Source organism: Schistocerca americana, chromosome 1, assembly GCF_021461395.2.
Source record: "Schistocerca americana isolate TAMUIC-IGC-003095 chromosome 1, iqSchAmer2.1, whole genome shotgun sequence".
Classification (NCBI taxonomy): domain Eukaryota; kingdom Metazoa; phylum Arthropoda; class Insecta; order Orthoptera; family Acrididae; genus Schistocerca; species Schistocerca americana.
Window position 1 is genome coordinate 791718929 of NC_060119.1, and position 72089 is coordinate 791791017.

The following is a 72089-nucleotide window of genomic DNA, read 5'->3' on the forward strand; positions in this document are numbered from 1 at the left end:
AACATCGAGACACCGCTGCTATTCCTGATACGGTTCTGAGCGGTAACTGTTGACCAACAGCAGGGTATTTTGTACGGAAATGACAAATATGGAATTGCTGAGCGGAAGAAAAACAGGACGTTAGGCGTAAAGCAGGTTCATTGAGGGTAAGGATACAGTAATCTGAGAAAATCCTTTTTTCGTGACACACGAAAACTGCTAAGTTACAAATTGTTACATGAAAAAGACCAGACAATCCCAATCCCTAACTTGAGGAAAATATAATATGCCTATTGAGATAAAAATACGGGGTAACTTCTCGTCTGTAAAATGGTAGGTGTTGCTTCCGACTTACAAATTGCCAGTAATAACCATTTTTCCATATATGATTGATGGCAAACATCTTTCCTTTCCTTTTTTTGACGCTACATTCTATTATATGCTCTTGACGATAAAAAATCTCTTCTTCTGCAACAGACATATCGTCTTTGTGAATTTAAAAATTTGTGACGTAACACATATCACGGAAAGACCTAAAAATAAAAAATATGTATTATCTAAATAAAAATGGCGTCAAGAAGTTTTGAAGAAGTGTCTGGTTGCTTATTAGTGGACTTCAAGGGAATAGATGCTAATTCATTATAATTTTCGTCTCGTCTGCAATTTATGTTTTGTCGCAGTTGGTAGTGTTCGTAGTTAATGTAGAATTCAGTACTGGCAAATACTTCGAAACTCTGTATCTTGGTGAATACCACAATTACAACACAAAATACATGTTAGATCTGAAGTCGCCGTTAGTCTTATATTCAGTTCCTTACCCTGGAATTTTTAACAGTGTTTGTGCTAAGAGTCGCTGTTTGCTAATTCGTTTATTCGCGCAGAAATACATGTTATTTGTTTAATATTGTTGTGCCGCGGAGTGTTTGACACTAATCAAAATTATACGTGATAATAGGACTGATTGTGAAGTTGATATCGAAAACCCGTCAGAAGTCGATATCGACAGATATGATGCAATATTTTGTATGTTTACTGAGCATCACACTAACACACGCAACTATCGACACCCAAACAATGAAATGTTGGTGGATCGAGTTTGTGCGTAGAATTATTGTTGTCGACTGTCCCTTGAGAGGCGGGACGTGTGGTGTCTGCATTCTGTTTTGAGCTGCTACCGCTTCCTAGCGACGAATGATGTAAATGCGAAGCACTGCCGACTTTGGTGGCATCTAGCGGCAGGCCGTGAAGGAAAGCTTGTCCTGCGTCGCCCAACTTGTGGACGGTGCTACCATCTGCCGGCAGTTCTCTCTGCAGGTATTCGGCTGGTGGTGTCGGCGCGGGACCGTACTGGTAACGCGCCGCCGGTGAGGACGCTGACGTCGACGGCGGCCTGTAAACGAATTTACAGTACACATCACAGAATGGACGCAAAACTTGAATTGAAAACAACAAATCATGAACTTTTACGATATTTTTCCGGTTAATAGATTGTCAGAAGATCACAGTACGCATCGATACACAACACACATACGATCATATTATACGTCCACAAAATCTAAATTTTTGTCTTGTATAATGGACAAGATCGACCTAGAAATAAAAGTTAATGGCTCCAGTTGCCTGGTTCTGACCTTATGTTTTCAACTGTGATTGCCTCATTGTCTAGTAACCGTTGTTTGACATTTTTCGGCATTTATTTTAAACAGACGTAGATATACAGGGTGAGTCACGAGGTTTTCCCTCGGTTTCTGGAGGGAATTCCTTAGGTTATTTGGAACAAAAAATGTAAATAAAGTAATGGGATCAGATCCACAATTAAGGTGCTACAATAATTGAGAAATTTAGGAAAATGGTAGAAAAAAGCTTTTATTGTAGGATTTCACTATCAAAAATGCACGGAATAATTAATTTGAACAATTTTGTAGCAGTCTCTTGCATTCAGAGTGGATTTAAATCAAGTGTTCAAAATTTCCTCCCTGCATTTGAAGGCAAAGATTCGCACGGGAGTGAACCGCGCGAGTAGCATTTTGTAATTTCGCATCCTCGTTCCTATATGCTCGAAAATGCGATGTATCAATTCTTCACGTGTTTCCACCTTAACTTCGTATACGATGTCTTTCATCCACCCCCAGATGCACTAATCTAGGGGTGTTAAATCTGGGGACCTGGCAGGCCAGTTGATAGGGCCCCCGCGACCTGTCCATCGATGTGGGAATTGCTGATTAAGATAAGTTGTTGTCACATGGTGGAAGTGTGCAGGTGCCCCGTCATGTTGGACGTACATGTGGCGTCTTGTTTCCAGAGGCACATCTGCAAGAAGCTCCAGTAAGTCTTCTCGTAACAAGTTACCGTATATCTGACCATTTAAATTTCCCGGGAGAATAAACGGCCCCAGTAACTGGTCGCACACAACACCAAATCAGACATTGTCACTGTATCTGTGTTGATTTTCGTCTGCCCAGACATGTATGTTATGCATACTGTTGATGCCATCTCTTATTAAGGTTGCCTCATCACTGAACATTATGAAGCGATAGAGGTGCCGATTTCCCTTTAACCAGTTACAAAAGTGCAAACGGTTGGCACATTCATGTGACTGTTATGGTGAACGTTCTGCACATGAAAAGGATATAGTCCAGTCTCATGGAGAATCCTACATACCTTAGATTGTGAAACGTTCAATCGGGTAGCTAGGCGTCTTGTACTTGATCGAGGACTGCGCTCTACTGAATTCAGCATGTTTCCCTCTTCTTGAACGTCACGATGTCTTTCGTAGTGAACACCAATACTGGGAAGGATACCAGTTTCTAGCAATGTTCGATATGTTCCACTGAATGTTTTGGCACTCGGAATCCTACGATTAAGGTACCGACGGTAATATTCGGCAACAGCAGCTTTCGCATTACCATCCAAGAAGCCCAAATGTACACCATATCTCCATACTGTTCAAATGTTCAAATGTGTATGAATTCCCCTAAGGGACCAAACTGCAGAGATTGTCAGTCCCTAGACTTACAGACAACTTAAACTAACCTATGCTAAGAGCAACACACGCACCCATGCCCGAGGGAGGACTCGAACCTCCGGCGGGAGGGCCGCGTAGTTCGTGACATAACGCCTCAAACCGCTCGGCCACTCCGCGCGGCTCTCTCCATACTCCTGCGATGAAAACCTGTACGGTGTCGCAAAGTGTATCGTAAACAGGAGACAATAATAGTAAACAGTGACTGCAGTATCAACAACGTGGTTATTACACAAACATACCAATCGCTGCACTTGTCTACCTAAGACTGATCGTGGGTCCTGTGCACACAAGTGTAGCGCTCCATACACCGTCGTATGTTTCAGAACTCTGTTGTAGCTCCTTAATTATGGATCTAATTACATTACTGTATTTACATTTTTTGTTCCAAATAACGTAAGGAATAACCTCCAGCAACCGAGGGAAAACCTCCTGACTCACCCTGTAGGTATACGCAAGAGTACAGTAGTCATTCAGCTTGCCGGCCGGGGTGGCCGAGCGGTTCTAGGCGCTACAGTCTGGAACCGCGCGACGGCTACGGCCGCAGGTTCGAATCCTGCCTCGGGCATGGATGTGTGTGAAGTCCTTAGGTTAGTTAGGTTTAAGTAGTTCTAAGTTCTGGGGGACTGATGACCTCTGCAGTTAAGTCCCATAGTGCTCAGAACCATTTGAATCATTCAGCTTACACACTACTTAATCTAAATTATCCTAAGGACAAACACACACACACCCATGCCCGAGGGAGGACTCGAACCTCCGCCGGGACCAGCCGCACAGTCCAAGACTGCAGCGCCCTAGACCGCTCGGCTAATCCCGTGCGGCCTCTGTCTCTCAACATCTTGCTATCCAGTTGAAGTTGCTGCAGTTCAGTTCGTAATACAGATGTTTTCGGCCTACCTCTAGATTTCCTTCCTTCTGAGATGTTTATTATGAAACTGTTATGTCGAACACGGTGTCCATTTAATTTAGTTCTGTATGATGTTAATGAACGTCATTTTCTCTTTAATTCCTTATAGTATTGGTTCATTGGAGTATGTTTCAGTCTAGCACATTTTTATTACTCGTCTCCATATCAAAATCTGTATTGCTTCTAATTTTTTCTTTCCTGTTTTCCCAGAGTCCACCCGTGATAACCATAGATTAAAATGTTACAAATAAATGTCTTGGTGAACTTCTTTCTTGATTTTGGGTTAAGGTGCATGTTTGATAATAAACTACTCATATTTCTGAAGATTTATTTGGTCATTGCAGTTCCGCTGTTAATATCCATTTTACTTCTGTTGCCATCTGTTATTGCGCTTCTCGAGTAAGATATTTCATTTTCTTGAATTACAAGTGTATTTTTATCTTAATGTTTACTGTTAGTTATCTGCTCAATTTATGTATCACCATTATTTTAGTCCTGTTTGCGTTTATTTTCAGATTGTGTTTGTCTAAGACATCACAATGGGCAGCGAGATTGGACCGAAAGAGCACTGGTTTTCTGCAAGAAATTCATTCAGCCACGTCATAATATCCCGGATTATTTCAATAAGAGAACTAAGATTGGCTAGCGAATATCCCCTACCACTTAATTTGCCGACACGTCTATCACTAGGGATGTGAAAAAAACCACAAAATTTTATACCTTATGAGTTCCGTATTGAAGAGAAATAAACCCGTTAAAGAGCATTCGTTACTCGTTACTTTCGTTACTGAACGTCATTAGTGGTGTAGCTATTACAGATACATAATTTATTGAAAATGTATCACGTGGTGGGTATAACCGTGTTCGTGAATGCACGATTTAGTATGATCTCTTTCCCCAACAGATTATTCTCTTCTACACACTGACGAACAGTTAGCATGATTGTACTGGCTTTAACGGTAGCAGCTGTCAGCTGAACGCGTTGTTGCATCAAATGATTCCAAACTGAATCTGGACCTAGTCTCGAGCAGGGCGTTAAGGGCAGACGTGGCGGTTCTGCTGTGCGGCGCACGGCCTAAACTGTGACAAGGCACGTCGACGTACGCCTGCAGCCGTGTTCCGGCCAGCTAACATAGCTTGGGAAATGTCCCATTTAATATTGTGGGCTATCGAAAAGCAGGCGATTTGCCGTACGGCGGAAACCGTAGCGTCTGGAATGAAGCAACTGGAGGATTACGCATACCTCCTACTCCGGACCAGTCGGTCGCGAATCACATACTAAGAAAGAAAATACGGCGGGTGATAAAGTATTTTCGATGCTCTGTATCACTAATGACTTTCTCTGCTGAAAATAAAAGATTTGAGGAATACGAAAACTACAGAATCGACACGAACTTACGGGAAAGTAGACAGGCGAGTAATGAAATAGTTTTGTTACTCAGGTTCCGCTGAGAGTAACGAACTGGGGAATTACAAGCACAACCGATTTGTTCCGAGTCAGATACGAGTTCCGTACGGGGTAGAAAAAATGCGAATAACGAAACGTTGCAGGCAGTTTGAGTGTAGTGGAATACTCGTTACTCACAAGGGAAACTCTCCATCGCAACCCCCATCAGATTTGGTGCTAAGATAGCCCAGTGGATATCCCGTCAAAAACTGAACATCAAAAACTGAACACAGGTCAAGCATGAAAACAGGAAGAAGCTGTACTGAACTGTGAAAAAAAAAAGCAAAATAGAAACAGTGAACAGTCCAAGCTCAAGATGTGCAATACTGAGCGATCTGGAAAAACGGTGGCGTTGTAGTTGTGTGTTCAAGATGTTTCTCTCGGGGTGTTGTGCTGTGTTTGTGTTGTCATCATAATCACGCAAGTCGCCCACTGTGGCCTCAGCTGAAAAGACTTGCAACTCGGCAGCCGAACTTCCCCAGGTGGGGGACAACTTGCCATCAAACGTCATGCCAAATGCCGGCACGGTAGCTCAGCGTGTTCGCTCAGATAGTTAGCTGCTCTCTGTAATAAAAAAACTGACTGAAAGGGTCAACAATGAACTTGAACGAATCCAACAAACAATAACGAACAAAATGAGATTTTAAAAAAAGGTTGGGCTACAAAGCGGGGAATCTGTGTTCAAATCTCCCTCGTTTCCGATTTTTTTTTCCACAAAATTATGAACCGTCCCTTCTGCATTGACGTATCTGTTCACTGTACTCAAATGTGTGTCAATGTCGTTGTCTAACGCCCGTTTGCAACAGTGATGTGTAAGGAAGGAACCTATAACGAAAGTTGATTCCGCACGACTACTCTGCCAGCAGCTGAAAGGAAGTGACTCTCGAATGGGATGTGCAAACGTTTGATGACAAGGCGACAGATCAACCGAATCGTCCGTTGGTAAACGCGTCTGATGTGTTATACACGACATTGGTGACAGTATGTGTGCCATAAGATAGGGCTCCCTTATCGACGCAACCAACTTGCACGCCTGGTGAGTGAGTCAGATATGACCCCTTGCTCCATTTACGTGCTCGTATGAATGTGAATATGATCACTTCCAAAGAAATGATGGAAACATAATAGTTTGCCACATAAGCCACAACAAATTAACTCAACGGTTTCAGAAGCACATAGTTTTCCCTGTGTTCTATCAAAACGTATGTTTTTAGCGTTTTTGAAGTTTTCCACATGTGCGCCATCACACCCTGCGTAAGTCCAAGCAAATCTGAACATATCGTGGAATTTCGGACAGCTTGGACTCTGATAATAGACACACGATCACATAATCAATATTGTTCTTTGTATCTGTGCAGGTTTGCGTCTTTTCACAAAGTATTTCACTTCTTTGAAGCCAAACACACCTAACGGTCGCACAAGAGGTGTACAGCCTGGAGGAATGGTGACTACGTCTACTCCCACATCAAAATTGTACAATACCTGATCCTTCTGACCAATATAACTGTCAAGAGGTATAGCAAAATCTTTGTTCGCGCAAGGAGAAAACAGACACGTCAATGACTGGACAGACAGTTCATAATTTTGTAAAAAAATCGTGCACGAGGGAGATCTGAACATACGCTGAAGAGCCAAAGAAACTGGTACACCTGCCCAATATCGTGTAGCGCCCCCGCAGGCACGCAGAAGTGCTGGAACACGACGTGGCATGGACTTGACTAATGTCTGAAGTAGTGCTGGAGGGAAATGACACCATGAATCTTGCAGGGCTATCCATAATCCGTAAGAGTACGAGGGGATGGAAATCTCTTCTGAACAGCACGTCGCAAGACATCCCTGATATGCTCGATAATGCTCATATCTGGGGATTCTGGTGCCCAGCGGAAGTGTTTAAACTCAGAAGAGTGTTCCTGGAGCCACTCTCTAGCAATTCTTGACGTGTGCGGTGTCGCATTGTCCTGATGGAATTGCCCAAGTACGTCGGAATGCACAATGGACATGAATGGATGCAGATGATCAGACAGGATGCTTACGTACGTGTCACCTGTCAGAATCGGATCTAGACGTACTAGGGGTCCCATATCACTCCAACTATACACGCCTCACACCATTACAGAGCCTCCACCAGCTGGAACAGCCCCCTGCTGACATGCACGATCCATGGATTCATGAAGTTATCTCCGTACCCATACACGTCCATCCGCTCGATACAATTTGAAACGAGACTCGTCCGACCCTGCAGCGTGATTCCAGACATCAACAGTCCACTGTCGGTATTGTCGGGCCCTACGAGGCGTAAAGCTTTGTGACGTGCAGTCATGAAGGGTATACAAGTGGGCCTTCAGCGCCGAAAGCCCATATCGATGATGTTTCGTTGAATGGTTCACACATTGACACTTGTTGATGGTCTAGCATTGAAATCTGCAGCAATTTGCGGAAGAGTTGCACTTCTGTTTCGTTGAACGATTCTCTCCAGTCGTCCTTGGTCCGGTTCTTGCAGGATCTTTTTCCGGACGCAGCGACGTCGGAGATTTGATGTTTTACCGAATTCCTGATATTCACGGTACACTCGTGAAATGGTCTTAAGGCAAAATCCCCACTTCGTCGCTACCTCGGAGATGCTATGTCACTGGCCGTTGTGGACGAGCGGTTCTTGGCGCTTCAGTCTGGAACCGCGCGACCGCTACGATGGCAGGTTCGAATCCTGCCTCGGGCATGGATGTGTGTGATGTCCTTAGGTTTAAGTAGTTCTAAGTTATAGGGGACTGATGACCTCAGTTGTTGAGTCCCATAGTGCTCAGAGCCATTTGATGCTATGTCCCATCGCTCGAGCGCCGACTATAACACCACGTTCAAACTCACTTAAATCTTGGTAACCTACCATTGTAGGGGCAGTAACCGATCTAACAACTGCGCACTATTCTGCCCGTGTATATATCTCTGTATTTGAATACGCATATCTGTACCAATTTCTTTGGCGCTTCAGTGTAGATCCTTCCCCCCCCCCCCCCCCCCCCCCCTCCCCTTTTCCCTGATCACACAACCACGACGCCGTGACTCTTCCAACTCGCTCGATGTTGCAGATCTTGTGCTTGGACCTTTCACTGTTCCTATTTTATTTCTTTCTTTTACAGTTCAGTACATCGACTTCCTGCTTTCATGCTCGATGTGTGTTCAATTTGTGAGTGTCTATCCACTGGGCCATCTTACCACTAAATCTGAAGGAGCTGCGATGAGGAATTTGCTTATCAATAACGAATACATACGACATCTAATCGTCTTATTGATCACAAAGTTTTTAGCGTATAGCGTGTGTTGTTATTATCTGTGAATAGAGCAGCGCAACGTTGCTCGTGGCGCGAACCTGAAGGCGGCTGGGTGCTGCGCGGCGGACGGCGGCTCCAGGAACTGCGCCGGGAAGTGGTGGTGATGGTGGTGGTGGTGGTGGCCGTAGGCGGCGGCGGCGGCCAGCATGTCTCCGTAGCTGCCGCCCGCGGCCGCCATGTTGTGGTGCAGCGCCGCGGCCGCCATGTTGTGGTGGTGCGCCCCGGGTCGGGCAGGCCCCCGCCCCCGCTGCTGCCGCCCCCCGCCGCCTCCAGCGACGCTGCCTCCGGAGGACGCGACGCCGGCACTGCCTCCGACGACGATGCCGCTGGCAGCGCTGCCGTACGCCATGTTGAACAGCGCCTCCGGGTCGCACACGAACTTGTAGACGTACCTCTCACCTGCAACATGCACGCTCAACAGAACCAGCGCATTTCACAGTGTCGAAACTCATAACCCAATCGCATTCACTCTCGATTTGGGAATTGCCGGCTCGAATCCTGGCGGCAGCAGCATTTGTTGTCAACAGTATTCAGTAGGGAAGTATGTGGTAGTAAAACAGTGTTTCGTGACCATTTCCAAGCCAATGTTCTCGGGTAATTCCGTCATGTCTCTGGAATGCCTCGAAAAAAAAAAAAAATCCTCCATCAACCTACAGTTTCGGCCTTGATAAGATTTCAAAGTAATACACAGATTGGAACTCAACAAACGTACAGTGCGGCATTGATAAGATTTCAGAGTAATACAGAGATAGGAAATTCTACATAAAATGCCCATAAATGGAAAATACTGCACTTCACATAAACCAAAAAACCTCGAATCCCATCACATAATGAAGACTTTCACGACTACATGTCACAGCTGCTGATGAATCTCCCAAGCTGTATGGTCGTGGTCCATCAAACATTTCGTGCCTGTGTTTCGTCCAGAGCTGCACTGGACGTGTTCAGAGGTGCCCCTGGTTCCGCTCAGTCTTGCCAACTGTCGGCAAAAGTCGATCACGACCGTACATCCTGGGAGATTCACCAGCGACTAGTATCCTGCTTCTACAATATAGTTGGCTAATTGTCCCTGTACTCGGATCTGCCAAATGTGAATCAGGATGCTGGCTCATTCGGAAACAGTCATTCCAACCAAATAATTGCGGTACATGTAAACTGCACTGGAATCAACGTAACTGGACGACACTTATTGTATCATGATCACTCACTCAGTGCGTGGTCGATCACATGGAACGATTGAGAAATAGGTTTTTTTCGTCTCCCATTTGCTGTTCAGAGTTGTTATAAATAAGTACTCGCCTTCTCAGGTCCCCGACTGGCTAGCATTCGAGAAGATAGACTCCAGAAAGGCCTGAAATGGAAGAGTGGCTTCAGTCTGAGGGTGAACATCCACGGAGAAAGGCGTATATAGTGTGAAAGCGGGTTGAAAATAGTAGAGATTTTATTCTATTTTGGTTGCTTGTGATTCAAAGTGATTGTGATTACAAGTCGTACACATTCCACAAGGATAATCCTAGTCACAAACAAAAAGTGCCTTGGCAGTCCTAAAAATATGAAATACTCGTTGGCAATACGTAAACAGCCTATTAAACATCTGTAACGATCCACTCTGTAATCGAAATGAGCGCTATTAACAGATCCACGGCCGTGTGCCATCTTTTACGCAAGAGACAGAACTACAGGAGATGCAGTGTAGTTTGGTGCATTCTTTACAATTATAATAATTTTTTACAGCTGATTTGAGACCAATTCCATCCATTCTTCTTTCCAGAAGATGTATTTGAGATACTGCTTATGTCATATTTTCTGAAAACATTGCAAAATCGTCTTCAAAAGCCAGGTAGTTTACCGTGACTGCATTTGATGTTCTTCCAGGAATTTTTAGTTCAGCTTTGTAATTTTTAGCTCCAAATTGCAGATCCTTACAATACATTGTAAATCACATTTAAACTATAAAGGTGATAAGCTGCCCCATTTTTACTTATTTTTTATTTTTCGTCATAGCCACTTTATAAACTGATAACTTTCCAAGTTTTTAATACTCCCAGTAAAATAATATTTGTCGAGTGGTGTAAAATAAGCGCCTGTCCAACATAATTCCTTTCTTCAGATATGGAAACAAACAGTAAACTGTCGAAGCAAAACCTTGCTTGCACGGAAAATGTCGAAGCGCTTAGAAGAGGTCACACAGTTCGGCAACAACGATTCGAAACTTCTGTGATGGTAAGACTATCCTGATGGGAGGGGAGCTTTAATCTATGCAGAAGTGGAAGTTTGCTGTGAAAGGCGTCCAGCGGTAGAGCGTAACTCTCGTCACTGGTGGCTCTCGATCTGCTCCTGTGGAGTTACTGTGTGAGCGCACACTGTGAAGGTCCTATAGGCCTAACATTTGAATTTACAATGATAGTACTATATTATTGGTCTATCGGTAACTATGCATACTCTGCCTAAACGATAGTCTGTCTAAACGATTCAGCAGAATCTGAACAGCCGTCGCAGGTTGTTTGCAGGTGACGCTGTCGTTCATTGACTAGTAAAGTCAACAGAAGATCAAAAAAAATTGCAAATTGATTTAGAAAAGATATCTGCAGGTTGCGAAAGTTGGCAATTGACCATAAATCACGAGAAATGTGGGATCATCCACATGAGTGCTGAAAGTAATCCGTTAAACTTCGGATAAACGATAAGTCAGTCACATCTGACTGCCGTAAATTCAACTAAATACCTAGGAATTACAATTACGAACAACTTAAATTGGAAGGAACACATAGAAATTGTTGTGGGAGGACTAAACAAAGACAGCGTTTTATTGGCAGGACACTTAGAAAATGTAACATATCTACTAAAGAGACGGCCCACATTACGCTTTTCCGTCCTCTTTTGGAATACTGCTGCGCTGTGTGGGATCATTACCGTATAGGATTGACGGAGTGCATCGAAAAAGTTCATACACTCCTGGAAATTGAAATAAGAACACCGTGAATTCATTGTCCCAGGAAGGGGAAACTTTATTGACACATTCCTGGGGTCAGATACATCACATGATCACACTGACAGAACCACAGGCACATAGACACAGGCAACAGAGCATGCACAATGTCGGCACTAGTACAGTGCATATCCACCTTTTGCAGCAATGCAGGCTGCTATTCTCCCATGGAGACGATCGTAGAGATGCTGGATGTAGTCCTGTGGAACGGCTTGCCAAGCCATTTCCACCTGGCGCCTCAGTTGGACCAGCGTTCGTGCTGGACGTGCAGACCGCGTGAGACGACGCTTCATCCAGTCCCAAACATGCTCAATGGGGGACAGATCCGGAGATCTTGCTGGCCAGGGTAGTTGACTTACACCTTCTAGAGCACGTTGGGTGGCACGGGATACATGCGGACGTGCATTGTCCTGTTGGAACAGCAAGTTCCCTTGCCGGTCTAGGAATGGTAGAACGATGGGTTCGATGACGGTTTGGATGTACCGTGCGCTATTCAGTGTCCCCTCGACGATCACCAGTGGTGTACAGCCAGTGTAGGAGATCGCTCCCCACACCATGATGCCGGGTGTTGGCCCTGTGTGCCTCGGTCGTATGCAGTCCTGATTGTGGCGCTCACCTGCACGGCGCCAAACACGCATACGACCATCATTGGCACCAAGGCAGAAGCGACTCTCATCGCTGAAGACGACACGTCTCCATTCGTCCCTCCATTCACGCCTGTCGCGGCACCACTGGAGGCGGGCTGCACGATGTTGGGGCGTGAGCGGAAGACGGCCTAACGGTGTGCGGGACCGTAGCCCAGCTTCATGGAGACGGTTGCGAATGGTCCTCGCCGATACCCCAGGAGCAACAGTGTCCCTAATTTGCTGGGAAGTGGTGGTGCGGTCCCCTACGGCACTGCGTAGGATCCTACGGTCTTGGCGTGCATCCGTGCGTCGCTGCGGTCCGGTCCCAGGTCGACGGGCACGTGCACCTTCCGCCGACCACTGGCGACAACATCGATGTACTGTGGAGACCTCACGCCCCACGTGTTGAGCAATTCGGCGGTACGTCCACCCGGCCTCCCGCATGCCCACTATACGCCCTCGCTCAAAGTCCGTCAACTGCACATACGGTTCACGTCCACGCTGTCGCGGCATGCTACCAGTGTTAAAGACTGCGATGGAGCTCCGTATGCCACGGCAAACTGGCTGACACTGACGGCGGCGGTGCACAAATGCTGCGCAGCTAGCGCCATTCGACGGCCAACACCGCGGTTCCTGGTGTGTCCGCTGTGCCGTGCGTGTGATCATTGCTTGTACAGCCCTCTCGCAGTGTCCGGAGCAAGTATGGTGGGTCTGACACACCGGTGTCAATGTGTTCTTTTTTCCATTTCCAGGAGTGTAGAAGGGCAACACGTTTTGTATTATCGGGAAATAGGGGAGAGAGTGTCACTGAAATGATACAGGATTTGGATTAGACATCATAAAACAAATCCGTTTTTTGTTGCTGCGGAATCTTCTCTGGAAATTTCAGTCACCAATTTTCCATTCAGAATGCGAAAATATTTTGTTGACGCTGTCCTACACAGGAAGAAAAACGCACAAGGACTTGTCCGGGGAGTAAGGTGGATGGTACAGTACTTACCAGTCCCATCGACCGAATAGAGCAGCCACAGCTTGCGCTGTATGTGCCGGCGCATTGTCGTGCAAAATGATGGGTGGGTTACGCAGGAAGTGTCGCCGCTTCTTTCGCAAAGCTGGTCGCAGGTGATGCTCCAAAAACGAACAGCAATACGACTTAAGCCCTTGTGACTTTGATTTGATTCCGAAGATGAAGGAACCGCTTCGTGACATTCGCTTCAGAGCTGTTCCAGAGATTCGACAGGCTGTTGGGGTTGGGTTGGGTTGTTTGGGGGAGGAGACCAGACAGCGAGGTCATCGGTCTCATCAGGTTAGGGAAGGATGGGGAAGGATGTCGGCCGTGCCCTTTCAAAGGAACCATCACGGTATTTGCCTGGAGCGATTTAGGGAAATCACGGAAAACCTAAATCAGGATGGCCGGACGCGGGATTGAACCGTCGTCCTCCCGAAAGCGAGTCCAGTGTGCTAACCACTGCGCCACCTCGCTCGATGGACAGGCAGTAGACCGCTCCATTCGCACATCAACAGAACAGGCTCTGCTGACGGTATACTACGCCTTCCACATCGCTGGAAAAGGGCTCTACACAATGCTGGTGACTACTTTGAAGGACAAAATGGTTCAAATGACTCTGAGCACTATGGGACTTAACATCTGTGGTCATCAGTCCCCTAGAACTTAGAACTACTTAAACCTAACTAACCTAAGGACATCACACACATCCATGCCCGAGGCAGGATTCGAACCTGCGACCGTTTGAAGGACAGTAACAGGTGCAAACATGTAACTCTTTTGTGTCGGTTGTGAATAAATAGTTGCCACTATTTAAGTTCCAATCCTCATATTTGGGAGTAGCCGTTTGGAGCATCCTGAAGGGGAACAATCACATAAGACTAGCTACAGGAAAAAGCAGCTGTAGTGCAGAGATTCATTGGTAGAATCCTAATGGAATGTCTTTCATCTGTGACACTCTTTCGACCGATTCTTGGGCATTGCTCATCAGCTTGGGACCTGATCCAGGTATGGTTTGTAGAGGAGATAGTGAGGATCGAAAGAAGAGAGGAGAATGTCGTTACGCGTCCGATTAGTAATGCAAAAGCGTGTCGATCATAGAGATCAATCTCCAGTGGCAAACGCTACAAGTGTTGCACAGTGCGTCACGAAAAGGATTACTGTTAAAATACCAAGAACAGTCAGGCAACATAAGCTTAGCTACAGGCGTTCTCTCTGCGCAGCATTTGCTAACGGAACGGGAAGAAAATGGCAATTTACAGAAGAACCACTGTCCAGCACATTCCGTGAGTTGGCTTTCGGAATATAGGTGTAGGTGTTTGAAGGCCTCAAGTGTTCAATAAATACGGGAAGTTGCATGGAACTCGCGGGACGGTGGAGTCGGTCTCGGACCCTTTTGAAGGAAGAATGTAGGTCTGGCGGGACGAAGACGCCGAGTGTCATAGTAGCTGCAAGATGAGCAACCAAACTATTGTTTTAGTGCGGGCCTGCGTGATTTCGCAACGACAGTTTTATTTAGTGATAGCTCATTGGCGGTTGCAACTTTCCAAGTCGAGTAGACCTTGATTAAGCCTTAATGGGTGATGCCATTCGGTGGATACCTTGCAGATCGAACTGCTAACAGTTAGACGGGAGAGGATTATGCTTGGTGGGATTTATTTAGGTGGGAATGAGCTGTACAGTTTCCATGGAAAACTGGAATATTTAAGTATTAGGCGTTGGCGTTTACGTTTGGCCACGTTTATAAACTCTCATCCCTAGACGTTTTAACTGCTACAGTAACCGAGGGCGTTGTAAACAGCGATTTGATGACCAAGCAGGAACTGTTGGTACTGTATGTTTTGAGTCCATTGCTGGACTCTGTAATTTATCAGAGTGCAAAAACCATGACTGTGACTGTACTCAAAAGCTTTTTCACTAAATATGCCAGCACAAAGAGCTGGTCCAAGCTCACGGATTCACATTTTCTCCGCCGACGATAGGGCAGTTACGTGGCACAGGCGAATCGCTTGTACGGTAACCTCAAATTCAGCGACGCACCTCTTCACAGCCAAGCCGCTTATAGACGGCATGGGACGCCTTAGGAGCCTGCCACTAAGTGGCAAAGGAGACTCAACGCCCCCAAAAACCAGGGTCTCATAATTACGCGTCGTAGAGTACCTGCGTCCATCCAGCCAGTACGGATCATGGGAGGCCTCATCGCATGGTCTTGTGCTAAGAAGTATTAGGGTTGACCTTGGACAGGCACCTCACCTAGAGGGGACAGGCGTTTTGTTGATTACGGCGCTGTATCCCCTACTAAATCCCACATCCATCTTGCCCTCACGCTGCGGCGTTCACTGTACCAAGGACTGACCCAACCAGCGCTGGAATATGCGGCCGTAGCGTGGAGGAACGCCGCAGACAAAAGCATTCGTCTACTACAATCTTTGCAGCGCCGAGTACTAAGGCTCACAATGCATCGCCCTCGGGAATTCCCAAGTTAACTTCACAAATTTGCTGGCTTCCCTCTGCTACGGGACCGATTCAAGCTGACTGGTAGACTGCTTTACGAAAAGTCGCAGAAGTCAACCAACAGGTGGATCGCGAATCTGGAAAGCCAAGTTTATAGACACGGAACCTCTATGTTGTGTGACCTGCTGCCGGAGTTGAGTAGCTTTCATAGCAGTCTTTATCCTTTACCTACACGGAGTCGTCATCGTTATTATCGGATTTAGTATTATTAATATTAGATGTGGCCCGATGGCCTTCCTGTTACCCCCTTCATCCCCGGACATAACATGTGTACCCTCCTTCCTCCCCCCCCTTTCCCGAACTGAGTACCTGTAGTGTTATGCATGTGGAAGTGTGCGAACGTTTTCTGCATGTTTCTGAATCTTGTAACAGTGGCGGGACTTGGGTACCAGTTAGGTATTCACGTAGTTGGACGTGATTAACCGCCTAAGAACCACATCCAGACTGTCTTGAACGTCAGCCGTCGTCGTCTTCCACCCGGCGGATTTTGTAAGGGGTCGGCGCTCCTACCCGAATTCCGGATAGGAGTACGCCCTACCAAAACTGCAGCTGGGTAGTTTTGATACGGTACATAGGTGACGCAGTAAATGGGAGGTTTACTAGCAATATTGGTAGCATTGGTAGGAAATAAATATAAAGGAATATTTAAGAGAGTAACTACGAGCCGATGATTTCTCTTGTTTTTTGTTTGTTTGGTTGTTTGTTTCACTCATAATTACAACCGCCCATCATTCAGTGTTAGTCCATTGCGTATTTTATATCCGTACAAGATACAAATTGCATTTTACAAGTCATATAAATTAGTTGATCGCGTAACTTCTGCGCTTTTATGTAACCAAAGCAATTACTTTTGATGCAAGTACAGTTTACACGCAAAACTTAAAAATCTATATAATTATTATTATTTTTTACTCGGTAGGACATATTTTATCATGATCAAAGACACGAGTTTTCTGTTATTACTAATTAATTGGATACATGTTTTATATAATATCGAAGAAGTATTGACGCGAAGTTTGATAAATTTTTGTTTTGAGGTTGTTTTTATTCTAATTTTTTTTCAGAAACTGCGTTTTCTATTGCTATATGATAAACCTGAATTGTTTTTTTTTATTTTTACTACAACATCCCTCTGTTTCACCTTACAAATCAACAATTTTCGAATAAAAACTGAATTAAACGTAGAAAATTTCAATTTTGCTATAAGTGTTGTTTATTTATAAGTACCAGACTGACAGATGGCTATATAGAACAAAAATAATCAGTAAATTACGTGTCCCTTTATATACCCTCACTCAGTTTCTAGACGGTTCACCGCTTCCGGTTTCTAGGGGAACATAGTAGGACACTGATTGCATACATAAAGAAAGCGATCGTTATGAGGTATCGCCCAATAGCTATGCAACACACATAATGTACAAGTATCGCGGGTGCTACCTTAACTGACTGAAACTACTAGGAAAACTACCGTAGTACATGTTTACTTATGATAAGTTTATGGAAGCCTATGGTAGTTTTACAACTCTAATCCCGGAAGCGAAATGCTGCATGCAGAGTTATCTGAGCCTTTGCTGCCAGACACAAGGGGGAAGATTTGCTTAATCCAGCTCTTAAGCATTTTAATGTGTAGGACTTTATTAGAGCCTGTGGTTCACTTTCTTCTGTTCTTTCTTCCTTCGGGCCTTGGTGCCGCTTCAGGCGTGGTCGGCTGTGTTACTATTGATTTGGTAACGTTGGTGGCAGAGGGTGGCTGGATGCCCTTCCTGCCACCACCCCGAACCCCCTGGGATGGAAGTAGTGTACCCCAGCTGTCTGCGTGTAGTGTAAGCCATGGAATAGTGTGAACTTGTTCAAAGATCTGCGAGTCGTGTAACTGAGGTGGAACGTGGGGACCAGCCCGGTATTCACCTAGAGGGATGTGGAAAACCGCCTAAAAACCACATGCAGGCTGGCCGGCATACCGGCCTTCGTCGTTAGTCCACCGGGCGGATTCGATCCGGGGACGGCGCGCCTACCTGAATCCAGGAAGCAGCGCATTAGCGCTCTCGGCTACCCTGGCGGATCAGTTCACTTTCTTCTTATCTTTAGAAAAATATTAACACTTTATTTTGTACACGAAGGTCACAAGCACGATAAGAAAAGTACGACACTAAGTACTCACAACGCGCTATGTACTGAGTCGTACTTTTTAAAGATCATAATATCTTGGTTACATTCATACCATCTATGTTTATAGTCGAGGAAACCTATAGCAACCTTCTTAAGTAAGAGCGCAATTGTAGAAGAGGGACGAAAATTGCATTTAGTGTTGAATTTTGTGAACCTGCAAAAGGTCGAGGCCAGTGTTACGTACCAGCGACCTTCTGCATGATGCCCTTCTCGTAGTAGTAGCGCAGCGACCTGCTCAGCTTGTCGTAGTTCATGGCGGGCCGGTTCTTCTGCACGCCCCACCGACGCGCCACCTGCAAGCAACACACACACAAGAGTATTCAGTAAATAACGTAACCTAAAGGAAGAATGTTTCTATTTGTGAAGGTGCGAGCCTTGATTACATGAGGAAGAAATGGGCACATATTAAAAGATAGAGTGTTCATTGTCATACATTACATTAGATTTGACAGTTATTATGTCATTCAGAATGCCTTCATAGAAAAAGTGTGCAAGGATACACTAAGCAAATCCACCACCAAGCGGCTGTTCCAGAATGCAAGAAATCTGACAGATGTATCCAAAGTTGACTGGCCGAAAATGTGAAAACTAGAAAATTTGATCGTGGTTCAAGTTACATTTACTTTGACGTCCCACAAACTCTGTATGTATGACGCCTACATAGACAGTCTGGTCTGTCCTTTTTTAGTGTTCGTACTGTTTTGCATAAGTGTTTGAACATGAATCTGAATAGAATTCGTGTTGTTCATGAGTTGTTATCTGAAGACAATGGAAAACCTTTAGTTTTCTACCATTGGCTCATGTAATTTGCAACCCTAGACAGGGAAGAAATCGATGATTGTTTTGGTCTGAAAAAGCTGCTTCCATCTTGATGCACATGTTATTGTTCGGAACTCAGACATTATGACTACCGAAAATCCACATCAACTGCACTAGTCCTCTCCGCACGCACAAACAGTAGGTATTCGGTGTGCCGTGTCACGAACAGAAATTTTTCACATATTTTCATGGGATAGAGCGCTACATACAGGTGGTGCAACAATTTGTATTCAGTATATTTGAAGTCAGCCATAGAACCCACAATTTCAGATAGACGATGGGTAGTGCTACTACTCACATAGCCAACTACATCATGATGACTACTGATTTATCCCCATCTTTTTATTGTGAGGCAATTGTAAAAACGCTGCATATAAAACTCATCACACTATCCTTAATGTGCAGAAAGAAACTGAATGAATTGGTATTGCTGAAATTCCTCAACAAACGTCGCAACAAGTGTTGAAGAACATGCGACGAGGTGTTGAGTTATGTGGGTCGTCTAATGAAGGTCACTTTCAATGTTTATAGCTTGATCGTTTTTTCAGAATGTAGGCCGAGTTTTCTAAACCTCGTTAAGAGAGTGACCGCTTCTTCACAATTCATTACGGTGGCCTTTGTGAGGTTACAAACGACGGCAGTTCCTTTTTAATTTGTTGATTTTGCTTATTGTACGGCATGATGTGACGGGAACTGTACGAAAGGCCAAATTCTCGAAGGAAAGTAAGAACGAAGGGCAATGAGGGTAGTGATTGCTCAGCGCGAGCGACCGGTTGTCAAGCGCGGGGTTCAGGTGAGAGCGTTACGGGTCGGCATGTAGTGAAGTCAGGGAGGACATCATGCTAAATACATATTTTTCTATGGAAATGGAAATGAGCGTTTGGCGTCATTGGCCCGGAGGCCCCTGACGGAGCAGGTCTGGCCGCCTTGGTGCAGGTCTTATTACATTCGACGCCACATTGGGCGACCTGCGCTCCGGATGGGGATGAAATGATGATGAAGAAAACACAACACCCACTCCCTGAGCGGAGAAAATCCCCGACCCAGCCGGGAATCGAACTCGAGCCCGTAGGACGGCAATCCGTCACGCTGTCCACTCAGGTATCGGGGCGGACATATTTTTCTATTTATGTACCTCAGAAGATTAGGCCCGAACGCCCCTCTCACATCTCACCAGACATTCTTAGGAAACTAACATTATTATGTGAGAATTACATAGTAATAATAATAAAAATAATATTAATAATAATAATAATAATACATAGTAATCAAGGTATGGTGTTTCAGAAATCCAAGTCTAATTAATAATGGATTCAGTAATTTCCTCATTTCATTTTTGTCGAATGTGCGCAATGACCTCTACCAGAAATGGTTGGAAGGTGTAGAAGGAATTAAATCTGGAGAAGAAGTGAATGGCCCGAGTAAGAGCGAGAAATAAAATGGAAAGGTTATAACGGAGGAAGGAAAACAGAAATTGACACGAAGAGAGCAGGGGCAAAATTCACAACGTTGAACAGAAGGGAGAGTGCTGGGACATGCCCGGAAAAAGGGCTACGCCAGTTATAAAAGGTAAAGATTCAATGTTCCCTGAATGCAGAGTGGTTTTGGTAAGACGCAGGTATCTTGTTGCTGAGCCGTGGGACTGATATAGAGAATCAGATGGTCAAAATTTATTCTTAGGTATAAGTTCAGCCAAGGTGTTCAACGAATCAATTCTTTATTGTTGTTATGGAACGATGGTAGGCCATGCGCAAGTAAATCAGTGTACCGTGTAGAAGACTCGGGCTAATTAATGGTTTGAAACGTCTGTTTATGGAGACATGATCACATGGTCGACTGGAAATGTTAAAAATGAATCTCACGTGTAGGTTAAAAGAAGTTCTCATGAACTGGCCTGGTTCAGGAAGTTGTGTTTTGTAGTGGTTTTATTAATATCAAATTTATTAATAAATTCAAGTATAAAATCATTTAAACTGGATTATTTCATTAGCCCCTATTGCATTTTGTATCAGATTACAATATTATCATCAATTCAAATCCCATGTTCACACGCATGGGACAGACGAAACACAGAAAGTTTCGTTTTTACTGTGGGGTCATACCAGCTATTTCGGTGAAGAAATCGAATCTCTGCAAGGATAAAACCGAAAAATTAGTCAATTAGAGCCAGCCAAACAGAATTAATTATAAGGTGTAATTAAATGAAAACGAGATAGATGGAAAGAACTGGTCCTTATTTCAAAAGCAAACGGCATATCTGTTAACACGTTTATCCCACTGTGAGACAAGATGGTCAGGTCAGTGCCTTCGTGAGAAAATGTTTGCGGTTTCATACGGAAACATGATTGCAGCAATGCGTGTACCTCTTCGTCTAAGGCTCTGCAGTCATGGACTGTGCGGCTGGTCCCGGCGGAGGTTCGAGTCCTCCCTCGGGCATGGGTGTGTGTGTGTGTTTGTCCTTAGGACAATTTAGGTTAAGTAGTGTGTAAGCTTAGGGACTGATAACCTTAGCTGTTAAGTCCCATAAGATTCCACACACATTTCACACACCTCTTCGTCCTAAGCAAATCGACAGCCACGAATGTCTCTCCCCGTGGGTGTAATACTATGGAAACCGCATTGGGAGAGATCGGAACTACAAGGAGGATGTGTAATGGCATCCCAGCGAAACTTCTGCAGCGTTAGTCGAAACAATATTGGCAACATGTGGGCCGGCAGATACAGTCCCGATCTCTCCCCATGCGATGTCCAAATTTTTGCAGCCCCAAATAAAGAAGTTCGTGACCGTCGAATCGCTTCGGACAAAAAGGTGCACGGCTGGGTACAATAATGGTGCTGTAGGAACCGCAAACACCTTTGCTTGAAAGCATTGATCGTACTGTCTCAAAGTGGCATAAATGCACAAAATGATATACCAATTACTTTTGAAAAAATAAACAGTTTACTTACTTTTCTTCTATCTGTCTCGTTTCCTTTGACACCCCTTTATAGATCTGACAACTACCGCATTGACAATATCCAAAGTGGATGGTAGCGTCATACCTTCCATTTGTTGTTTGTGAAACTAAGAATTATTTATATACAATTTTATTATCACACAAAATAGCATCACAAAAATATGTACGCTTTAATCATTACATAATTAATGAGACAATTAATTCCGGTGGTTAGGAAAGATGGTCTCACCTTCTACTACCCTAGGAGATGAGTGACTTCAATTATTTTTCATATGTTTAGCGGGTCTCAGCTGAAATATGAAGGAGACTGCTTGCATAGTCTCAGTGTAGGTAAGCTGTTACGCGGAAGTCGTGGGTTCGATTCTCGCCGTTGTCATGCGGCGTTATCGAGTGCATGTTGTTTACTAGCAAGATCTCATCGTTTATGTGACCAGTTTGAAGGAAACGACGAATCATGTACATTTATTCATTAGGACAACTAAAATTAATGTGGAATTTCTGACGTATGACTGAATCTTAGGCACTGAGTGAACTGTCCGAAAGCCAGGAGTACGAATGCCGGTAAAAGAAAGAAAGAAAAAGAAAGGTAGGAAAAAACTTTAGCAAACTCGAGATGAGACTAGTTTCGCACTTCAACCAAAAGCTTAGCCCTCTTCGCTCAGTTGAAGACGAATTTAACGTACCTACATGAGGTGAGGTGTTATTGTGGCCTGTGCTACATTGTGTAGGCAACACATAAGCTGAAAATCTTTGCGCATAGCACAAAGTCCAACACGCTTCGTCTAACCGGAACGACGTCAGATATCACAGATAATGACAGCAGGATCCTTGTCCGACTTCCGGCTCCTAGGATTTCGTAGAGGTGGTTGAATGATTTTCGTTTAATTGTCGCCGACAATCGAACGTTAAAGTAATTCGTACACAATGCAGCTTCCGAGTTAGTTCGCTAGGGGCATCACATGGAGGCAACCCACCACATCTCACTGTGCTGCTGGTTGTCTCCCATTTCAGGCGTTCTTATTGCTTCTCCGTCCCCCACGCCAGAACATTGCCGCCAAACATTATTTTCACTTAAGCACCAATTCAACACATCAACTGGAACCCTTCATCGGTCTTGCTTCATTATTTCATCTGGTCCTGTCCTTTGATACATGTCATGTGACGAGCGTGAACAGACGAAAAGACCCGATATCCTGTGGCTCCAAGTTCGGTGATCAGTTACTGGAACCAGTCACAATTGTCAGGCATCTAGAAACAAGTATTCAAAGCCATTTAAGATGGAATAAGCTTACTAATTCGTAGGATGGCAACAATGTGTAGCAGAAGATGCCACTGATCTTGTTTTATAGTTTTAAAAACAAAACATTTTGAACCATGAAACTTCCTGGCAGATTAAAACTGTGTGCCCGACCGAGACTCGAACTCGGGACCTTTGCCTTTGGTAGAGCACTTGCCCGCGAAAGGTAAAGGTCCCGAGTTCGAGTCTCGGTCGGAAACACAGTTTTAATCTGCCAGGAAGTTTCATATCAGCGCACACTCCGCTGCAGAGTGAAAATCTCATTCTGGATTTTGAACCATGTTTTAAATTAAGTTGTATTACTGGTTTCGGCCAACTTAGGCCATTTTCAGATTTAAAAGTACGGAGGACGGTCGCTACTTCTGCCTTCAGCTACTGTTTTTTTGTCACAACGTCGCGCACCAGCAGCTCATGTAGGGACCGTTCTGATAAAAAAAAATATGTCTCGTACATTTAGATGTGGGACATATAAATGACAGACTTTATCGGACGGAAGAAAGTGTAATTCAGTGACGAAGAAGACGGCATATAGAACCGTCTGTCACTCAGTTCTTATTTTAGTCGTCAGTTCAGGACACTCACCGATTTGAATATGATTTAAAGAAGAACTATGCGATAGTTGTGAGTTTTCTTAGCCAGCGTTAGTGTCTCAGACATATTTTACGAACTCGAAAGGTAGACGTTACAAGAAGAGCATTGACACTACCTAGCAGATCAAAACTGTGTGCCGGACCGAGACTCGAACTCGGGACCTTTTCCTTTTGCGGGAAAGTGCTCCACCAACTGAGCTACCCAAGCACGACTCACGCCCCGTCCTCACAGCTTTAGTTCCGCTAGTACCTCGTCTCCTACCTTCCAAACTTTACAGAAGCTCTCCTGCAAACCTAGCAGAACTAGCACTCCCGAAAGAAAGGATATTGCGGAGACATGGCTTAGTCACAGCCTGGGGGATGTTTCCAGAATGAGATTTTCACTCTGCAGTGGAGTGTACGCTGATATGAAACTTCCTGGCAGATCAAAACTGTGTGCCGGGAACATCCCCCAGGCTGTGGCTAAGCCATGTCTCCGCAATATCCTTTCTTTCGGTGGCAGAAGTAAAGCTGTGAGGACGAGGCGTGAGTCGTGCTTGGGTAGCTCAGTTGGTGGAGCACTTGCCCACGAAAGGCAAACGTCCCGAATTCGAGTCTCGGTCCGGCACACAGTTTTGATCTGCCAGGAAGTTTCATATCAGCGCACACTCCGCTGCAGAGTGAAAATCTCATTCAAGAGCATTGACCATTGTGGAGAACTTGACGCTATGCTACAACACGAGTCAAGAAACATTAATTTCTCCAACACACCTCTGGTTTAATGATCAGAAGAGAAATAGGAGTTTATGCACGGATGCATCGACAAAGCTTTCCGTACACTGTTGACGGAAGATACGAAAGAATGGGCGTGGGAAGGGGGGGAGGGGAGGAAGAAACATCAGTGAGGTCATTCAAGACGGAGAAGAAGCGTGGATAGGACAAGGAAAGGGAACGAAATAATCTGCGTCCTTTCCAAAAGAACCATCGCCTTATTAGGTACACGGAAAACTTTAAATCCGATCGGCGGGACGAGATTTTTAGTATCGCTCAATTCGAATGGACAAAAGTAGCATGTGTGAGAATCAGCGAACCACCAGTTTAATAATTATTTAGAGAAGGATGGAACGACCGATTTAGGTTCCATAGAAACGTAGGATCACGGGAAGGAATACAGATCCTAGGATGTGTGTTAGAAGATAGGTTCAAGAAAGATGAACACACATTTATAGAGGAGATGCACCATGTGACCGATGTTATATAATCTATATATAAAGCAAGCAGCAAAGGAAATCAAGGAAACCAATGGGATGTTTGGAAAAAGGAATTAAAGTTAAGGAAGAAGAATATAAACTTTAAGGTTTGTCTATGACATTGTAATTCTCTCAGAGTCGACAAAGGACATGGAAGATCAGTTGAAAGGAACGGATGATGTCTTGAAAACAGGTTGCAAGATGAACATCAACATTAGTAGAACTAGGAAAGTTAATTCAGGCGATGCTGTGGGAATAAAATTACAAAATGAGGCACTAGAACTAGTAAATTAGCTATTTGGTCAGCAAAATAAGTGAGAATGGGTGAAGTAAACAAGATGTGTGAGGGCAATTAAGGAAGGAACGGTCGTGCAATGGAAACCAAAGTGAAAATCAAAACTGTTTTATTTACAACAGTCAGGTACACATTCCAGCTACTTCTATGCGTAGTCGTCGCTTCGACTTAGATACCTGTCGTAGCGTTATACCAAATTTGTTTCAACACACTCGTCATAGAAGACAACCTCCTGTGCTTTCCGACAATTTTCTACGTTAGACTGTAGCTCGTTGTCCACACTAGAATGTTGTCTTCATAGCTAGCACTTCATCTGAGTAGAGATGAATATAAGAGAGAGCCAATTGCGAGCTGTATCGAGGGTGTTCAAATTCTTCCCATGGAAAAACCTGCGGCAGTGTCCTCATTGTCCCTGCAGAAAGCGGCCGAGAACTGCCATGAAGAAGGAACTGTATGGCAGTTATGTTATGTGAGGTTCCATGAAATCAGGTGAAATTTCTCCGCAGGTACCAATCTTGGCGGAAGACACTGTAGTTCTCGGTATCTTAACGTGCTCAACTGAGAAGAGCGACGTGACGCTGGAGACACTGCCCACCACATTTGTGAAAAGCTTCATCAGATTTTTGCTGTGGTTTCCATTTCGTGACCGATCGTTTCTTACTTTCCAAATAGCCCAAAATAAAGACTAGTGGTAGCGAGAAAATCGTTTCGGACAACAGAAATATGTTAGCATCGAAAATAAATTTCTACTAAAATTCCGCGCGAACAGGTCTTAGAAGGCCCAACGGTATCGACGTACCTTCTTGTCAACCTCAACCGATAGGCGTCACTGGATGCGGGTAAGGAAGGACATTTGGTCACCACACCACGCTACCGGCCGTTGTAAGTTTTCGTGATTGGAGCCACTATTTCTCAGTCAAGTAGCTCCTCAACTGGCCTCACACAGACTGAATGTACCTCACTTGATAACAGTGCCCGGCAGACCCCAGTGGTAACGCATCCAACTGCATGCCGAGTTCGACAGCGCTTATCTTGGTGATCTAGCGGGAACTGGTGTTACCACTGCGGCAAGTATGTTGAAGTATGAGCATAGGTTTCAGAAAATCTTTTCTGTAAGTACTTACTTATCTTGGGAGTAATCACGTGTGATAGTCAAACGTTGACGACAAACAGTATAGACAAGAAGAAAATGGAAGCTTTGTAATGTGGTGCTACGGAAGAATACTGAAGAAATTAGCAGTAATTTCATGTGGCTCAATGGCCGAGTACAAGTCTTTCTATTAGGCTCCATTTTGGCGACTTGGGTGTTCCATAACCCACCCCAGTTATCCAACTGGTAAAAGGGAACCTACCGTTTAACGTGGATTACGACCCACGGTTTCTCGCAGTGTTGAAAGGTAAAAGCTAGACTAAAGACAGAGTGTAATTTTTTGTGCTCTGACCGGGATTCGATTCCACGACCTCTCGGTTTCCAGGCATGCGCTTTACCTTTCTTCTTTTTCATCTTCCGTTGTATCTATCTGTTCTTCGTCATTTTCCGTCAGCAGTTCTGCGCGGATATCGCATGAAACCACTCTAACATCTCCGATGAGTACTTCACTCAGTATTTTTTACTACACAGGGTGGCCATGGCCGCTGACCGAACACGCTGAGCTACCGTGCCCGAGGTAGATTAATTAACGAAGAGATAATGCATCGAACTGGTGAGCGGTAACTAAATGGCTTAATTTGACTAAAAGAAAGGGTAGGCTGTAGGACACATCCTGAGGCATAAGGGAACAGTTAATTTTGTAATGGAGGGAAGTTTGGTGGATAAAAATTGTAAATGGAGAGCAAACCGTGCCTACAGTGAGCATATTCAAGTGAGCGTAGGTTCCAATTGCGCAGAGATTAAGATGCTTCTGCATTATACACTTGCATGGGGAGCTGCATCAAATGAGTCTTCGGACTAAGGACCACAACAGCAACAACGTGTATCCTGAACCACACTGGTTACGAAGTATAGGGGAGAATGTAGAATCTTGTAGACTGTTCGCTATACATGTCTAACACATTAATTCTTTGGTCTCCTACGTCAAAATTTTACTTTCAGGTGGGCAGTAAGCTGTCGAATGATTTTTTTTTAAATTTAACAATGAATTATTTTACGCACTGCCATGACACTTTTGGAGTTCCGGACAAGCAGCCTTTACGGCCTGTGGCACGTTTCGCGACAAAACTAGGCGAATGAGCTAGGGGTTTAAACACACAGCAGACAGCGAGGGTGAGAAGTTGGCGTGCGTCGTCCCGCAGGACGTGTCAAGATGGAGCTGAGCTCCCAAGTTGGGGTGTAGTTGGCGCGATCGATACCCATTAAGAGAGTGGCAAGTGCGGACTCAACTGTGCCGAGGCGGCCCACACTCAAAGGGCACGCGGGGGCCGCCAGGGGGCACAGCACCACCCCCTGCCCTGTCGCTCTCACCTCGAGGAACGCTCTCTGCACCGACTTCCCACTGTCCAACGACAAGGCAAACTTTCTCGTCTGCCATCCAATGCGAAAAACACTCTCCGATACATGCTTTTGCCCGCCACAAAGCAAATGTATTCTTTCTTTTACTAAAAGAGTGCGGCTATTTATTTAAAAAACTAATACCGGAGAAGAAGTAATTAAAAATAGACACAAGATTTATTAGTATTCTAGCAACAGGTGCACTGTGTAAGAAGAAGCTTGGAGACATTTCAGCAGAAAGAGGTCTTATTAATGCAGGCCCAGAGGTAATAATTTTATGTCGAAGAAGTTGAAATTTCAAGTAACGGAACATGATTTGTACTAGCAGCATAATTGAACTTCTAACGAACTTCTTCGCGTATTGACTTTACTCTAAACTGCTGACATCTGAGAAGGAATGCCAAGTTTGATCTACAAGAATTTAATAAACGAGCAACTTAAAAACGGATGATAGTGAAATTGGAACTGGTCTAAAACTTACCTTTCATAACAGCTGAGGTAGCAAGATAATTACAGAAGAATGTTGAATAAAGCCTTTTTACTAGAAACCATCTACTAATAAACAGAAATATGAAACGAAACGAAAGTTTTACACTGGGCACTCACATTGACTAACTGAAGACGGGCCATTCAAACGTGGTATCTTCTCATATAATAGATGTTTAATTAAATATTGTAGCCAGGGTTCACGACACATTTCATATATGCGATAATTTCGGCACATTTCACACAGACATAACAACTGAAATTTATTCATGAGAATGAATAAGGTCGAACCAAAGGATCAAAATTTGCACCAAGGCCGGGATTTGAACCCGGATCTCCTGTTCTCTAAGCAGATGAAACTTAATATATCTTTGGAACATATCTCTGGAACATATAATTTCATAGGAAAACTATTAATTTAAAAGTGAATGTTGTTGATTAAAAATGATATACCTGTAACTGTAAATCAGAAATTCAAAGAAACATATATGAATATATACAAACTGTCAGCCAGATATTTGCGAATGGTCTTTGTAAAAAGAAATTGTGATTTATAATTTTGCATTTAATTCAAGTATTGGAGTCTTGTACAGAACTATATAATCACATTCAAATTTAGCTGTAAAACAAATAAATGGAGGAGCTGTTGGTTCACGTGACTGATCAGAAGGAAAAACTAGCTGCTGCGTCAGCGATATCATCCTATTGTACAAGAAAAATAAAAACACTTGTTTAATCTATGAGTGATTTAATGAAAAAAAAACACACCACACACACACACACACACACAGAGAGAGAGAGAGAGAGAGAGAGAGAGAGAGAGAGAGAGAGCAGAGTCCTATACGATTTAATATTCGAATGTGAAACGCCTTTATTTTGCTGGAGACGAAGCAAACGTACGAACAAGGCCAATAATGGATTTACTAGTTTTTCTGTTCCAGTTCCTGTAATTAATTGATTTCAGAGCGCTTTGTGAGTCGGTGACTGTTACTACCTTAGGGAATTTGAGGGATCTTGCGTATTTTATTCCCTGCATAACAGCAAATACTTCAGACAGGAATATGGAAGCATCGCATGATAGTTGAAACTTGCTTTCTTCCGCAGTTTGTGGGAAGAAGAAAGCGCATCCTGTACGATTTTACCTATTCATCTGTATATATTTGAGCATATCCTGCCTACGTTTGTTAGAGGTACGACGTAGGTGAAAATTACCGATAGTCGAGTCAGTCAAGAAAATTAATAGCGTCCGTTGTGAGAATGCGTATTGGAGACACAGTACTTTCAATGTGATGAAATAACAATTGCTGATCAAATCACGTTCTATTTCAGTGCAAGCACTACGATAAAGGCAGAGTCGACTTTTTAAAGGAGCCCCCGTGACTTGGTCACTGCCTGCCACACTGCACTATCCCATTTCTCGGAGATACGACCAGGGTTGCATATGATGTCTTGGCCAGGTTTATAGCACAAGAAAGTATCAACATCTAAAAGGAATGGTGGCCATTGAAATTAACTAACAAACTGAATTAACTGCTCTAATACAAACGAGTGGTTACCTGTCAACTGAAGCTAGTAGTTTAAGTGAATACATGTAATATTTTTACTATGAAAATAAATTTACGATTGTATGCTCTAAAATGTATATATGATGAAGATAAAATATAATCTTGCTATATTCGTAAATTTTTTAAATTTTTGATGGCTAAAAATAATGCGCACTAGAAACCAATAATAAGTAAATAAAAAAAAATGTATGAACCGTTACTGTGGAAAATGGATTCGTATAGTCTACTGTTGTATGGAACAGATTCTAAGAAGAAAGGTGGGACTGTGTTTTGACTAATTATAACAGTTGTAATGGAAACGTTTATCACTTTTTGTGCTTTGTTTATCTTAATAAATGTGCGGAATCATGTACAACATCTCATTATATTCTAGAACTGGTATTTGAGTGAGTACTCGATTAATCTCTGTTACTTTCCTGCCGCGCGGAATTAGCCGAGCGGTCTCAGGCGCTGCAGTCATGGACTGTGCGGCTTGTCCCGGCGGAGGTTCGAGTCCTCCCTCGGGCATGGGTGTGTGTGTTTGTCCTTAGGATAATTTAGGTTAAGTAGTGTGTAAGCTTAGGGACTGATGACCTTAGCAGTTAAGTCCCATAAGATTTCACACACATTTGAACATTTTGAGGGTCACTTTGTTATTCGTCTGTCTGTACGACTGTTAGAAGCTCTTTCTCTCAGTAATGGGTAGACGTATGAAACTGAAATGTATGTAGCGTACTAAGGTCAACGGTCCATTGGCGGTGTAAAGAAATTGAAGCTTGTAAGTCAAGGGAATGAAAAGATATGCCCATTTTCTCTCTTACTTTTACACTCGCAATTACCTCATGAAAACCTGTTGACTTAGAATTACGAATTTGTCAAGATGCAAGGTTTCACAGTACAACAAAAGTAAAAATCCGGAAATTGCTTATTTGAAATCATTTCAACGAAAAAATTTTTTTTGTTATTTGTTATCTGGCTGTCTATATGTCCATCCGTCTGTTAAGATCCAGTTTCTCAAGAACAGGTAGACGTATCGAGCTGAAATACATATCACATACTAAGGTCTATGGTTCTTTGGCGGTGTAATAAATGTAACCTTCTAAATCAATGAATTCAAAAGGTACGGCGATTTATGTCACATATTCTGATACTCGCAAACTCTCTCTCAAAAGGTAAACAGTACTTCCCTTTGGCGTACAATCATGAAATTTTTGCAATACGGCGGACTTCACAGTGAAACTAGAGGAAAAATTCCGAAAATTTTTAATTTTTAATTATATCGCAAGAAAATAATTTTTTATCATTCTCGAAAGTCTTGGAATTCCAGGAACTGATATCTTGCCAATATCGATATCGATAACAGGCAAAAATATTCAAGATTCTAGATTCCCGTGATGGATGAAGTATCTGTGTACGTAATGTAGTTTGAACGGAACACTCGGCCTCGAGTACTACTCGCACTTATCCCGTTTTTTTTCAGTTAATGTCGGTTCCTGAAAATTTGTAGACATGCTCTCGCTAGACAGTAAGAGTATATCTTCGAGAGTCTGTCAAGTCAGGTCTTTCAGCATTTATGTGACACTCTCCCATGAGTTACACATACCTGTGAACTGTCACACGTATGTTCAATGTCGCCTGGTCGCATATACTTGAGCAGTATTCTACGGTTGGTCGCACGAATATTTTGCAAGCAGTTAAAGTAAAGATTAAGGGGAGTTGGAACGCCCTATCCCGACAATGTTAAATTTAATGACTTGGCTTCCCTGCATCTCAGGAACCACTGTAGCCATTGACATGAAACATTTACAGGACATTAAACTGTATGTTCTGAGTCTACTGAACTACAATAATTGCATTTCAGCCACTCATTTCCGAAATAAATTTTTTTTAACTGCACAGTTAAAATTTTGTGTACTTTTTGTACGTTAACCTAAATAATTTTAATTATACATGACATGTTCTTCTTTTAGTTCAGTAGATTCAAGATATTACTCCCTGAAAATTTGAATACTCTACTCGAAGTGGCTTCTGAGATTTAGGGAAAAATGCAACGGAAAATGTAAATTTTCAGGAACGGGTTCTAAGGTTTCGAAAGGCTGTAACTCACTTAATATATGTTTATTTTTTTTTATTATTAGTCGCTCAGAAGCACCCTGCACCATACTGTATACCATCCTCTTGATCTTTTTCCAAGTTTTTTCTTATTTTCTTCTTTCTGGACTCCTTAGTGGCCAACTGTGCTGCATACTCTGCTTTATCAATGCGGACCTTGTCCATCCGTTCAAGCTCTCTGATGCAGTTTGCTCCAGGATTAATTCCCATATGCTGTAGCACTTTCACCCTACCAATGTTGCCATCATTAATAGCAATAGCAGCATCACTGACCCCTCACTTTAGTGTGCTCATTCCAACAAAAACATATTTTGGTAGCGAGTCCATATAAGATTACTGAACGACTCATTGGGATTTTGAGTCTGACCATGCAGACACTTCTTCAGTAATTCAGGATTTGCCAGGTGTCTGTAAATAGGTTTTATGATATCCATGACTGCTGCTGGGATGTAATGTTTATGGCTGTATGAACTGTTTGAGTACTGGGCATTGCGGTAATTGTATCATGAGGGCACCAGGAGGGCGAAGTTGGTGTACTGGCTTTTTATCTGTTGACAGTCTGTGGAAGAAGGTAGCCCATACTGCCTGCTTAATTTTCAACAAATCCCCAGTATTATTTCTAATGGCCATCCCATAATACTGCTGTAGTTCATCAATCATTTTGTCAGTCAGCCTGCCTCTTATGGTTCACCATCAGAAAGTTTCTTGTCTCTCAAACTTTGTTTCAACTTCCTCAACCTGGTACCCATCCTCTTCTGGACATGACACGACTTTTAACCCTTGTAATACAGCAATACACAGCCTTCTATATAAAAAAATACCTATTTTATTAGATCTTGAAGTAATGCACGTAAAAATTTTAACATTTTCAACAGGTGTAGATTATATTTAAAAAAATAAAATACTTCCCATGTGAGTCTATAAGTGATTTTATATATATATATATATATATATATATATATATATATATATATATATATCAATTCGAATGTATTAACATTAGTCGTAGATGGTTGTTGGTACACTTTAGGGGAATAGGTGCAGCGACTGTTTCTGCCTCTTAAGGAGAGTTAGAAGGGAAAATTTGTTTTTTACATGTTCGGATTTTTATCTCATTATGAAATTTGTAATTTACCGAATAAAATGAGTATATATATAAATTTATATATATAATCATTTTATATATATATATATATATATATATATATAATCATTTTATAAAATGATTATATATATATATATATATGTATATATATAATCATTTTATTCGGAAAATTGCAAATTTATATATATAATCATTTTATTCGGTAAATTGCAAATTTTATAATGAGATAAAAATCCGAACATGATTTTTTATATATATATATATATATATATATATATATATATATATAATTTATTCGGAAAATTGTAAATTTTATAATGAGATAAAAATCCGAAAATGTAAAAAACAAATTTTCCCTTCTTACTCTCCTTAAGAGGCAGAAACAGTCGCTACACCTATTCCCCTAAAGTGTACCAACAACCATCTGCGACTAATGTTAATACATTCGAATTGATAATTATGGAAATTACTTCCAGAGTACTGGAAATAACCAGAAAAGCAGCTACTCTGGAAGAAGACACTGCTCTTCCTCTTATACCTCTCAGCTGCTAGTTTTATTTAATGCTTTCAACTAAGCATTAATGTTAGTTTACGCAGAGGACTACCAGCTGTCCCTGAGTCCAAATGTTATGATTACTTGTAGGAGTGACTAATAAAATGTTCTGTCACTTTACTTTTCAATATATGGACATTTTGAGTTTCCTACTTATGGATTTTATCCAGATTTGACGCGGCAAGTTTACCGAGAAATTTTTATCCAAGGACTCCGTCACGAAAGACTTGGTACCCATTCTTACCTGATGTCTGCCGGAAATCTGTTAAATACTTTTGCGTTTGAACATAGTACTTCATTCTGCATCCCTGACAGGGATATATAGCTTATACACAAATTGTTTTTACATCTAGTATTTCGGTTTCGATTTTTCAAAGGTCATTTAAATGCACTGTTACTGTTAACCAAAATTACCATTAGACAGTAGATATATTGGCACATAAGGTTAAGAATCCCTTGGCTTTCACAGCTCACCGTAAATTCAATCTTATTGTTAATCAAAATTACCGTTCCCTAGATCCTCAGACGCTGCTGTAAGATGTTCAGTAATCAATCTGACATAATATTCGTACTTTATACGTCTTTAGAGTAAGTACTTTTTTGGCCTTAGTGTATTACCACAAAAGATTATGCCATAGTGAACTATTGCATGGTAGTATGCAAAATATGCTAGCAATCGTGTCAGCAGGTCTACATAATAGGATATTTTTTTAAGTGCAAAGCAGGAAAAACCAATCTTTTTGGTTAACTGACGCGTCCTCAATTTAGCACATCTAGATGCCTAGGAATATCACACTTTGAGCTTTGTGTGGTATATGTCCATTGACCTCTACTTCTGATACCTGTTAGTCATTTTCATTTGTTTGGGGCTGAATGATATGGGTCGTTATATGATTAAGCTGTTTCATGCGAACTACTTGTAAGCCTATTCCATTGTTCTTGCTGCATTTGGTATGGTTGTGTTTCAGCCTTCTTTCAGTGTACCCGTGTCACTAAAAAGCGTCAAAATTTTTGAAGAATCCTTCAATGTTCCTCATGAACTATTTAAGTAGGACAAGAACAGGAGAAAAACATCCACAGCATCCTGAGGGACACAAGTTTTTATGTTCTTTTACTATCAGTTTAGTTTTATTCCTGTGGTAACATTTGCTAATATGACTCTCTGTTTTATGCTGTCGAAATACTACTCCATCGACGTGAGGGGTATGGCTTTAACGTTATCACATTCTAATTGAGCTACTCAAAAGAACACTTCGTCAAGGTCACAGAAAATTCCAACAGGACAGCTTTTCTCGAGGAATTCTAGAAGAGATTTTGCTGTTGTGAGTCCTTTATGGCAGGCAAACTGACAGTTGTTCACAGGCTGACATAAAAATGGTTCTGTATATTGTTGTAAGATACCTTCGAAACACGGGAAGGGGGAAGATAAGTCTATAATTAGACGTCAGTTGCATTTTGACTGGTTCTAAAGGAAAATTAGTGTCATTGTGTATTAAGAATATCTTTCGAAAAGAAGTACGTTTCTTCTTTACTGTGTGTTATTGGTAAACTTCTTCCCATTGTTTGTTTAGTAATCTTTCTCTGAACGAGATGACTACGTCTTTAGATATCTACAAAACTTTATTTTTCCCTCCTTGGATCTAGGTAATATATGTGGATCATTTATTGCTGGCATTTGACCACCAGCATCAGACAAACCGGTTATCATATGGTTCCCATTATTTAACGAAAGAAGTTATATTTAGAGATAAATGATCAAATAGTGTTGTGTTATGCCCTTCTACTTCTGACAGAAATGTTACTGTTGGAAAAAAATCAAAACTGGGCAATAGTAACTCTTAAGTTCCCTCGATCGGGACTCTCCAGTTGGAAATCAGTATTGAAAGAACATCCACTGACTTTCCAGATGTTTCTCATAAGTTTTATCAGCACACTTTACAACTGCACAATAAAATTTAAAACAAATTCCGCTGGGGACATTTAAACTGCCAGAACTGTTATCTTGTGTGTATGCAAGTCTGTTAGTCATTTTCACATTTTTTGTGAGGAGTAACAAAACTAAATAAGTTGTCTCCATCGTTTGGCTAGGACATTTCACCCCTTGGGGTTAGAGTGGCGGTAGGAAGGGGTGACGTGTAAAGCATAGCTCTGAAATGCTTGGAGGAGCTTCAACCGAACTTGGTACACGTAATATAAGATTGGAAAAAGTAAGTCACCAGACAAGTAAGTAGTAGGTGATATAGATACTCGCTGCAACACCTCAGTTTAGCTCCACAATCCTCTTGCTCAAGAACTGTGCAATGTCAGCATTTGCTTACTTCTTGGATGTGTCGTATACCGGTACAAGGGGATCGCCATATGTGCCAGTTTCTTAAAGCCGCAGGACCTAAAACAATCTGCTCTTGCACTCGCTCTTGTGTATTCTGCTGAACGGTATTGCACTCCCGTGTGGGAAAACAGTGCCCACACAATAAAGATTGATGTGCAGCTTAATGATGCCGTGGGAGTTACCACTGGTACTGTCAGCTTTACTCTCAGTCAGTGGCTGCCTGCCGAAGATAAACTTACTCAAAAAGATTACTTCTCATAAGAACTCTCCCTTGTATGATGTCCTACAAGATCCACCAACAACTCGTCTGAAATCACGCAAACCACCCTGGGTTGAGTAGAAAGTAGCAGTTCTTTTGACGTGACCACAAAATGGTGACAACACTGAAACGAACATCCGCCCAACAACGCTCACCTGTTTCAAGATCCAATAAAGATCGAGGGACTGGGAGTACCACGCCAAGTCTGGCCGAGGCTGAACCGCATTAGGACTGGCCAAGGAAGATGTGGTTTCACCATGAAGAAATGAGGGTTCCCGTCCATGTGATGACTGCGATTGCGGAGCGGAGGAACAAACAATAGATCACATTGTTAAGGAGTGCCATCTTCGAGCGTTTGACGGTGGTCTGAGGACTTCACATCAAGTAATTCAACGTGCTCTTGACTGGTCGTCACATTTGGACCTTTCCGTTTGAGTATAGATACTACAGTGTACTAGTAATACCATACGATAGATAAATTATGTGCAGCAGCAAGTCGCTGACCTCCTCGGGCTCGACCAGCTTGAACTCCATGCCGCGGCCCGTCCAGGCGATGCACGAGGCGTTGCCCGGGTCGTCGAGCAGCGCGACCAGGAACTGCCACAGCTGCAGCGAGCCGCGCCGCTGCGAGTAGCCGCCCCCTCCGCCCCCGCCGCCGCCGCCGCCCCCGCCAGTGGACACAGCAGCTCGGCCTCCGCTGCCGCCGCTGCCAGCCACCTCCCAGCTGCTGGGCGGGCTGGCAGGCCGCGAACTCGTCGCGGTCGACTTGTACTCTGTACAGCAGAATCACATTGCTACATTGCCAGCATACCGCGGTACAGTTTCACAGTATTCCGAACCAAGCTTTCAGGTTCACTGAGACAAGAAAAGCGAGTGCTAGGAAAAACTTCCTCGGCATGGCAGAAAAAGATTAAAAGTTAAGCTAAAAATTGCCCTTATTTTTTGGACACTTCACGTCTCCCGATTTCTTTCCAATGAAGTTCGGTTTTTAAAAGTCTGCAAAATACACGTCTACAGCTGCGAAAAACTCTTCACTGAGTGAAAACATTTTTCAGTCATAGTTTTTGTTTGATATCAGATTGTTGGAAGTCAGAGGGTATCAAAACTGAAAAATTACGTACACGTTCCGACAAATCGTACTTCGAAGCCCTATTTTCTCGTTTCCGACACAGGTCCCTTTCACCATCATCATCATCTTTTAAGACTGATTATGCCTTTCAGCGTTCAGTCTGGAGCATAGTCGCCCTTATAAAATTCCTCCATGATCCCCTATTCAGTGCTAACATTGGTGCCTCTTCTGATGTTAAGCCTATTACTTCAAATCATTCTTAACCGAATCCAGGTACCTTCTCCTTGGTCTACCCCGACCCCTCCTACCCTCTACTGCTGAACCCATGAGTCTCTTGGGTAACCTTGCTTCTCCCATGCGTGTAACATGACCCCACCATCTAGGTCTGTTCACCCTGACTGCGACATCTATAGAGTTCATTCCCAGTTTTTCTTTGATTTCCTCATTGTGGACACCCTCCTGCTATTGTTCCCATCTACTAGTACCTCCAATCATCCTAACTACTTTCATATCCGTAACCTCAACCTTATTGATGTAGTAACCTGAATCCACCCAGCTTTCGCACTCATACAATAAAGTTGGTCGGAAGATTGAACGGCCCACAGGTAACTTAGTCTTGGTACTGACTTCCTTCTTGCAGAAGAGAGTAGATCGTAGCTGAGAGCTCACTACATAAGCTTTGCTACACCTCGCTTTCAGTTCTTTCACTACGTTCCCATCCTGTGAGAATATGCGTCCTAAGTACTTGAAACCGTCCACCTGTTCTAACTTTGTTCCTCCTGTTTGGCACTCAATCCGTCTATATCTCTTTCCCACTGACATTACTTTTGTTTTGGAGATGCTAATCTTCATATCATAGTCCTTACAGGTCCCTTTACCTGACAAAAACTATACTTTCTTCTTTGCTGTCTGTGTTTTTTTGTGATGGCAATTGGCCATGAATTCGCCATTAGTTGCTTTGCTGTGTATGCACTGTACGCTGATCTGCAACCGTAAATTGAGTTTGCTGTACATAGGGACAAGAAAATTTTTTTAAAATTGGCTGTGAAAGATGTATTTTTCTGCGTTGTCCCGTTTTAAGTTCTTATACTTTTTCCGAAATTTCTCCAGTCAATAGATTCCATTCCTGAAGAGGGATTCTGGAACATATGTAACCATCCAACTACGGCTGTCGTATTCACTAGAATCCATACTAACAATAAATCTGTAAAGCCGTCGTATCTGTCTGTATGTCTTTGAACACGCTAAGCTCCAAAAATACTTGAATTTTCGTGGAGCTTTCGCACGTAACCTTAGTGTATCCTGGTGCGGCGTACAGGCTTCAGTTCATCAAAATCGGATCACAAAAAAAATATCTTGACTTAAAGTTGTACTGAAGCTTTCTTGTCTGTCTGTCTGTATTAATCCGCTAATCTCCAAATCTGCTGCACAGATTTTTGTAGGTTTTCACTCGTAGTTTCAGAGTAGCTATGGGCACCGTAAAGACTATATTTCATCAACATAGGATCATGGAAGGGGTACTTATACATATCATAAAAATGTATGTATGCATATGTTTATGTTCAACGTATGTATGCATGCTCCACATCTCCTCCGAAACCACTGGCCCGCTTTCAACCACACATATCACTTACTGTCTGGAAAGAATCTCTGTGCGGGAAAAACCAACCTACATATCAAAGGGGTAAGATTGGAGCTGAAAAAGAAGTGTAGGCCGCGGCACGCGAATACTCAGATATCATTCACCCAGTATTTGAGAACGAGTGCACTTTAATGACTTGCAGCAAATTTTACACATACTTTCTAACCTTTGCGAAGCTTCTTCTCGCTGACACATCCCATTATATAATTAGCAGTAAAGCAGTAATAAACTTAAAATGTCATGCCTGATGCGAAAATGAGTAGCGAAAATGTAGCAAGCGATAAAAGGGCAAAAATTATCGCTTGGTACTTTTTCGCTGCTCATTTTCGTATCAGGCATGACATTTTAATTTATTACATCTTTACTATTAATTGTATTGGCGACACATTTTACAGACAGTATTCACATAATACTGCTGAACGTACCTGCAAAATTACAAGGGCTATTCGGAATGTTAGGTCCGATCGGTCGCGAAATGGAAACCACAGGGAAAATCCGATGACGCTTTGCATAGGTATGTTAGACAGTGTGTCTAGCATGCCTGTCAATCGCGTCACGTAGCTCTTTTCAGTTCTGAGCGCACAGTGAGCACGTAGAGATGCCTAGGAAATAGTGTCTTCCGCCAAGTATGAGTGCCTGTGGGATATTTCGCCGGATTTCATGCACCTCACATAACGTAGCTGTCATGCATTTCCTTCTCCATGGCACTTCTCTGCGGCACACTGCAGGGGGAATGAGGGCACACCTGCTCCCTTTCTGATGGGAATGTCTGATCAGTGATCAACCACCATACAGCCCGTACTTGGTTCCCTCTCATTTTCATCTCTACTGACATAAACCGCTGGCTAGAAGGCAACATTCTGGCATAGAGAACAAGCTGTAGGTCGACGTAGAGAACTGGCAGAAAAGCACAGGCAGCTGCGTTCTATAACGAGGGTATTGGAAAGCTGGTACAATGCTATGACAAATGTCTCAGTCGGTGACCGATTGTTTAGAGAAGTAGCTGAACAGTGCAGCTAACTCTTGCAAATAAAACATTTTTCATTTTCACCGTGGTTTCCATATCGTGACAGATCTGACCTTAGCTTCGGAATACCCCTGGTATATCACTGCACGACACATAATTTACGATATATGAAGTCACGAAGAGAGATGCACGGAAAACTGCCGTATCTTGCATGGCGTTTAAATTTAGTATTACTTGCCTGTTGGGCAGATTTCGATGAAATATGGTAAGGAGATAGTTTGAACCCAGAGGAAGAACAAAGGCTACTTTAGAAAGTCTGTAGTACAAGAAGGGACTGATGACCTCAGATGTTAAGTCCCATAGTGCTTAGAGCCATTTGAACCATTTGTGGTACAAGATACTTACTAATTTGAAGAATAGTAAGCGAATTAGGGAAAAATATTTGCTCGTTGAAAAAGTTCTTTACTCTTTGACTTATCATCTTTACGATATCTGTCAAAATGCTATTCTTGGTTGATATGTGCCACGTGATACGACTGAAAGTAACGAATACAATGCTTATACAATCCTAAGTGTGTTTAATCCATACTTCCACACTACTGTATAAAGTACACGTTGCATGACGTAGAGCTACTATGAGCACCATCAGTATCTAGAACGAAAGCACTGACAAGGAACCCCTTGACTGCGAGGTCTGAAAGGCCAGTGATGTTTACTGCATTCGACGTCCCACATATTTTCTACCACGCAACCACAGTATTGGCTACCCACGGCAACAGGTGGAGGGACTGAAGGTATCCACTGGCGAGCACAGCAAGAGGCTCCGGAGCGTCGTTGAACTGCTTAGTCTATGAGTAGCTCACAACAGCACTACGCTGCTAATGCTAATGGTGCTGACACAAAGCAGAGCAAGGACAACGATAAAGAAAGTAAACATCGCATTATATCTGTAACAACAGTTGCCGGAGTTGACATCTAGTCAGAAAGGAACCCAAGTAATTTCGCATACTCGGAAAGAATTGGCAGATGAAATATTAGCGTTTCTGCAAGATGAGTCAGCGGAATGTATGGTGTCGTATACGCTTGACTGTGCGGACAATGTACATGAGGAGTACATTAATGAAGATACGTGCTTAAGAAGTGAAAGTGATATTGAAACTGGTGTCGAGCCATGTAGTTCGTCATCCTTGTTGGACAGGTAATGACAGTTCGCGTCTCCAGTGAAACATAGTAAAGGACAACCGTTCTCCAAGGAGCAGATGCTAAACATAATTACGTACATGGAAGTTCATCCGCTGATAAAAAAAGACAAAAACAAATATGAACAGATTTTGAATAAGACCGCAGCAGTATGACCGTATAGAACGTAACAAAACCTACGGATATTCAAGGGAGCACAGGGCGCACTTGTTACAAAAACTGATGTTTGCGCGTTTCAAGGATGCTCAACACAATTTATAGGAGGTGCATGACACCAACCTACTGCGCTATGCACATCAAATTGCTTGCGACAGAGATTACAGCAATTTCAAGGGAAACAGTGGATGATTGCATAACCTCAGTGCTACAGAACTGGAAGACGTAAGATATTTCAAACAAAGCGTCGACTTGAAGATGCTCAGCAAAATGCGAAATCGGCCCAAAGATTTGTAGATGAGGTAAACAAACTTATCATGTCGTTCAATAAGGAATTTGTGTCAACTTCGACCCATTGGAATTTGAAGAGGAAATGCACGTGAAAGGAGCCCTGATAATTGGAGATAGCAAGAGAGTTGTATCAAGATCAACTAACATCAGTGTCTTAAAGAATTCGTATACAATAATGCTGACAGTTAAAATGGATCCTAAATTGGCTGGAAAGTGCCTGATTGTGCTGCGACAAGTTGGAGGTGCTCTGTCCTCTACGATTCTTTCTCGTGTGGGTGATCTTGCAAGAACAGTACGAAATATTTAGGTCACAAGAAGCACGAGTGGGGAAACGGGTGTATGAGAACTACAACTACGGTACGAGCACTGGTTTTGGTCAAAAGTTGGTAAAAATAACTCGATTTTGCTTGCTTCCTGGCTTGCGTATAAAAATCGGGCCCCTTTAGAGCAAACTATCCTTTCTGAAAAGTGAATGACAATGCAATTCATACCACCTGGAACCATTGGACAAATTTAGCCTCTGGATGTTTGTTTTTTTCCGGGTCCATGAAACATGTTATCGCACTATCTGCAGCTAGACCTTAAAGGACAGCCAGTTTCACGACAAGCTCCACGACCGACTGTTTCGCATTCGGTTGCATGTCATCACATCTCATCAGTTTTCATCATCTCGTTACCCAAGTATGATTCTATATATATTCCTTAGTAGTGGATTTCCAGCTGTAGGTCCTGCAAGATTTGCAACTCCCACGGGGTTTGTTTTCGATCTTGATGCTGCCAACCTTTGTGACCACTGTGGCACGCCATTTTTCATTCGGTGTTCTTGGTGTTAGTTAATGGTTTGTTTTGAACATTTGTTAAATGTCGACGAGATCCATTTTGTGAAGTGTAATACATACATCCCATAGGCGGTTGATTTCTGAAGTTCTCGGACACTATTTTCTATCGCCTTCCTGATGCACATGGCTGAGTCATTAGCGCATAATATTTTTCCTGTTATAATCGTTAACACAACACTTTCAAATGAGTCTTACTAAACACTGAACCTGCGACCTCGCATGTAACGGTTTCCTTGTTAGTGACTGGTAAGAAACTTTACACGTAATTTCAAATCTTTCTGGAAATTCTTCTCGCTTACAATCCCACAAAATGATGAAAGGAAAAACGTTTATAGCTTACTACATTTTCTCTGTTCATGCAGTAAAGCTGGCGCATCAGCCATGACAATTTATTGCTCCTTTACTACTAACTCAATTCGCAACACATTTTGCAGACAGTTTTATCATACGGAACAATATATGAGCAAAATTATAACATTTTACGGATCAGAGTTCGGGAGATATGACGTCATAAACACCGAGATGCGTGAAAAACCGCTGCATCGGGCATGAAGTTTGTGTTTATTGCTTCTTTGATGCTAACATTCAATAGACAGTATCCACATCTACCGCTGAGTGCACCTACAAAATTATATCACTGTACGGCACAGTGAGTAGCGGGGGGATGAAAATAGAAATGAAAGAGGAGGAGAGGGACAGGGAGAGGGGGAGTAGCAGATGGGTAGAGAGAGGGGCAGAGAGGGATGGACAGAGAGCTGTGGCTGGAGGAGGTGGACAGAAGAAGGGGGAGAAGGAGATGCAGAGAAACGGGACAGAGAATATGTACAGAGAGATGGGGAAAGAGGAGATTGACTAGAGAACTGAAGTATATATACAGGCAACGACGGATACTAAGCTACTTAAAAATATTTTCAGGTACAAAATTCTTTAGATGTGGAAATAGATCAACGTCGGTGGGTGCCAAATCTGATGGATCCAGAAATTCGTAATAGAAATTTTCAGTTTTAATTTCTTCGCCCATCCACCATGGATTCGTATACATGACATATAAAGAAATGTATATCTTAGTGTATTTGAAATTCGATGCTACAACACCTTTAGAAAGGATTCCCTCAAATGCTTGCTTGTCAGCTGCTGTTATTACTTCTCGTAGCACAAATTTGCAGTTGCACAGCATCGGATGCGCTTTTCGTCCAGAAACATAATTTTTCCTTAGCTTGTAACGTTCTTGTCATTAGCACCCACATACTGGTATTTTAAGATATGTAGCAAATAATCTGCATGAAAGAGAAAGTAATATACAAGTAAATGCAATAACAGTAACACATAGTCAAATAAATAGAAAACATCAGTACATAAAAATGTGTGAAAATATATGAGGACAACTCCAAAACTGATTTGAAAATCTGTCTGTTTGAAAATTAGCCTGCAGAACCAGCTAATTGTTCTTTTCCATCACTTTTGGTTGAAGCTGGGAAGACAGGGAAACAACGTAATAGGCATTTGACACTGAGCGACATCGTCCAAAATAATTTTCACCCATGATAAGACCTCCCATGTAGAAATCTGGCGGACTTTTGCATGTACCCGTACGCCACAACGACCACAGACCTCCCTTCCGGCCACTGGTCATCCCAATAAAGGATGACCCTGCGTTCCAGCAGTGAGGTCAGGGCATATACGGGGGTTAGTGTGCCACAGTAGACGTAGTGGCAGCCTCGTTGAGTGAGGCATCTACCACTTAGTTGTCTCGCATTCCTGCTTGCTCTCGTGCCCAATAGAATTCCACCTAATGCTATAAATATTGTAAGCGGTCGGGAGACCTTGTTCAACGTTCAGATTTCTCTGCTGATTACTTACACTGGATAGCATGAAGGTCACTCAAGGGCTCGGATCAAGTGGTTTCTGTAGCTCGAATAGATTCCAGCTATTACAGTTTCCTCGAGATCGAACATACTTCAACGATTTACATTGTGAATTGATTCGGCAATTAAACATATATTTGCGGCAAAACACAAAGTTATTAAGGTTATCTTCATGTTCAGCATAGAGGCGCATAATTGTGATGCGTAGATAAGAATATGGTTTTCCTTTATTGTGAATGTCGCCATACCGTTAGAACAACGGTTCTGTTGTGTGGTAAAAGTTATCTTGATGGTACCAAGGTCTCACGATCTGTCTCTGCAGACATTAAGAAAAATTGAAGAAAATGGATGTGTGAAAAATAAACTACGCCAAAAAAAAAAAAGGAATAGCAACACAAAATTCACATTTTATTACGAGGCAAGTAGGATTACTTAAAGGACCGTTTCTACATACTTCATCCTTTCCACACTTCGCTCTATCAATAGTTTCATGACAACGAATTCCACGATAGGTTACTGTTCTCCAAATGGTGACAACGGAAACTGCAAAGTGGTGCGACACTTCCATACAAGATTTTGGTTACGGGTGAAGCATCCTTTACAAACCATGTGCATGTAACACCTTACTGTTCATATGAAACAAAAATATCTCTTAAGCTGTCAGTAATAAAAGGAAGGAATGTGATTTTGGCTGACTAGGCAAGTTGCTTGGTGTAAATGACAAATATTTCAGAGTTTAGTTGCATATTTACTTACGTAAAAGAGACAACTACCGTGAGTGAGTGACTCCGAATGTACACTCCTGGAAATGGAAAAAAAGAACACATTGACACCGGTGTGTCAGACCCACCATACTTGCTCCGGACACTGCGAGAGGGCTGTACAAGCAATGATCACACGCACGGCACAGCGGACACACCAGGAACCGCGGTGTTGGCCGTCGAATGGCGCTAGCTGCGCAGCATTTGTGCACCGCCGCCGTCAGTGTCAGCCAGTTTGCCGTGGCATACGGAGCTCCATCGCAGTCTTTAACACTGGTAGCATGCCGCGACAGCGTGGACGTGAACCGTATGTGCAGTTGACGGACTTTGAGCGAGGGCGTATAGTGGGCATGCGGGAGGCCGGGTGGACGTACCGCCGAATTGCTCAACACGTGGGGCGTGAGGTCTCCACAGTACATCGATGTTGTCGCCAGTGGTCGGCGGAAGGTGCACGTGCCCGTCGACCTGGGACCGGACCGCAGCGACGCACGGATGCACGCCAAGACCGTAGGATCCTACGCAGTGCCGTAGGGGACCGCACCGCCACTTCCCAGCAAATTAGGGACACTGTTGCTCCTGGGGTATCGGCGAGGACCATTCGCAACCGTCTCCATGAAGCTGGGCTACGGTCCCGCACACCGTTAGGCCGTCTTCCGCTCACGCCCCAACATCGTGCAGCCCGCCTCCAGTGGTGTCGCGACAGGCGTGAACGGAGGGACGAATGGAGACGTGTCGTCTTCAGCGATGAGAGTCGCTTCTGCCTTGGTGCCAATGATGGTCGTATGCGTGTTTGGCGCCGTGCAGGTGAGCGCCACAATCAGGACTGCATACGACCGAGGCACACAGGGCCAACACCCGGCATCATGGTGTGGGGAGCGATCTCCTGCACTGGCCGTACACCACTGGTGATCGTCGAGGGGACACTGAATAGTGCACGGTACATCCAAACCGTCATCGAACCCATCGTTCTACCATTCCTAGACCGGCAAGTGAACTTGCTGTTCCAACAGGACAATGCACGTCCGCATGTATCCCGTGCCACCCAACGTGCTCTAGAAGGTGTCAGTCAACTACCCTGGCCAGCAAGATCTCCGGATCTGTCCCCCATTGAGCATGTTTGGGACTGGATGAAGCGTCGTCTCACGCGGTCTGCACGTCCTGCACGAACGCTGGTCCAACTGAGGCGCCAGGTGGAAATGGCATGGCAAGCCGTTCCACAGGACTACATCCAGCATCTCTACGATCGTCTCCATGGGAGAATAGCAGCCTGCATTGCTGCGAAAGGTGGATATACACTGTACCAGTGCCGACATTGTGCATGCTCTGTTGCCTGTGTCTATGTGCCTGTGGTTCTGTCAGTGTGATCATGTGATGTATCTGACCCCAGGAATGTGTCAATAAAGTTTCCCCTTCCTGGGACAATGAATTCACGGTGTTCTTATTTCAATTTCCAGGAGTGTATGTTAAACCTGTTCCCGACCTCACGTGACCTCCAAGTTCTAGTTGAATTTCAGCGCAGTTTTCTACTGGAAGAAGACCACGCGTTCAGACGTGAGTTAAAAACAGGCAGAAGGTGTACGAAATCTAGAATAAAAATGATATAACACTATAGCTAATGGAAAACTCTTGCATCGATACTATGTGGACATCCTCACTCGCTTTGACATTATACTCAACAGATTCTTGGACTTTCGAGTTGTCACTATGAGAATGGTATATGTCGCATACAAATGAATACGAGTGGGCAGATACAGTACTCTTTATCCAGCATACTGAACACGTATTAAAGAGGACGGATGTTCAAGACATTGCAAGGACACCATTATATAGGTACTATGTCTGCGGTCGGTTTTCAAAAAAATGGTTCAAGTGGCTCTGAGCACTATGGGACTTAACATCTGAGGTCATCAGTCCCCTAGAACTTAGAACTACTTAAACCTAAGGACATCACACACATCCATGCCCGAGGCAGGATTCGAACCTGCGACCGTAGCGGTCGCGCGGTTCCAGACTGAAGCGCCTAGAACCACTCGGCCACACCGGCCGGCGGTCGGTTTTCTTTTGAAAAGTACACTGGCTGACAAAAAAAAAAAAAAAAAAAAAAAAAAAAGAAATAGTGAATCACGAAGAACCAAGAAGGGGAGGAGAAAATGAAACGAAACTTCACGGTTTGAGAGAACATGTGATCGTATTTCAGTGATTATAAAAAAGAATCAAATTTACAAAGAACTAATGTATATGAGTTGCACCTCTTTGGCCAGAATGCGTGCACTGATTCGGTAGGGAAGGGTGTCATAAAGCCGTTGTATCATCTCCTGAGGCCAGGTGGTCCACAACTGTTCTAATTGGTCCTTGCTATCCTTTACACTCGCATTGGGACGGAGGTGAGGCCTGAGCTGGTCCCAGGAGTACCTCACCGTCACGCATACAGTTCGTAGAGACGTGTGCCATGTGTGGTCGAGCGCTGGCCTGTAGAAAATTGGCTCCTCGACACTGTCCCAAGGAAAGGTACCAAAGATGAACGTAAGGTCGCAGCGACGTACCGATGTGACTTCAGCGCTCCCAATCACTCCCGATCATGACCTAAAGTCGTACCTGATGGCTACCCATACCATGTCACCAGGAGTACCACCGCTGTCGCTCTCCAAAACATCGAAAGGAGCTCTTCCCAGGTCGTCACCATACTCGCCGACGACGGTCATCTCAGATAGCGTAGAACTGCGATCCGTCACAGAAGGCAATGTCACGCCATTCGTCAGCAGTCTGTGCCTCCCGGACACGACACCATCCCAAATGCAGCCGCTTCTGTTGTGGTGTTAACAGAAATCTATGCACGTGGCGGTAATTCACTAGTCAGGCTGTTGCTAGTCTCTGAATAATGGTGCGGGACAACAGAAAATGTTGCAGGGAATTCATTGATTGTTCATGGACGGCAGGCGCAGGTACCAAGTTGTTACGATGTGTTTGGCGCAGAAAACGGCGATCCTCCCTTCTGCATCAGTCACTTATTTCTTTTGTCACTACGCCTTTAGATGGGTCACACCATCATCTTCACGTGGAGAATTGCTTCGTTAAATAGCTGGTTTTAGTGAAGAGGACAGACCCCTTTTCACAGCAGCAGACAGAGGGCAGTTCGGAAACTTAACGAGTTCCCATGGAGTTCAACATCTGGTCACTGAGACATTCGAATGCCCCACAAATCTAGATATTGTTGTTGTGGTCTTCAGTCCTAAGACTGGTTTGATGCAGCTCTCCATGCTACTCTATGCTGTGCAGGCTGCTTCATCTCCCAGTACATATTGCACGATTACACCCGATGGTCAAATGGAGATCCACAATGAGGTTCCTTCGGAACAGTCAGTTGCCGACAAGGATGTCTCACAGGAGTTCGTGGCGTTTTCGTGACCTTCACAGTGATCACTCAACATATGACGCTGTTTTCGTCCCTTATATACCCCAACAACAACAACAATACCCCAACATGCCTGCCAACAATACTGAACAGGAACAACAGTTTAGTTTAGTTATGTCATGTCCTGTAGACCATTTTCACGATTATTTTATCGATATGATGTGGAACAACTCAGATTACAAGATATATATTTTAATGTTACAGAAATTTTTAGTTCTACACATGCAACTACATTTAGAGGTACTTTTTGTTATTTACCAGTTCTGAAACAGAAACTCGTCCTTGGAATAGAAGGAGTTGACCAAAAGAAATGACTTTAAGCTAGATTTAAAAATTGGTCTGCTACCTGCCAGACACTTTATGTTGTTGGGCAAATGATCAAAGATTTTTGTTGCTGAATAATGTACTCCTCTTTGAGCAACTGACAGCTTCCATAACGGATAGGAAAGGTCATTTTTTCCTCTAGTGTTGTACGTATGAACATCACTGTTCTTCGCGAATTGAGATGGATTATTTATAACGAATTCCATTAGCGAATATATGTGCTCTGATGGTGCAGTTAAAATACATAACTCCTTGAATAGGTGCCTACATGACGTCCTTGGGTGAACACCACTAATTATTCTCTGTGCCCTCTTTTGTGCAATCAATACTTTATGTCTAAGTGGTGAGTTACCCCTCAAAACTATTCCATAAGACATTATCGAGTGGAAATATACAAAGTACATTAGGAGGCTGATCTGTTTATTACCAAGACAAGCGATTATACGAAGAGCGGAAGAAGCTGAACTTAATTGTTTGAAAAGCTCAGTAATATGCTTCTTCCAGTTCAATTTGTCATCAATGTGAACACCCAAAAATTTGGAGAAATCTACCCTGTTAATTGAGCCCTGTTCATATGCCGCAACAATTGTCGGTATGACTCTATTCGGAGTACAGAACTGGATATAGTGAGTTTTTTTTTCAAAATTAAGGGAGAGTCCATTTTCTGAGAACCACTTAATAATTCTTTGAAAGACATTCTTAACAATATCTTCAGCTGCTTTTTCTGGAATGGGATTTGTTATAACACCCGTGTCACCTGCAAAACGTACTAGTTCTGCTTGCTGAACGTTAAGTGAGAGGTCATTCACAGGAATAAGGAACAGCAGAGGACCCAAAATCGAACCCTGTGGGACTCCCTTTGTGATAACTCCCCATTCACTAGAATTTACCACCCTCCCAACATTATCTAAGTTATCCGGCACAACGTTTTGCTTTCTGTTCGTTAAGTATGATTCAAACCAGCTGTGTGTATAGCCTTCAATTCCATAAAACTTGAGTTTTTCTAAGAGTGTGGCATGATCCTCTCTAGAGCACTCTCGTGGCCACTGTATCTTTTACAGAGAATTGCGGCTGTAATCACACCGGTGGTGTGCACATGTACAACGCTACACTGACATGCCCTCTGGGTGCTTCGCTTTTTTTTGTCAGGCAGTGTACACAGACGACATCCTTGAGAACGCTTCCCCTTTCCAAGCTTGTACCCTGTCTAAGGAAATCGTAGTCAACTGAACGTTAAACAATAATTTTCCTGCCTTTTTTTATAATTTCCTTCTCTCTTCTTTACTTCTCTGCACATTTTAATCAATCTCTATTTGATTTTAATGTGATATGAACTTATTTACCACATTCCATTTCCAACTCTTGATCGTTTGTTGTGGTTGTGGTCTTCAGTCGAGAGACTGGTTTGACGCAGCTCTCCATACTACTCTATCCTGTGCAAGCTTTTTCATCTCCCAGTACCTACTGCAACCTACATCCTTCTGAATCTGTTTAGCGTATTCATTTCTAGGTCCCCCTCTACGATTTTTACCCTCCACGCTGCCCTCCAATACTAAATTGATGATCCCTTGATGCCTCAGAATATGTCCTACCAACCGATCTCTTCTTCTAGTCAAATTGTGCCACAAATTTCTCTTCTCCCCAATTCTATTCAATACCTCCTCATTAGTTATGTGATCTACCCATCTAATCTTCAGCATTCTTCTATAGCATCACATTTCGAAAGCTTCTATTCTCTTCTTGTCTAAACTATTTATCGTCCACGTTTCACTTCTATACATGGTTACAATCCATACAAATACTTTCAGATTCGACTTCCTGACACGTAAATCCATACTTGATGTTAACAAATTTCTCTTCTTCAGAAACGCTTTCCTTGCCATTGCCAGTCTACATTTTATATCCTCTCTACTTCGACCATCATCAGTTATTTGGCTCCCCAAATAGCAAAACTCATTTACTACTTTAAGCGTCCCATTTCCTAATGTTATTCCCTCAGCATCACCCGATTTAATTCGACTACATTTCATTATCCTCGTTTTGTTTTTGTTGATGTTCATCTTATATCCTCCTTTCAAGATATAGTCCATTCCGTTCAACTGCTCTTCCAGGTCCTTTTCTGTCTCTGACAGAATTACAATGTCATCGGCAAACCTCAAAGTTTTTATTTCTTCTCCGTGGATTTTAATTCCTACTCCGAATTTTGCTTTTGTTTCCTTTACTGCTTGCTCAATATACAGACTGAATAACATCGGGGATAGGCTACAACCCTGTCACACTACCTTCCCAACCACTGCTTCCCTTTCATGCCCCTCAATTCTCATAACTGCCATCTGGTTTCTGTACAAATTGTAAATAGCCTTTCGCTCCCAGTGTTTTACCCCTGCCACCTCTAGAATTTGAAAGAGATTATTCCAGGCAACATTGTTCAAAGCTTTCTCTTAGTCTACAAATGCTAGAAACGTAGGTTTGCCTTTCCTTAATCTTCCTTCTAAGATAAGTCGCAGGGTCAGTATCGCCTCACGTGTTCCAACATTTCTACGGAATCCAAACTGATCTTCCCCGAGGTCGGCTTCTATCAGTTTTTCCATTCGTCTGTAAAGAATTCGCGTTAGTATTTTGCAGCTGTGACTTATTAAACTGATAGTTTGGTAGTTCTCACATCTGTCAACACCTGCTTTCTTTGGGATTGGAATGATTACATTCTTCTTGAAGTCTGAGGGTATTTCGCCTGTCTCATGCATCTTGCTCACGAGATGGTAGAGTTTTGTCAGGGCTGGCTCTCCCAAGGCTGTCAGTACTTCTAATGGTATGTTGTCTACTCCCAGGGCCTTGTTTCGACTTAGGTCTTTCAGTGCTCTGTCAAACACTTCACGCAATATCATATCTCCCATTTCATCTTCATCTACGTCCTGTTCCATTTCCATAATATTATTCTCAAGTACATCGCCCGTGTATTGACCCTCTATATACTCCTTCCACCTTTCTGCTTTCCCTTCTTTGCTTAGTGTGGTGTCACCGCCAGACACCACACTTGCTAGGTGGTAGCCTTTAAATCGGCCGCGGTCCGTTAGTATACGTCGGGCCCGCGTGTCGCCACTGTCATTGATTGCAGACCGAGCGCCGCCACACGGCAGGTCTAGAGGCACTTCCTAGCACTCGCCCCAGTTGTACAGCAGACTTTGGTAGCGATGGTTCACTGACAAATTACGCTCTCATTTGCCGAGACGATAGTTAGCATAGCCTTCAGCTACGTCATTTGCTACGACCTAGCAAGGCGCCATTATCAATTGCTATTTATCTTGTGATGCATGTACCGTCAGACCGATGTTCACCAATTATGGATTAAAGTTAAGTATTCCAGCAGCTTCGTACTTTTCTTGCTAGTATAATTACTTTACCTGTTCCAGACCTCACGCCAGCCTGCGTGAGCTTATACGCGTGCCTTTCGGCTTCCTTCACCTCGTAGTGGCTTGGCTGTCTTGCCAAGGCACAACACTTAGAACTGGGTTTCCATCTGAGCTCTTGATATTCATGCAAGTGGTTCTACTTCCTCCAAAGGTCTCTTTAATTTTCCTGTAGGCAGTATCTCTTGATCGTATCAGTTGTTTTACAGGATCTGTCGAGTATACACGTGGAATTTCGCATTCTTGTAGAAAAAGAGAATCACACTTATGCCCGATAATGCTTATTCGCACAAGTTATGTAAGTATGGTTTGGAGCAGAATACTTGTTGACACGGCGAACACAATATGTGATCATGAATGACGAGTCACCCAGAGATACAAAAAACTGCAACTGGCATTCAATAAGTAATGCAACTCTTTTTTTTCTAAAACCAGTTTGGCTTTATTCAGAATTCCTATACATCCAATGATTCCCCATTCTTCTGGTTACAAAACCCTATTTTTCAACATTACCTACATTGGTTGCTACGGCGTTACGCCATCTTACTGTGAGGGGCCTGTACGTCCACGTGGTACCACTATACTGGTCGGCGACGGAGCCAACACCTTGCTGCATCAATAACCTCCATATGTAGTGCTTCCGCAGAGTGAATCCTTCATTGGGACAAACAGGAAGAGATCGGAAGGTGCGAGATCCGGGCTGTAAGGTGGATGAGGAAGAACAGTCCAATGAAGTTTTGTGGGCTCCTCTCGGGTGCGCAGAGTTGTGTCAGGCTAGCTGAGCAGCGACATGTTTGATTGTGATCCATCGATCATCTCAAATGAGAGTCTCTGTATGTCCATTTTTTCAGAGATGGTTGCGGCACTCGGCTGTTCGATACAGGATGTCATATTAAACACCTTTCAGCGGTCTAGTCTCCAAACTTATTTTATTTGGCTACCAGTTTCGGCGGTTTACTACGCCATTTTGGACTGATCGCTATAACAAGCAAAAATCTACTAGTACCAGTATTTCTGGCCTCTGTTTTGACCGGAACACGCGGAGAATCTTTCTACCCGTTGGCCAGGGGCCTGAATATGGTGTAGTAAATCGCCGAAACTGGTTGCCGGATAAAATAAGTGTGGAAACTAGACGGCTGAAAGATATTTGATTTGATGTCCTCAAACGAGAGTGTCTTACACGAGTCACAGCTATGTGCGGCCGGCCAGCGCGCGGGAGATCGGACATCTTTGCGCGACCTTGTTGCGATGATGACACACGCCTCACTCAACAACTCATTGTGCTTTTGTTCATTGCCTGACTCCGTAGACGTTCTTTAAACACCTGTGAATATCTGCGATGCTCCGGTTTTCTGCGAAAAGATGCTCAATGACATCTCTCTGCTTGGAACGCACCTCCGTTACAGATGCCAGACACTATTACGTATAGTGGCGCCACCCATTGGAACTGCGTGGAACTAGAGGGCTGAAGCGGGAATATTGTACGATGTACCACAAAAACTCCGCAATCTTTAAGCCAAAACTGTCCGAGAAAAGAAGTCTAACATTAGGTTTTGAACGCTACTCGTACATTAGCTGTGCTCTGTGTAGTGTTGTTCATATTACATAACAGTGACTTGACGAATAAAATTATTCATAATTTCAGACTTTTCGCAGATGGCATAGCTGTATATGAGAAACGATTATTTGATAAAAATTAAACCGTAGAAATGTTCCGAGAGAATGGAGACAGAGTGTTTGAACGTGTGGCAGGAGTATAGCTCGCATTGCTGGCGTGCACACTGCGCCTACCTTGCGATGCTGGCTTGTCCCTCAGCGCTGAGCACGTCACGGGGTAGCCCGACTGCTGCGCAGCGCCGAACCCAGCACCTGAAACAGCGAGTCAGCTGTCGTTACGCCTCAGCAAAGCGTTCCAGCGGTACACACCACGCAACAGTCCGTCTACATTAGTAGAGCGGTCCGAATCAATACGTACACTTTCGAAGCAAGCACTGACTCCCCACATGAGAGCGTGTTTACTTCTTCATTTCACAGTTGAGGATGCTGAGAGCTCATTAAACAGGTTTCTCACGCAACCCTTGCACGACTCGACATGTTCGTCTTCATACGGCTTTGTTCAGTATGATCATTTAGCCACAATATACATTAGAGTGAGATTTTCACTCTGCAGCGGAGTATGCGCTGATATGAAACTTCCTGTCACATTAAAACTGTGTGCCGGACCGAGACTCGAACTCGGGACCTTTGCCTTCCGCGGGCAAGTGCTGTACCATCTGAGCTACCCAAGCACAACTCACGTCCCGTCCTCAGCTGGTAGAGCACTTGCCCGCGAAAGGCAAAGGTCCCGAGTTCGAGTCTCGGTCCGGCACACAGTTTTAATCTGACAGGAAGTTTCAACAATATACATTACCTGATCAAATGTATCTGGACCCCTATTAGCGAACATTAATATGGCTGTGTACATCCTTCGCCTATATGACGGCTTGAACGCTGCAGGGTACACTTTCGATGAAGTTTCTAAAAGTTTGTGAAGGAATGGCAGCCCATTCTTCTTCAAGGGCCGCAGCCAGAAGAGGTAGTGATGTTGAACGCTGTGGTCTAGACTGAAGTCAATATTCTAGCTAAACCCGAAGCTGTCCTACTGGGTTCGGGTCGGAACTCTTGGCAGGCCAGTCCTTTTTAGCAATGTTACTCTCCACAAGTCATTGCCTCATGGATACTGCGTTGTGACAGGTTACATTGGCATGCTGATACAAGCAGTCATCGTCTCCGAAATGCTCCTCTACCTTACGCAGTACACAATGTCTTCACCTCCTTTCGCATTTAGCGTTTTCTTACGTGCAACAAGCGGACCACACTCAAACCACGAATAACAACCCGATATCGTAGCCAACATTCTCTGTAGCTCATGGTTCACACGATACATGATGGCAGGTAACGTTCTCCAGGCATTCGCCAGGACCAAACCCCTGTCGGATTGTCACAGGGGAAAGCTCATTACTCCATACCACTTGTTCAAAGTCATCCACTAACATGTGACATCGCTCTTTACACCACCTCAAGCGTCGCCTAGCACTGACTACAGAAATATGTGGCGTGTGAGGAGCTGCTCCACCATTGCAGCCCGTTCTTTTTACCTCCCTACACTTAGTCGTTGTTGCAATTATACTCCTGGTAGCACTTTTGAACTACGGAGTCATTGCGTCCGCTGTTTTCAAGCGATTTTTTGCCGCTACCCTCCGCAATGCTTGACGGTCACTGTCCGTCAGAGCATGAGGTGTCTGTGTTTTTCGTTTAGCTGTGGTCGCTCTCTTGAGTTTTCACTCAACAATCACATCACCAACAATCGACTTGAGCAGCTTTAGAATGGTTGAAATATCCCTTATGGAACTGTTATTCAGATGTTATCCAATGGCTAGTCCATGTAAGAACGCACTTGGTCTGCTGACCGATTCATTCTGCTGTTACTGCTTCTGCACTAACATCACTATACTCCCTCCCCTCTTTCCTTTTATTCCGGCAGATTCGCCTCTCGTAACCTCAAGTCGCTAACTGCGCATCACGTAGTGGTGTCCGGATACTTTTAATCAGTACACTTAAACCAATAATTAAATACATATGAAGACATGTCCGAAAGAACAGATACCATATATATACCGGATGATCAAAAAGTCAGTATAAATTTGAAAACTTAATAAACCACGGAATAATGTAGATAGAGAGGTAAAACTTGACACACATGCTTGGAATGACGTGGGGTTTTATTAGAATCACCCCGTATTGCTAGACGCGTGAAAGATCTCTTGCGCGCGTCGTTTGGTGATGATCGTGTGCTCAGCCGCCACTTTCGTCATACTTGGCCTTCCAGGTCCCCAGACCTCAGTCCGTGCGATTATTGACTTTGGGGTTACCTAAAGTCGCAAATGTATCGTGATCGACCGACATCTCTAGAGATGCTGAAAGACAGCATCCGACGCCAATGCCTCACCATAACTCCGGACGTGCTTTACAGTGCTGTTCACAACATTATTCCTCGAGTACAGCTATTGTTGAGGAATGATGGTGGACATATTGAGCATTTCCTGTAAAGAACATCATCTTTGCTTTGTCTTACTTTGTTATGCTAATTATTGCTATTCTGATCAGATGAAGCGCCATCTGTTGGACATTTTTTGAACTTTAGTATCTTTTTGGTTCTAATAAAACCCTATGTCATTCCAAGCATGTGTGTCAATTTGTACCTCTCTATCTACATTATTCCGTGATTTATTTAGTTTTCAAATTTATACTGACTTTTTGATCACCCGGTATATATATATATATATATATATATATATATATATATATATATATATATATATAAATCACGGAATAATGTAGATAGAGAGGTACTCGAACTCGGGACCTTTGCCTTCCGCGGGCAAGGGGCACTATGAATTTAGTGCGGGACAATAAGTTGCGAATGTGGGTCTCACGGGAGGCGTGAGAGAGATAAGTCCCTGCAGTCGTACTATCCTCCGTGTCCTCGGTGGATCAGATGCCGGCACGGTAGCTCAGCGTGTTCGGTCAGAGAGCTGGTTGGCCCCTGTAATGAATAACTGAGTGGAAGGATCAACAAACGGACTTTAACGGATATCATGTTACGTCCACAACGACCAAACACAACGAAAAAAAAAAAAAAAGATGGATAGAGCGTCTGCCATGAAAGCACGAGATCCCGAGTTCGAGTTCCGGTCGGGGCACACATTTTCAACTGTGCCCGTTGACTTATATCAACGCCTGTGTGCAGCTAGGGGTATTCATTTCATTATAATTCAATAATTAAATGTCACGTGTTCCAAGGTTTCCAATCTGAAATTGCTTTGGCGGCTAGCATGTCGATTTCGGTGTTTATTTCCCACACTCCAAGCAGCTACTCAGTTGGCACTACGAGTTTGAGTGGATCTCGTTCCAGTGGTCACCACCACAAAAAAGTCACTGCGAAAAGAATACGGGATCGCCAAGCAGTAGCCAATTCAAAGCTGTTCCAAGTATCAAAAATAATTACATTAGCAGTTTCTGAACTACTTTCTGTCGAATACACTTATATAACTGATTAAAACAATGGAGTCTAATGATTCAACCTCACAAAACAAGTGTGCAGAAAGAAACTGGAAAGAATTCTAACAAATCAGAAGTAATTCAGCTCACAGAAATATCGTATGCCGTCCCAAAAATCTCAATCACTCAAGATTACATACTACCAATCAGTGGTCATCGCCTAATGCACAGAAAATGATTGGACGGATACCTGAGCGTTTACGTACTGCTGTGGTTAATTTTTCAGAAAGTCGCTAATGATGGCAACTGCTGAATAAGTTTTTTAACTGTCTAATTTTTTCCAAGATTATGCTCTCCATAATGGAGGCTTTAATCTAGGCTTTTTGGGTAAGTGCTAGCTGTCCGCTATTTTTAAATGTGAGACTGTAATATGTCATAACAAAAATTTATGAGACCATTTCCATTTGAAACTTTGAGTAATAATCAACGCTTCTCGAAGTTGCTCTTCACTAGATATTATTTCACTATCATGCGAATTATTGTCCATGGCTTTGAAAGCTAGCAAGAAACCTAATCGCTCTACCAATTTATTTGGGTTATCCCGGTGAACAAAATCGATATGTGATGATGGTTAAACAATGTCTTCCAATCGTGAACGTCATCTTCTTCATCGTATTCATCCTCTTCTTTATTATCATCATGCATCACTTCATCCAATGCAAACTGATGGCCATGAATGTCTTTCATCAGGGCTCCAAAAATATGGAAGTTGCATGAGGAGAGATTGGGACTGAATGGAAGATGTATAAGGTTTTCACAGTGAAACTTTTAGGGCCTACTCGAAACGACCTTGGCAACATGCGGGTTGAGTACAATTATGGTTTCCGTGGACAACTGCAAATATTTTTCCATGAAGGCATCGATCCTCTTTCCACAGTGCGATAAATGTGTCAACAGTTGTGCCGATTACTTTTCAAACAATAAATAGTTTAATACCTCTTTTCTGATCTGTCTGGTTTTAATTTGACTGGCCCCTGTACAAATAACTCTCCGAATTATTGCTTGCAATTTCAGTACAGTAAGCTAGCAGCCTGTTGGTTCATTTGCAGAGAGACGGCAAACCATACATGTGATATCTCACACCACCATACTCCATCTTTTGCAGAATGTGTAGAGAGAGAGAGCGAGATGCAAGCAGAAAAACAGGTGCAGACATTATGCTATGTTTCTGCGTTAGTTTTCGTGGGCAGGTGCCCATCAGCTGGACCTCTGCTGCTACTATATATGTGTGCGTGTGTGCGCGCTTGGGCTTGCGCTAGCAAAATTTTTTGTACGATTAGTTTGCTGTGGGAGATAATGGGGATACCTTGAACATGGCAGACTTTGAAAAAAAAAAAATACTATGCTGTCATCAGGTGCAAATGTTTCCGGCCAGCAGCATCTTGATGGTTGGCTGAATATATATATATATATATATATATATATATATATATATATAGGCCGGCCGCACACAGCTGTGACTCGTGTAAGACACTCTCATTTGAGGAATGTCAAATCAAATACCTTTCAGCCGTCTAGTTTCCACACTTATTTTATCTGGCAACCAGTTTCGGCGCTTTACTACGCCATCTTCAGGCTCCTGACTAACGGGTAGGAGATTTCCCGTCTGTTCCGGTCAAAACAGGGGCCGTCCGAAAGAACGGATACCATCTTCATATAGTTAAGGCTAAGCGGCCGTTGACCTTCTGTGCGGATGCCCATGCATTGCCCGACTCTTACGGGACTCGGTAAGATTGTCTGCCGCGAGTAATGAGTCTAATGGGCAGGGGCACTACGAATGTAGTGTGTGGACATTAAGTTGAGAATGTGGGTCTCACGGGGAGCGTGCAAGAGATAAATCCTTGCATTCGCACTATCCTCTGTGCCCTCGGTGGCTCAGATGGATAGAGCGTCTGCCATACAAGCAGGAGATCCCGCGTTAGAGGCCCGATCTGGGCACACATTTTCAACTGTCCCCGTTGATGCATATCAACGCCTGTCGGCAGCTTGGGGTCTTGATTTAATTATCACTCCAGTGATTAAATTTCCTGCCATTAGCCATACTTAGTTTTTAAATTTCCCACCATCCGCCATCTGTAATTTTCAAGTTTCCTACCATCCGTCATACTGATGACATCGTGTGTGGACATGTCAAGGTTACAGATGCCTACACGAGTTCAAGGTCAATGACTGCATGTGATGTCTCCACGGTTCAAAATCAGTCAAGTTGTTCCAGAATGCCTGTAGCATACTACTAGAGCTGCTTGATGTCGAATTTGAATATCTCAACAGTGTGTTGCCGAAGAATGGTTATTCGTCTGTTGAAATAGGAAGTTTTCCTACTATTCATTAAACACATTACTAATGGCACAGGAAAAATCTGGAAGAAACGAAATATCATTTATGAACTCACCCGAAAGATGCAAGAACAACTAAGACCCGCTAAGGATGCTCATAAACAGTTGCAAAAATCAGAAATGTACAGGTTACCGTATAGTCGTGGAGATGTGTACACCAGTTGTGCAAAAAGAACAGTGTAAAAACGTCTCAAAAAACTTAAAGACAGCTGAAGGGAAAATAAGACAGCTCAGCTGCTACAAAACGCTTTGGAATAACGACCGTCAGATGCGATTTGGCCCTGGCTGACAAGAGGGGGTCCTATGACAGGCTGTCTAGAGATGTAAGGGAGATTACTGAATGGGACAATAACTTTAATCGGGTGGAGGAGGGTGTGAAACTGAAGTGTACCTGGACTCTGGTGTGAAAAATATATGTACCTGTCTTCCAGCATGGGACGATAGCAATAGCACCAACCGACAATGGCCAATTGCGCTCGAGTTTTGAAAAGATTTTACGTCATGCCTCTGCACAGGAGTGAGCAGAAATGAAATTTTACTTCGGTCTGTGTGAATCAGACTTCACAGAAGCTACAACACCATTTGAAGACGCCCTCCACAGATAGAGACGATACGTTGGGTTTATCCTAGAAATTAGAACATGACATAACAGCCCGGAATAATTTAAGAAATGTGGAATTTCTAGCAGTGAAAGTGTACACTCTAGATTGTTATGATCGTATCCCTACTATAAGATGCTCACAGTTCTTTAGCGACTAAGCTGATGTGCTATTATGTCGGCGAGGGGAAGAAGTTATCATGTGCCCCAAAAGCTGTCAGTGTAAAATTTTTGACGGCTGTATCTGTACCAGTATTCGATATATAGCCACATTCTTTGAGTCACTTTCATCGGAAACAGAAAGCGGAGTGCAGCTCTGAATTTTAAATGTACATATCAGCACCGTATAGGCAGTGGGCAGTTACACACACACACACACACACACACACACACACACACACACACACACACACACGCACAATTATAAACAATTGGAAGAGCTCTTTCTATGGAATATATTTTGAAATGGACTGAACTCTAAATTTGCATGATCTGCAACGATCACTATTTCAATTTCTTGAATATCTATTGAGGGTCATATAGAGAACTGTGGCCAATAGTAATCGCAGTGGTACACCAGTTGTGATCTCTCCTCTTCTTGAATGTGCTGCTTCATTCTTCACTTCCTATCAACTGTTTGATGTTAGATACGAGAACAACAGTAATATGAATTAATTATTATTTAAGTTTTTCTAAAAGATTACCACGAACTTCAACATCAAGTGTTTTGGATAAGTCACAAAAACTAAATAGAAGCTACGATGGACATACGGAGGGTAGGCAAGTGGTTACACTCTCATTGAAGGAGACATACAGCCTTTAGGAGATATGACATACGCCAAAGGCGAGGATGACCAGGCCTTTATTTCAGTCATAGAGCAGACTGTGCTGTCATAAAAATGAATTACATTTCTCTGTCTATTCTTGCTTACTTTACTTACTTCTTGATGGAAACTTTTACGTTGGCTTCGTCTTATCTCATATATGTCTGGCGGATAGTATGCGCCGAGTCCTCCAGAAGATGAGGGGCGTAGCCTACAGAAGAGAGCGCTACACTGCCTACAACTCAGGCGCAACATAGTAAAGGTCAGACTCGGGAGATGCCGCACACGAGTAGGACTATACTACGCATCTGCCTTACGTCACAGAAATAACTCCCAAGTGGATATATACCGCTAAAAGTGAATGTAAGCAGACGCGCGGCTCCACTCAGGAGTTTGTACTTCTTCAAGGCGATCGTCGGACAGTATCAGCATAGTGTCTCAGCGAATGCTTCAGGACTCATCTACAGCCGCCGACGAGAAGAGTTAACGTGAACATTATAAAAATGATGTTACTCATCGGATTTAGGACTGTACCAGCCTCTGAAGACAGAACAGTGAAACGAACGCTGAACCGTATTGTCATGCTCAATATTTCTACTACATTTAAGTATTATCAGACCTTTATAAGTTCTCTCAATTAATGACTGTCTGTGGTTTCTAATCTTTGTTGCCATCTATTTTGCCACAGTTGTTGCCCTAACCTTATTTGGATCGGTGACGAGGATGTACAGCTGCCGCATGCAAGCAAGCCACCTCATGACAGGAAGTACTTCGGAGGTAGGGAGTACTCTTCCTGCCACTGTTGTATGTTTAGCACCAAGTGCGTTTGATGACTACAACAGTATCACCTAATCTCTGAACCACATGCACTTTTGTGGCGTTTCTAATTTTCTTTCGAAAGAGCTTGCTCCACGTCGCTACGTCATCAGATTCGCTCCCTCGCCCTCCTGTGATCCCAACTAACTTAGATTTAGAAAACTGGTAACGGACAACATTTCTAAGACTGATATTTAGCTATAAGAGTCCGAGGCAGCGGTGTGTTTACACGTTATAATGAAGTGAAGGTGAAGTGAGGTTCTTTTTGATGTTGCACTGTGCCTTACGGAGCGAGTCGCCTTGCTAATATCAGCATGCGAGTGAATTATCTACTTTTATTCATAATTTACTGCAGATACCTTGCGCACAGGCATGTTCACTTTGAATGGAAACCAGCACAGGTTACACCGTTACAAAAAAGTGATTACAACTGATTCACGATCCTACAGACCTATATCACCTACATCTAGAACATACTCTGGGGTCAAACACTATGATTTAACGTGACGAAAGTACCTCTCTCCATGGAATCGGCATGTGTTCTTCGATCATAATATCCTCACTGGTGTGGATATGGGAAAACCGAGTTTTTTCTAGAGTTTCAATAGGCTTTCAGTCAGAACAACATTGACACCTTATGCAGGAAATACATTGCTTCAAGAACACATTGTAGGACATACATTGCAAATATTCAGTACCCTACGTTTCCGTCCCGCAGAGATAGTGCAGATAAAATTAGTCTCGTAACAGCTCACACAGACGCGTAAAAGCACACATTTTTCCCTCTTCCATCTGTAAATAGTACGAGAAGAAGCCTCAGTATACGGCACAATAAACACTGTTCTCCGCCACATTAGTATTCTACAGACGTAGAAGTAAATGCAGATGCCTACCATAGCCATAGTCTTCAGCTCGTCCGGCTTTCTCCAAGGGAACGTTAGACTTTGAAAGTGGGCAATGACATAACGAAGCGGGAAGGGCTTGGGGTGGCACCAAAGTTTCTATTTCACTTGATACTGAAATATTCTATGTGGTATTATGTACGAGTAATACATCAAACTGATCCTCGGGTAAAATTGAAAGCCATACTAACAAACAAAATTCTGAATTAACTTTTTAAATAAGTTTAATAAATCATTGAGGGGTACGAGGACCGGTGGTAGAGGAGTGCTCATTCATCATTCCAGTGGCGTTGTCTGCACCAGTGGAGGGACTCATTCTGCCAACTTCTATCGGAATGTGGAACTGAGATTCGAGGGAATATGGACGTCCATCTCAGTGAGCTATGCATATCTGTACTTTAGTAAAGTGCCCTGGTAGATATTAAAACTATGACATCATGAAGGCAGCATGCGATCAACCTCAAACTGGTACGGCGTATTCTGCTCCCTTGGATACGCAAATGACCAGCATTTCAGCGCAACCGAAAAAGTAGATAGTAATAACCCCACTTACATTCTATATATAAAGGAAGATTACCCAGAGGATTTGTCATTCAGAAATCGAATCTGAATGTTGGGTGTAGGTGAGAAGCTCGTTTTGCACCTCATACAAGCAGCTGAAGGCCTACCAGCACGTGTCGGTATTCAGTTGTGGCAGGATCGTGGCCTATCGAAACTATGGTTTATCGTTCCGAGATATAGCCGGTAGCCGCAGTCGGGTTTCCACGACTGTCATGCGAATATGGAATTCGTAGGACTACGCACAATACTAGGCAGGCTGTCTATAGCCCCACATAATTAGCTCCCGAGAGTACATACTTATTACTCGCTGTGTCGTTCAGGATCGTGCAGCCACGTCACGCACCTTGAGTCAGGAAGTGAGCTTGTCTGCAGGAAGACACGTATCCTCACGGGCTATCTTACAACCTCCAGACATCACGGACTCGCAGCTCGATGAGCGTGGTTCAGCTTTCCTCAACTTGCGAGCAGAAGGAAGTGCGCCGACAGTGGTGCGCCAAACGAGAACATTGGACTCATGAGTAGAACAGGCTGTCTTTTTAAACAAGTCCCGCTTCTGTGCATAGTATCAAGAATAAGGCATCCACACATGAAGGTTCCGAGGAAAGTGAATGTTGCCAGCTTGCATTCATCATTGTAATGAGGGCACAGCAGCTGCCGTAGTGGTATGAGATGCCACTGAATACACAACACGGTCACCTTTGGTTCAAATAGTTGGCAGTTTGGAAAACAGATGCTAAATTTCACACATGTCAAGGCCCGTGTCTTTGCCTTTTAGTGACGTTATCTTTCAATAAGACCTTGAGACCGCATATTTTTCGTACAGTCAGACCTCCCTTGATGCAGAGGGTGTTCGAATATTGCCCTGGCCACATCTACACGAGATCTATTATCCGGTAAATACTTTTGCTCTTCGGTTACAGAGGGACTAGCACACCACCACACGCAAAAGCACAAAGATATATGAACTCTGGCTCAAAGCTGAAGCCTCACAGAATGCCCTAGCCCATTTATCATTAAAGCCTGTCATTGAATTCTGTGCCTAGACGCATTAGAATCATTGTTGCTGCAAGAGTCGCAGCTCTCTGTAATGTATATGGCACCCTGTTTACCCCCAGATCACGTACAAATTTAATCCGAAAATATCGTTGAGCAGGATCTTGTGCACGATCTGACTTCTCGATTATGTCCCACGGATGTTCGATGGGATCCTTGTCGGGCGATCTGGGTGGCCAAACCATTCGCTCGAATTTTTCCAAACGTTCTTTAAACCAATCGCGAATAATTGTGGCACTGTGACATGGCGTGTTGTCAACCTTAAAAATTTCATCTTTGTGTGAGAACATAAAGTCCTTGAATGGCCGCCAATGGTTTCGAAGTAACCGAACAGACCAGAGATCCTGTTACATTCCAAGTAAACACAACCCAAATCATTATGAAGCCGCCACCAGTTTGCGCAGTGCCTTGTTGACAACTGGGGTACGCGTCACTCTCAAATCCTATCAACAGCTCTTACCAACTGAAATGTGCACTCATCTGAACAGGTCGCGATTTTCCGGTCGTCTAGAGTCCAACCGACATAGTGAAGAGACCAGGACCAGGAAAGGCGCTGCAGGGGATGTCGTGTTGTTAGTAAAGGTATTCTCATCGCTCGTCTGCGGCCTTAGCTCATTAACGCCAAATTTTGTCGCACTTTGCTAATGGAGAATTTCACCGTATGTCTCACATTGACTTTCGCGGTTATTTCACGTTGCTTGTGTCTTAGCATTGACAACTCTAGGCAAACGCTGCTCCTCTCGCTGGTTATGTGAAGGCAATCGGCCACTGTGTTGCCCGTGATGAGATGTAATGCGTGAAATGTGGTATTCTCGGCACGCTATTGGGTCTCGGAATATTGAATTCCCTAACCATTTCTAAAATGGAATGTTCTATGTGTCTAGCTCCAACTACAATACCGAGTGCAGCGTCTGTTAATGCCCATCGTACTGCAATAATCACGTCGGGAACCTTTTAACATGAATTATCTGAGGACAAATGACAACTCCGCTACTGCATTCACATTTTATACCATGTGTACGCAATACTACCGCTATCTGTGTACGAGCTTACCGCTACCCTATGACTTTTGTCACCTCAGTGTACGGCAGGAATGCCCTACTCGCCCCTCCTACTCTGATTTTTTTGTCCTCCTTGCTTCGTCTTTCCGACGTTATTTTACTTCATATGTAACAGAATTCCCGCTCTTCGTCCAATTCCTGATCCCCAGTTTTGATGATAAATTTCTCACTAATCTCATTTACGATATGTAAAGTGAAGGTCAAGGGAAGGGGGGGGGGGGAGGGAGAAAGGAAAGGAAAGGGAAGGCATTACTGATGTCAGCTGCCAATCCAGCGGCTTACCGACAATCATTCCTCCTATGCACTACTCGCGAGTAGAACAGGGTTGAAGGGATCAGGTAGTGGTACCAAAAGTAGCCTCCGCCAGACACTATTACGTGGCTTGCGTAGTATGATGTAGATGTAATGTAGATGTAGATGTAGATGCATTGGGACATTGCGGGGAATCAGCGGCGACGAGTGAAAATGTGTGCCGGACTGGGATTCGAACCCAGGATCTCCTGTTTACTAGGCAGGTGTGTCAACCACTACATCTGGGACACAGTGTCATCGCAGCTCGATACGCCTCACGGCCGACCCACACTCCCACCGAGCGCCACCTGTCCGCAGTCCCTGTTCATTTCCTCCGTGCTCGCCACTCTGAGATTCCCGCAGGAGGTAGGACGTACTAGTGCATCCCACTAAAGAAGGTGGATCCATTGTCCGTCTAATTCAATCAATTATAAAAATGCGTGGTGTTTGTTCTTTCGGACGTGTGCGAAAGAGCAGACACCACGCATTCATATAATCTCATTTTTGCTACTCCTCATTACGTCCGTCTTTCTTCGGTTTGCTCTTAATGCACGTTCTGTGCTCAGTGCACTGTTCATTCCATCCAGAATGTCCTTTAATTCTTCCTCACTTTCTCTAAGAATAGCAATGTCATCAGCGAATCTTATGATAGATATTCTCTGACGCTGAATTATCGTCCGACTTACGAACTTGTCTTTTATTTCCGTCATTGCCTCTTCGATGTAGGGACTGGAGAGTGGGGAAGAACCATTTGTAACGCATAAAATAACTTAAGTAGATGCAACTATCTAATAGTGTGTAATAGGCCTTCCCATCCTGATGGCCGGCCGTGGTAGCCGTGCGGTTCTAGGCGCTGCAGTCCGCAACCGCGGGACTGCTACGGTCGCAGGTTCGAATCCTGCCTCGGGCATGGATGTGTGTGTTAGTTAGGTTAGGTTTTAGTAGTTCTAAGTTCTAGGGGTCTGATGAGCTGAGATGATAAGTCCCATAGTGCTCAGAGCCATTTGAACCAACCATCCTGATGACGCCTTATACGCGTCGTGATTTGCACTGTAAGGCACGTCAAAAGCGTTTGGGAGCCACCCTGATGCACAACCGCACAGCCGCTGCTTATAGCTCACGGAGACTGTTTGGGGATGAGTAGGGAATTGGCGGAGGGAAGGCAGGGGAGGAAGGATTGAGGAGATGTCGAAGGACCACTACGTCCTTGATGTGATCCAACCATTCTGACATATTTCGGGAGCGATACGTACATTGGCTTATGACGTCATCCTGTGGGTTGCTGTAGGTGAACAGATGTACACGTTACGACAGTTGATTCCTGTATCGTATGCTAGTGAGAGATGAAAGCAGAAGAATCACTGCCCCATTTCATCACACACAAACGTCGCCTACACGAGGAAGCTTCTGCCCACTGCCCGAATGATGCATCGCCTCGTTGATTTTCGTCGTTGTTGTGCACTAACTCCCGCTGAAGTGCAGGAACGTGCGCCGCCACTCATCAGCAGAAACAATCTTTCTCCCTGCCAATGGTAGTGCCCCTGTTTATTTGAGTGATTTGTGGTGGGTGATGGGAAGGGGTCATGGTTGGGCTCATCGCTTCCCTGCCCTAAAACGAAGAGATAGTTCTGAATACTGTGGCTATTCACCGCTTGTTGTTCAGCACTGAACTACCGAGGTTCATAAGCATTGTAACCCGTTCGTTGGCTATTATAATCCACGGCTACCCATGTCATTGTCCACGTTGGGTGACTCTGATGGCGGCTGGTTTCTCGGAATCGAGGTGCTGATGGTACACCCTTGACAGGTGACACGTGGAAAGCACAGTATTTGCGCGTCCTTGAATGTGAAGTGCCTCATGCGTAGGAGATCCACGATGTGGTCACTATGAAATAATAATCCGATTCTTGCCCACCCTGCGGTATCCTGTCGCGCCTACGCCAAATACAAAAAAGTATGACATAATCTCAGAGAAGTGCCAAGTCGAATTATTCAATTCGTCGTGGCGACACGAACGTTCTCGTTACAACCGAGCAACCGTGTCTAATTCAATTGTTAACGAGTGGATGTAAATGATGGTTGTTTTGCTAGAATAGTTAGGCAATAGTGTAGTGGGATATTTCCTTACTTAGTTTTATGAAAATAGATATTTGCTCATGTTGTCCAAGTATATTTACATTCGTGAGAAAATTTATAGTGTCAATGATTGTCCTTCCTTAAGGGTGTATGTCTTCACTTATTCAGAAATACAGATTTTTTGTGTTCATTATTCAAACTATGAATACTAATCCCTGGCGCATAGTTCCTTACTAAAACGATGGAGCCATTAGTCTCATTGAGAATAGTTGCATTAGAAACTTACGAGACATGTAGGAAGTTTTTCGGGACTGCAGTAGTGGTTCCTGTGCACTGGACACTGCTCTTCTTCAAGTCTTTTGTATTTCGGAGCAAGCTTCTAAGGAAGTCACCTCTTTCTTCTTAACTGTCTTAAACAACTTCAGACTGTATAAAAGAGGTGATTTATACACATCGTGAACAACAACCGTTCTATTAAGTTTTTATTTCTGCGGAAGGTTATTATTCTTTCAAGTTTTCATTTCTGCGGAAGGTTACTATAGCATTTAGAGATCGAAAATTCAGGACAAGCTGTGAAAGATCCTACTGTCTCCATATTTCCAAGGCCCAGAAAGAATGATTTCATTTTTTAAAATCTTGCGGTGGTATGATCTTGTTGCCCTTAATTTGCTACTTCAAAATCACACCGATACTTAAGGGGAGATAGGAGTATATATTTTGTTTTATTTTTTCTTAAAAGCATCAGTGTCTCTCATATAGTCGTAATGGTTTCTTTTTCCCTCAGTGACCGTTTGGTTTGAAAGCATGGATAAGTGGTTTGAATGCTTTGTAGAAGCCAAAGAAGTCCCTTTACTTATTCTCCAAAGTAGCAGTACCAGCGTCTAGAATTTCGCGTCTCACGTATTTCTGGTGTCGAGAGGTGTCCCTAAACCAACTTTACCGAATCACGGGCTTTCCTGCCTAGTTCGAGTTGCCTGTTAAAGGGCCACACACACGAGGGTATACGGAAATCTATTGCAACTACTGCTAAACACGTTTCTTTTCCGTAACAGAACTTTTCGACCCATTGACGTTCATAACATTGATTGAAATCGCTTGGGAAATCACTCGTGTGTGGTGTGTCAACTCGAGCGACTGATTGCAGGCGATATCGTATACACCGGATCGCTGCGATCCGTCACTCGTGTATGGTGCCCTTAACCAGCAAGTAAGTTCTATCGGCTTTTCTGCCCATCCTCATAGCCAGTGGAACGGGGGCTACCTCCCTCCCTCTCGTATAAAATTCGGCCTGTTCTCTGAACAAGGGCAGAGGTTGACTTTGTGTCGTGGAGTCCGTAAGTATGTGTGTGGCTAGTGGACAAGAAATTAGATTAAATCGCGATGTGTTTGAGTTAGGATATCAGTAAACTCGAAAACATCAGCATTTTCCTGCTCCCCTATAAATTATTTGCGTATATTCCAACTTATCGATGTGATTCAATTAGTTTTGAGCCGTTTTGGACTTTGCGCTGGGGCTTTGTTCGTTATTCAGTTCTCACACACGTGGTTCCACTGGGGTACCCACGCTAAGAACGCCTTTCGCGCGTATTTTGACCAGTTCCTTCTGTAGCGATTTCTGCTCCTGCTCTTCACTTCGTGTGTTAATAGAATAGTTCCGAGTGAGTAATTTTGCAGGAGATAGAATCTCGTTGCTGGGTGCTCGATCTTGAGACCTCGTGGTGAGGGGCTAATCCGTTTTTTATAGTAGAGATCAGTGATAAATATATGTATTCGCGAGAGCAGTAATAATTTTAGTTGCCAATGATCCGAGAATCGTGTGAAGAGTTTTCTCTAAATTTACGTAAAAATGCGGATGGGAGGCTACTATGGTTTTTTAATCGTCCTGTAGTGAGTTCTTCGACAGATGTAGTCTGCATGCTTACTATTCCCAATTCTTTGTAAACACTACCGTAAGTTTCTTTCCGCAACGGTCAAGCTCCCTCACATATTCTCTTTTTCCTGTCTAATCATTTTACCTCATTTCATATCGAAAGAGAGACCACTGCTGAGATGATATCCAGAGGGTCAGATATATTATGTGTTGATATATTTAATTGCAATAAGAGGTTTTGCTTGTCATTTGTACCCAAACGTAAAACTAATTATGCAATAAATCTTATGTTTGCCTTTGAAATTCCCCTTTTAATGATAATACCACCTCCTCCCCCTCCTAAGAGGTAGTTAACGTATGAGAATTTGCAAGTACTTTAAAGAATTTCATAACAATTATAAAGAAAATAATGAAAATTGAATCACGTCGTCGTACGGTCGGGCAGATCTTGTGTTAACATTGCGTGTTGTCTGATGAATTAGATACATGATACGGCTTAATTTCTTCTCTGATCCGTCACGACCGTTGAACGTGTCATTCTTACTCACAGAAGTTTAACGTGTCTCGTTAGTTATCAATTAACCAAAATGCACATTATGTGGTGAGAGAGAGTGCGTTATTAGAAGAGTTATTGTGAGAGACATTAATTATGGTCATCTTAGGCAGGTATTCCAGCCTTTATGAAAAATTACATTTCCTTTTTTGACTGAACAACTCCAGCCAGTGTAGTGTAATGTAACTTGTCCTAGAAATCCCATAACGCTACTTCTCACTACCAGGCACTTCTTTCAATAGTCCGTATTAATCTTAACAGCCACGGACCTCGCAGCTGGACTGGAGGAACCGTAGCAGTGACATGGGTCCATTGGAAAGAGACCTCATTGCTCCCAAGAAAGGAGAAAAAACATACGACATGCACCTACGTATGTTCACAAAATGCTCATAGCATGATCGTGATCAATAGCTGTGATCCGGAACGAGTCCTTTTTTGACGCATTTCGGTTTATTGAAACTGGAGCAAAAGATCACAGTTAACGGACAGGTATTTACTTGGGGTTTGACTTTCGCCAGGGGAACGCTATAGGAGGGAACAAGCATTCTGTCTTGTGAAAGGAAAATGGCAGGCACAGTCCTCCTGTGAGCTGACAAGGAATCCTTTGAATGCGAGTTCGCAAAAGGCCAATGATGTTTACGGCGTTCGATGCACCACATATTTTCTACCATGCAACGACAGTGTTGATTGCTAATGGCAACGGAGGGCGGAACTGAATGTATCAAATGGTGAGCACAGCGTGATACCACCGAACGTAGTTGAACTGCCGGCCGGCGTGGCCGTGCGGTTCAAGACGCTACAGTCTGTAACCGAGCGACCGCTACGGTCGCAGGTTCGAATCCTGCCTCGGGGATGGCTGTGTGTGATGTCCTCGGGTTAGTTAGGTTTAATTAGTTCTAAGTTCTAGGCGACTGATGACCTCAGAAGTTAAGTTGCATAGTGCTCAGAGCCATTTTTGAACCGTAGTTTAACTACTTAGTTTACGGGTAGCTCACAACAGTGCTACAGTGCTAGTGGTGGTCGATACACAGCAGAGCAATGGCTACGATAAATAAAGTACAACATTGCATTATATCTACAATAACAGCTGGCAAAGTTGGCATTTCGTCAGAAAGGAACTCAAAGAATTTCGGAGTGAGAGAGTTGGCAGATGAAATATTAGCGTTTCTGCAAGATGAATCAATGAAATGTGTAATGTCATATACGCTCCACTGCGCGGACAATGTATATGAGGAGTACAAATCCCATCTCCAGTGAAAAGTAGTAAAGGACAATCGTTGTCGAAGAACGGGGTACTAGTCTTAACGATAATCCATTGATAGTAAAAACAAAACGGAAAAAAATATAGACAGGTTGGCAGTAAAGTGCATAAGAAAAACTACGCATATTCAAGGGAGGATGAGGTGCACTTGTCACGAAAACCGATGTTTGCACATTTACAAGGATGCTCAACTTCATTTACGGGAGACGTTACGCACATCAAATTGCGCGTTACATACATTACAGTGATTTCGAGGGAAGCAGCGGATGGTTGCACATCCTTAAAGAGTGTTACAGAATTGGAACACGTAAGATAATCAAATTTTGAACAGAGCGTCAATTTGACGATGCAGAGCAAACTGCGGAATCGGGCTGAAAACTTGTAGGTGAACAAACTTATCCTTCATCCAGTAAGGAATTTGTTTTCAACTGCAACCAATCGGGATTTCAAGAGGAAATCCATATGAAAGGAGCCATGGAAATTATAGGTATCAAGAAAGTTGTATAACGATCAAGTAATATCAGTGCCTTATCGCATTCATATGCAATTATGCTGACTGTTAATCTGGAAGCTAACTTCGTTGGAAAGTTATTTATTGAGTTGTGAGAAGCTGGACGTGCTCTGCCACCAACGATTCCTTCTCGCATGCGTGATCTTGCAAGGGCAGTAGGGAATATTTACATCACAGCAAGCAAGAGTGGGAGAACTCAACTATGTTATGAGGATTGCATTTGGCCAATAGTTGGAAAAAAAACATGATTTTGCTGTATTCCTGGACTGCGTATAAAATCACACTCCTTTGGAGC

At 43.3% G+C, this 72089-nt stretch overlaps 1 protein-coding gene across 1 annotated transcript; it reads right to left on the reverse strand.

The window, feature by feature from the left end:
- Positions 1–1023: 1023 nt before the first annotated feature.
- LOC124594274 (protein FEV-like) lies at positions 1024–36729 on the reverse strand (the record flags this gene model as incomplete). Its single annotated transcript, XM_047132642.1, has 5 exons — positions 1024–1369; positions 8828–8931; positions 8998–9080; positions 18170–18278; positions 36553–36729. Coding segments are annotated over 5 exons (819 nt in total), but the record flags the coding sequence as incomplete, so codon positions are not given.
- Positions 36730–72089: the final 35360 nt, after the last annotated feature.